Here is a 72,089-nt window from a genome sequence, read left to right on the forward strand (position 1 = left end):
TGTGTTCTACCTTCACTTGCTGAAAGTTAAAACACTTGGACACAAAATCAGCTACATCGCGTTTCATGTTATTCCACCAATACAAGGTTTTCAGATCATGGTACATCTTAGTAGAGCCTGGGTGAATGACATACCTTGAAGTGTGCACCTCATTAAGGATTCTTTCTCGTAGACCATCGACATTCGGAATGCACAACCTACCCTAAAATATCAAAATACCACCGCCACAAATTTCAATGAACATAACCTTTTGTTGACCCACATCTTTCTTGATTTGCATCAAAATGGGATCTTCAACCTAGTCCTCCTTAACTTTATCACAAAGAGATGACTTAGCTAACTCATGAAAAATTACCCCTCCATCTTCGGAATCTAAGAGTCGCACTCCCAGATTTGCAAGGCAGTGAATATCCTTCACCACCTTCTTTTACATAACAAAGGCTACCCATAGACAACCTACTGAGGGCGTCGGCTACAATATTTGCCTTGCCCGAATGGTAATGCAGACTCATATCATAGTATTTCAAAAGCTCTATCCAACGCCTCTGCCTGAGGTTCAATTATTTCTGTGAGAAAACATATTGTAAACTTTTATGGTCAGTATAAATATCAACATGCACTCCATAGAGATAGTCCCTCCAGATTCTAAGTGCAAACACCACAGCTGCTAACTCCAAGACATGAGTGGGTTAATGCAATCATGCACCTTTAACTGCCTAGATGTATAAGCTATCACCTTACCACGCTGCATCAATACATAACTAAGTCCCACACGGGACGCATCACAATAGACCACAAAATCATCTATACCTTTGGGAAGGGTCAAAACAGGAGCAATAGTCAGAGTCCTTCAATTTCTCAAAACTATTTTCACACAAGTCAAACCACACAAACTTTATCTTTTTCTAAGTCAATTTAGTAAACGGAGCAGCTATGGAAGAAAAACTCTCTACAAACCTTCTGTAATACCCCGCCAAACCCAAGAAGCTTCGAATATCGGTTGGAGTCGTGGGTCTGGGCCATTTTCTCACTGCTTTATGTTTTTGGGGATCCACTCTTATGCCGTCACTGGACACAATATGCCCTAGGAAGGCAATAGTGTCTAAACAGAATTCACCCTTAGAAAATTTGGCATACAGCTGATGATCCTTAAGGGTCTGAAGAATAATACGGAGGTGATTGGCATGATCCTTTTTACTCTTAGAATAGATCAGAATATCATCAATAAATACAATGAAGAACAAGTTAATAAGCTGACGGAACACTATATTCATAAGATCCATGAAGGCTGCAGGGGCGTTAGTCAACCCGAAGGACATGACTAGAAATTTGTAGTGACCATATCGAGTTCGAAAGGCTATCTTGGGTATATTTGAGTCCCTAGCTTTCAACTGATGATAACCCAAATGAAGATCTATTTTTGAAAAACACTTGGCACCCTAAAGCTGGTCAAAAAGGTCGTCAATCCTAGGAAGAAAATATTTATTTTTAATCGTGACCTTATTCAACTGGCGGTAGTCTATGCACATACGAAGGGACCCATCCTTTGTCTAGGAGGTCTGAAAGCTGTTCCTTTAACTCTTTTAGTTCTGCGGGAGCCATTCTATCTGGCGGAATAGAAATAGGATGAGTGTCTGGCAACACATTAATGCCAAAATTTATCTCCCTATCAGGGGGTATCCTTGAGAGATCTTTGGAAAAGACTTCTGGGAATTCATTCACTACAGGGATTGACTGCAGAGGAAGGTTTCCAACGTTTGAATCGTTTACTCGAATTAGATGGTACACACAGCCTTTAGAGATAAGTTTTTAGGCTCTGAGATAAGATATAAAGTGATCTCTAGGTTCCACAAAACTCCCTACCCGTACAATTGGTGTCTCATTCGAGAAAGAAAAAGCGACCTTTTGGGTTCTGCAATCAAGGGTGGCATAACACGAATGGAGCCAGTCCATCCCAAGTATGGCATCAAAGACTATCATATCCAGTTCTATAGGGTCTGCCACCATTTCCCTACTATGAATAGACACGACACAATTTCTATATACCCTTTTTATAGCAACAAAATCACCTAAAGTTATAAAAATAGAGATTCTACAATAAGTTTGGGCTAAAACCCAAAACCAACAGCCACATAAGGGGTCACATAAGATAAAGTAGACCCGGTATCAAGCAATACATAAACATCAAGAAAAAATATTCGTAACATACCAGTGACCACATCCAGTAAAGCTTCCACCTCCTGGCGGTTAGTCAAAGAATATAACCAGTTGCGACCACTTCCTGCAGTTGAAGGGGCATCCTAAGGAAAAGGAGCTATGGAGGAGGCTTAGGGATTAGCCCTCCCTCCCCTACCCCTCCCCCCTCCCATATTTCCTCCAGCAAAAGGACAATCTCTTTGAAGGTAACCTACTTTGCCACAAGTATAGTAGTTTCTTCCCTCAAACCAGCACTTCCTTAGATGATTCCTTCTACAAACCTCACACCACGGATGAGTACGATGCTGTTGGGACACACTTTCTTGAGACTATGTACCTAGAGCTTTGGACCCATGAGGAGTCTAAAAATTCTAAGTTTGTCTGTCTGTCGGTGGTCTGGGTGCTGGGGCACTGGCTGCTGACTGTGCATTATTCAAAAACTTCTTATTCTTTAACTAGTTATTACCCCAGTCACCACTCTACAGCTGACTCTGGGGCTGGTCCGCAGATCTAGCTCTCTTAGCTAGTCTGTCTTTCTCTCTAGATTCAGCAATCTTTTTCTTCTTCTTTTCTACTTGATGTATATGAACAGTCAGTTGAGCAAATTCTAACTCCTATTCAACCTATCCCCCTGACACTCAAGTACCAGGTCATCAGTAAGGCCAGATGCAAATTTCCTCATCTGGGCCCTCATATTACTAGTCAACTCTGGTGCATAGCGAGCTAGTTTAATAAACATCAAAGTGTACTCTAGACACTCATACTGCCCTGCTTTAGATTCATAAACTCTTCTGCTTTGGCCTCCCTCAACTCCAGAGGAAAGAATCGATCAAGAAAGGCTTCCACAAATTTTCCCCAAACTGTGGGCTCAGCACTTTCACCTTTTTCATCTTCCTAGTCGGCATACCACTGACTCACACGTCTTTGAGATGATAGGTTGATAAATCCACCCCATCAACCTCATCCACATGCATCACTTTAAAGATCTTTTCCATTTTATCCACGAACTCCTGTGGATCTTCTACCACCTTGGTGCCAGTGAACTTAGGTAGGTTCATCTTCATAAAATATCCAACTCTAGTAGCCTCAGATGTAATAGATGCAGACCCAACATCTTTCGATTGTTGAGCTTAGTTGGCTACCAACTATGTCAGCATATGAATAGACCGTTTGAATTCTGTATTTAAAATATCTCCCTGAGCAGTTGGGGGATGGTTGACATTAATCTGTGGAGCCCGGGGTGGATTGGTCGGGACTAGAGGGACTCCCAGAGTAGGGAAAAATTCTAGAGTGTAAGACCTATTATGGGGCCGCATCTCATAAGTGGAACGGACCTCATCTGCCTGTGCATTTTGATTGACGATACGAAGTAGAGGCATATCTATGTTTTTGAAACACAAGTGATCATTGATTAAGGGACTGTTCAGACTCTGAAGCATGAACTAAATCACAAAGAAGGGAAACATTTCCTAAATGCCTAGCAGCCTCCTGCCTATAAGTGTGGCGTACTACACACCTATAAACAAGACTCTACCCGATGCAATTTTGCAAATACCTTGGGACTATGAACCCTTCTTTGATACTAAGTTTATCATGACCCAAACTAGGGCCTGGCCGTGACGAGCATTTCGAACCATGGAGACCCAAAACACCCCTATCTTTCTGGTAATCCTGCATCTAATACATATGATCAAAGTAATGTTGAAGAAACATAATATAACGGAAACATGGTCAAGAATCATATGAAAATAAAAATGAGGAATAGTGTCCCATAATCTAAATTAATATCTCTAAAACCGTTTGCGAAATCTCTACTACCTGACTGAAACAATGTCTATCTAAAAATTAGGACAAGGCCCTCAGTAGACCTATAAACTGAATATAAGATAAAAGGCCTACAGGACATAAGACCTTCCAAAACATAGAAGGCTCACCACTTGTCTCTACAACTTTGTCTGAAAGTTTTACTGAATCTCTTGACCCCTAGACTGGGCCTCTGAACTTAAGAGGTTGGAGAGGGGATGGGGTCAGCACAAAAATACTGGCACGCAGAGATATCAAAATAAAAGATAATATTTTTACAAAGTATAGTTGAGAGCCATGATAAAACAATTTCATATCAAATCATTTGAAAAAACATGGGTGTAATACAATAGTTTTTCTCAGCAATAATGAAATACAACTAAGCAAGGTGGAATACCCTACATAATTTACACCAACTGTCAAACCTCAGTTGCCGCCGAGATAAGAGTATAAGGGAGGGAGAGACACTCAAGACCACACAGCATGGTGTCTCGACCCAATAGTAGTGCCCAAGATCACTTGGCTCGGGCTCCTACCTATAGTCCTAATTTGGCAATGACATGAAGTCAAGTACACAACTCGCTTATCCTGGTACCAATATTTTATGTCGGCAAACACGTTATTCCAACGATGAGCCCTTGTGTCTCAAATGCCTTCTTTGGGCATCCAACTTTCTCATGTAAAATTAATGCATTCAAATTTAATTTAATTCAATCACGTATCGTATTCTATAGGGTATCATCATACCCGACTTGCAAGTCATCAACATCACATCCACATATGCATAATCATGTAAAAACCAAGGTGCTTCATCATTTATAAGTGGTGAATAATATTTATTTCAAATTCATGCTCTTTTTTGTTAATCACAATATAATATTGAGTATCGAAACATTATCATGGGAAATTGAAAACAATTTATCATTCATATTTGTCAACTTTCATGGAAAATCTTAAATCACATAAGGAGAATCTTGAGCACTTTTGATGAAAGAATATGTATTTTGGGGTCGTTGGAACTAAATCTCATGATTTAGGGCTAAGTAAGAGTGGAAAAGGACCACTTTGTCCTTAACATGGAGTGTTTAATTCAACAGAATTCCTTACATAGGCACCGCCCATCCCATCACCTATCTTCACATAGGCGCTGGCTAGGCTATCGCCTATGTTTACATAGGCGCCGCCTAGGCTATCGCCTATGTTCACATAGGCGCCACCTAGGCTATCGCCTATACTTTCTAGTGGCCATGGATGATTGGTTAGGCATCGCTTATCACTTTGAAAGGTCATAACTTCTTGCTCAGGTGTTAGATTTTAGGCAAATTGGTATCGTTGGAAAGCTAACTCGAATATATATCATTTGACACATAGTATACTTCCTAATTCAACATATAAAGAGATTTATAGTCGATGGATGCTGACACATTTTACAACATTTACTAAAACTTAGTCGATCGAAATAGTTCTAACTCATCCTTGAGTTGAAGGACCTCTATGGTATAAATTCAAGATGGAGCGGATTCATACGCTATACCATAATTAACATGTTTTATAAGCATAGGATTTTATGGCTTCGAGATTAGAAACACATTGAAATCATGGTCTATATTGTAGCCTGAATTGCGGGGTGTTACAGTATTTGAATAGCCCTTTATGAGGCATTGTTTGGTAGGAGGTGTAAATAACCTATTCGGTGGTTCATGCTTTATAAGGCAGATATGTTTTGTCCAGATCTAGTTTATTAGGCTATAGAAATGGTAAAGGTGATTAGGGATAGGCTTAAGGCTGCCCAAAGTTGCCAAAAGTTCTATGCAGATGTAAGGCATAGAGACTTAGATTTTAAGATTGAGGATATGGTATTCCTAAAGGTATTTCACATGAAGGAAGTGATGTGGTTTGATAAAAAAAGAAAGATCAATACCTGATATGTTGGTCGTTATGCGATTTTGTGGAGCATTGATAATATGGCATATGAATTATAGTTAACTTCTAGTTTAAGCTTTATTCATCCGGTATTTCAAGTCTCTACGTTGAGGTAGTGTCTTGGTTATCCTTGATAGGTTGTTCCTTTGGAATGATTGGGTATCTCTACTTCTCTGTCTTATGAAAAGATCCTAGAGAGATATTGGATCAGAAAGTTCGTTAGTAATGGACCAAGGATATGGCCCCGGTTAATGTTCTATGGTGGAACCACAAGGTTAAAGAGGCCACATGGGAAGAAAAAGTGGACATGAAGTCTAAATAGTCACATTTGTTTTATTCTTTAAATATTCTTGCAGAAGGTATGTGTTCTTGATCACATCTTTATTTTCTAACTTATCTAAGGGTTAGAATAGATTCTTGCATCTTTATTTTCTAACTTATTTAAAGATCTTATTGATATTTGATAATGCAATTGAATCTATGTTCTATTTGACCTTCCTTTTCCATCATTCAAGGATAAATGATCCAAGTGGGAGAGACTGAAACACCATAGGTTTGGGACCCTTAGAATGTTTCCTTGATTTCTTGTTTTACATCAAGATACGACTAAAGGGTACAGGGTGTATGCTGGGGTGCAGTTGGTAAGGATTGTTCGTACACTAACCAGTGATATTTGGTAAGTTTTATTTGGCTTAAGAATAGGTACGACTTAAAGGGTACTGGTCGTGTGGTTTGATACGGGTCATATAGTTTGGGTTTTTCCTTCACTGGAAACTCATGCTTGCCAGCATAAGGGTCGGTCATATTGACCGTAAACGATACTATGAGGTACACAGGAATCCTTTAACTAAACTATAAATATGTATCATGTAGAGCGAAGGATGATTGGGAATGTCTTACTCTTCTTGTATCTCCAGTTTGTGATGCTACACAGATTGAGGCCCATTTAGGGTGTTACACTAGAGACATATATCTTATGGGTTGTTCTTGGATGGTTAAGCTACACACACCTAGGGTAATGATTTAAAGGCTTGTTAAACTCAGTCCCTTTTCCGGACATAGTTATATATATATATGTACGGATTGTATTCTATGGTTGGTTTACTTGGTTTTATTGGATGGTATTATTTTATCGTTATCCCAAGTTCATTCTACAGTTCACCTGCTAACCCATCTTTAGGTGGTCTTATCCCCATGTGATACAGGAACTGGCCATTCAACTCCTCCTGCATAGTGAGCAGATATCGTGATCAGCTCAAGTGAGTTGAAGTTTTGAGCTTCCAATACATATCATGGATGTCTTTACATACTGTGGATATTTTATGGATATATATTTTATCAACGGTTTGTGGCTGGTCCAAACCAGATATTGTTTTGTTTTTGTTAGAGGCTTAAGTGACTTCTATGGGTTAGAATGGGTGGGATCGGTATTGGTGTCAGCCTTAGAATTTGCATTGGTATTACGGTTGATACCGTTAAACTAGGTTTATGATTGTTCCATACTTTTATATTATGTTATGGACGGGAACTTGGTTATTTTTTTATTATTTTATGGTTTTTCTTTAGTAGTTTGTTTATTATTAGGTTTGGACGATTCGACTTGTTTTGATTGTCACGGTCATAGATCAATTCAGAGTTTAGAATTGTATAAATTATGCTCTCTTGTTATATGTTTGAAATTTATTTGACTCAGGGTATGCTTATTAATGGTTGGGTTGGGTATCGGGGGTGGTCTCCTATCATGTTTGGACTTGCGATGCCCATTACGACTAGGCCTTTGGTCGTGTCGTGTCACAAAGACTAAGATTTTGCTTCTTCCCAAAATGCATCTTTCCCATTATAGGAGACACCTTGAAGAACAACCTATCCCAAACCTCAAATTCTAATACCCTATTTCTCACATCCACCTAGGACTTCTGGCGACTTTTGGGTGGATTTAAGCTTATCTCGAATTAACTTCACTCTCTCCATGGCTTGGTTAACAAAATCAAGGTGAAACAACTCTGCCTCACCAACCTTGTACCATCAAATAAGAGACCTACACTTCCTACCATACAAGGCCTCGAATGGACCCTTTCCAATGCTAAAGTGGTAGCTATTAGTATTTGCAAACATTATAAAAGGAGAATCTCAACCCAACTGCCACAATAATTAATCATGCAAGCTCTAAGCATATTTTCCAATGTCAAAATAGTTCTTTTTGCTCGCCCATCTGATTGTGGGTGGAAAGAAGTAATAAGATTCTCTTTGGTCCCTAAGCTTTTTTAAAAGACCAGCAAAAGTTCAATGAAAATTGTGTGCATGATTGGAGATAAAAGTAACAAGGACCCCATGCAACTTTAAAATCTCATGAACATACAACTTCGCATAATCCTCTACCGAAAATTTTGTCCTCACTGGAAAAATGTGAACAAAATTAGTCATCTTATCCACAATGACCCAAATTGAATCAAATTGATTTTGACACCGAGAAAGACTAGTAACAAAATTTATTTTGATCACTTTCCACTTCAACAAAAGCAACTCAATCCCTTGATATAATCCTCTGTGTCTCAAGTACTCAAATATAACTTGTTGGCACACCATGCATCTAGACATAAGAAAAGCTACATCCCACTTCATATTGTTCAAGAAATACATATCCTTGAGTTCATTATACATTTTTGTCATACCAGAATTATAGCAAAACATGACTCATGCGGCTCAACTAAGATCCTCTTTTGTAGACATGTAATCTCCCTTAGTACCACAAGGTACTATCGAAACTAACATCAAAAGCCATTAGTTTTGGCCCACTTATATCACCCTTGATACTCATTAAGATAGGATCTAACAAATACTTTTCCTTTAGCTCATCACCAAGGGATGACATCACTATCTACTAAATAAATACACCACTAGCCTCATAGTATAAGAGGAAAACTCGAAGGTTATCCAAATGGCAAACATCTTTCAATAACTCTCGTGTCCCTTCATTGACCTGAAATAGACTCTCCATGAATAAATTTCTAAGAGCATTAGCAACCATATTAGCTTTACCTGGTTGGTAGTGAAGACTCATGTCATAATCCTTGAGTATCTCAATCTATATCCTTTGCTTGAGATTAAGCTCTTTCTGAGTAATCACATACTGTAGGCTCTTATGATCAGAAAGACATACATATACACGCCATATAAATAGTAATGCTAAATTTTCAATGTGAATACTAAAGTTGAAACACCCTAGGTTTTAATCATTAGAAATTTCCAAAGTTTAGAACTCAGTGGACGTCATACGCCTAGGGGTACTAGTCATATATTATGATACAGTTTCGGAGGGTCTTAGTTGTACCTTAAATAACCTGGTAGGGATAGGTTTTCTATCTATGTTACAAGTGGAAAACATAAAGGTCGTATGTTACGGTATTGGTCGTATGGAGCTAACTCGTATGTTAATCATTATGTCCTTGTCCACATTCTATCTGAGGTATGAGTTAAGGGTACTGGTCCTACTCTTAGATACAATTTGATATTTCTTGGTCATATGTTGACTAGTATGAGGGTCTAAGGTAAGGCCTTGCATATAAGTAAGGGTACCTCTTATACCCTAGGGAACAGATGAAGAGGGTGGTCATACCCTCGAGTGGGTATTTAATACAATTTATGTTAGGGGTAATCTGGACATCCCCCCTAACTCATTAGTAGAACATGACTTAAAATACCTTTTAGGGCTTCATTAACCTATTTTCGATCAATCAAACACATTGAAACTCTCTTAAAATCTATAAAGGCTCTTGGGTTAAGAAAAAGCTTGGGTTTTCTTTAACGTGGTAAATTAAGGCTCATAGGAGTGATATATTCTCATCATGTTTTAAATCATAGGCAAGTTACTCCTTGCTCATTGTTAGTTCCAACTAAAGGCATGTTTTAAGAATTGTTTTTATTGAATAATTGTTTTATGGTTTTTATTTTAAAATATATGTTGGGGTTCTTTGATATAAATATTGAGTTATGATATTCCCATTTTTCAATTATGAAATCACATGTTTTAATGTTGTTTTGGACAATTAGTTGCATAGGAATGGTTAATTAGTACTTGGGTTTAGTTTTGGAAACACTATGCTCCCAATGTGTTTGATCAAATGCCTATGAGAATGATTTTACTACATTGATGGGCTATTAATAAAACTATTTCAGGTACAACTTGGTAATAGAATCGTAACTGGTATAAATGATTTGAAATGATTAAATGGTAAGGTATTGGTGGTTATGATTTGTCTAATGAAAAGACTTAAGGGGTACAAGGGAATCCCTCAAGCTAACTAAGTAATGAATTATAATTGGGAGCACATACGATTCCCCTAATCCACTAATTAATGTAATGTATGGGTACATGGGAATCTTTTCGTCTTAAAAAGAATGGCTAAGGACATTGCATGCAAGCTATTATCAGTATTACTTTACCATAACTTAGAGCCTTGTTTATGTCGTAATGGTTTTAATTGGGCAATAATGGTGAGGTATAATAGATGACCTTGAACGTGTGAGTCTAATGTACGGACACTGGAAACTAATGTTTGCCAACACGAAGATTGGTTATGATGACCATATGTGGTACATAGGAATCCTTTAAGTCACACACGTATGTATGTATCATAGAGAGGGAAGGGTACATGGGAATCCCCTACTTTTATGGTGTCTTTAATTTTTGCAGCTACATGCATTGGTGCCTGTTTAGGGGGTTACACTATACCCATATAGCCCATAGGTTTTACTAGGATGGTTAAACCCTAGTTAATGGTTTTAAATTCATGCTAAACCCAATTCTCATTGCCGACATAGTTTAAATATATATATATATATGAATTTTTGTGCATGTGGTTGTTTTTTTCTTTTAAAGGTTAGCATTATATTATCCATATCCTGAGTACTTCAATGTATTCAATCGCTAACCCATCTTCAAGTGGCTATATCCCAAAGCGATAAAGGAACTAATGACTCTTCTTCTTATGCTTAGTGCTCAGACTTGGGATCAGTAAAATTAGATCAAAGTACTGAACTTCCACACTCCAGAAGGCTCTATTTCATATCATGGATGTCTTTTCATATTTTGTTCATTTTAAAGACATTTGTTATGGTTGTTGTTATGGGCATGTCCCTATGGAATATTGTTTTTTTCTTTTGGTTAGAGGCTTTATGGAAATACTATGGGTTGAAATATGCGGTGTCGATATTGGGGTTTCTACCATTTGACTCAATTTATGATTTTCGTATCCTTTTATGTTACGTTATAGAAAGGAACTTGGTTATTATTTCAATTTTTGTTATGGTTGTTAGTTTATTATGGGCAGTTGGACTTTTTTGGGTTGGTCATAGTTATGTACCTATCCTAATGTCCAATTTTGTACAAATATATTACTTTTTTATATATTTGGAATTTATCTAACTCTTCCTTGTCTCGAGCTGGGGCTCTATCGGAAACCATCTTTCTACTTCTTTAGAGGTAGAGGTATGGACTGCGTATATCTTACCCTCCCCAAACCTCACTATGTGGGAATACACTAGGTTTTTTGTTGTTGTTGTTATTAAAATTTATCTAACTTATGGTATATGTTGGTTGGTTGGGTTGGGTAACAGAGATAGTCTCCAGTCCTGGTTAGATTTGAGATTCCAATAATGATAAAGCCTTGTTCGGGTCATGAAAAGTTGGTATCAAATGTTTAGGTTCATGGTAAATTAGAAGTCCACAAATTTGTGTTTAGTAGAATCTCTTTTAAGGGTGTGTAGTGCGCCACACTTATAAGAGAAAGGCTACAAGGCATTTAGGAATTTTTCTGTCCTTTGTGTTCTATTTATAAGCTTGGACTCTATGTTCTAGAATCTTCTCTAATTCTGGTTAGTTCTCCTTCTAGATCATGCCTCGATAATGTAAAGTTCATAGAAACTCCTCTATACCATCTAGGGATAATATTGATAGGACACGTTCTACTCAGGGGATCTAGATTTGGTCAAGTGGTCCTGACCCTGATTATTCAAGAGTTTTACCATTTTCTTCTAGTCCACCTTAAAGAGACATGATGAATGTGGAATTTCGTCAGTCGATTCATATGATTGCTTAGTTGGTGGATTCTCAGACTTAGAGGGGTGTATTTGGTATTCCATCTTCTAAGGCAACAGGGGTTAGCCAGTTCATGAAGTTGAGTCCTTCAATCTTTACTAGTTTAAGTTATAGAAGGATCCTCATTGTTTTCTAGATGAGATGGACAAGATTTTAAGGATTATATATGCCACTAATGTTGAAGGGGTGGAGGGATAGATCAAAGGGTGATTTTCAAGAGTCATCTTTATGGTAGACTTTTTCAAATGAATTTCTAGATCCCTTTTTTCCTTAGGAGCTGGGGAATGCAAAAGCAGAGGAATTTGTTAATCTCAAATAGTTGAAGATGTCGATCAATGATTATTCCTTACAGTTTCACTATTTGTCTAGGTACGCTTTGAAAATTTAGGCTAATATGACGTCTAGGATGAGGAAGTTTTCCTCAATATCATCTCGTAAGTTCATCCTTAAAATCAAAATTGCATTTTGATCAGGAACATGGATATCTGTAGGTTGATTATTCATATACAATAGGTAGAGGGGGAAAATAAAAAGTAGGTTGGCATAGGGGAAAGGCGGGGTAAAAAGTGTAGGTTCTCTTAGTATGGTGGTCAACAACAAAGTAGTAGGGATAGGGGTAAGTGGCTGAATAAGAAGTGGGAGAGTTCTGGTTCTTTCTTTGCAGCTAGTGCACCGTACCCAAAGCCGTCGGATAACAACTGTCAGAAGGTATGTGAATGCTTTAGGGCATAGGGTTCATAATCTTAAGCTAGAATAGTAGATTTGTCTTTATTATGTCCTCCTTTTAGGCTTTATAGTCAGTTGTATCAGGGTTTTTGTGATGAGGGAAGGGACATAGGCTTTAAATATGGTTAGCCAGGCCATATGCTAATAAATTGTCTAAATAGTAAGGTTTCTTTAGGAGAGAATAAGGCTCTGATTACCTCTTCATCTTCCTCTCCACCAAAGCATGTTGCTTCTGTAGATGTTTCTTTATTCGGTATCGGCATAAGCAAAAATATATTATATGCTCTTGCTACCCAACTAAAATCTCAAGGCATCAGCTGATGTTGTAACAAATACTTTACAACTCTTTTCTCGTGATGTATATATTATATCCACTCTTTCTTATAATACCATATTTGTTGTTGTGTCTTTCTGTTTTGATCGCAAGGTTATTTTGGATCCTATTACTATTTCTACCTCAGTAGGTGACTTTGTTGTTGGTAAAAGAGTCTATGTGGTGTGTGGTATCTATCAGTATTAAGGAGACTTTAGTTGACTTGTTCCTATTAGACATGGTGGATTTTAATGTTATTCTGGGTATGGAATTGTTATATTCATCCTACGCATCCTCGATTGTCGAACCCATAGGATTGTCTTTGGGTTCCCTAGTAAATTGGTTATTAAATGGGAGGGTGATTATTTATCTCCTAAAGTGATGTTTTTATCGTATCTTAGAGATCAGAGATAAATCTCAACGGGGTGTCTTTGTCATCTAGTTCTAGTTCTCTATCATCTAGTTCTGGTTAAAGAATCTAACATGGAAGGTCCTTCTTAATATTTAGTTTTTTGTGGTGAATGAGTTTTTTAAGGTCCTGCGGATAACCTTTTTGGTGTTCCTCTTGATTGGGAGATTGAGCTTGGGATTGATTTTATTCCGAACACTCATTCAATATCTATTCCTCCTTATAGATTGGCAACTAAGTTTAAGGAACTCAAGGAACAACTTAATTATGTTTTGGATAAGGGTGTTTCATCTATCATAGTTCATCTTGGTAGGGTGCACCGACATTATTCATGCGTAAGAAGGATGATTCCCTTTGAATGTCCATTATCTATAGACAGTTGAATATGGTAACAGTCAAGAACAAGTATCCTCTACAATGGATAGATGACTTGTTTTATCAGTTACAAGGTATTGCATTCTTCTCCAAGATAGATCTTGGGCCTTCGTATCATTAGATTAAGATTAGGGAGGTGGATATCCCTAAGAGAGCTTTCTTTACTCGGTATAGGTACTTTAAGATCCTTGTTATGTCATTCGTGTTGACTAATGCTCCAATAATATTTATGGATTTGATAAATAGGGTATTCCATCAATTTATGGATCTCTTTGTCTTTATGTTCATAGGTGACATCCTACTATATTCTAAGAGTGAGGTGGATCATGCCAATTACTTCCAATTTATGTTACAAACCTTTAAAGAGAAGCAGTTGTATTCCAAATTCTCAAAATGTGAATTTGGCCTGAACGCTATCACTTTTCTGGGTCATATTATCTCTACTGAGGGGATTATGGTGGATCCAAAAAAGGTTGCAGTGGTTAGAGAATGGCCAAACCCACAAATCCAATTAATATTTTGAGCTTCCTAGGTTTGTCTAGCTATTATTGGAGGTTTGTGGAGGGTTTTTCTTCTATAGCTGCCCCATTGACTAAATTAATATAGAAGAAGTTAAAGTTCTCTTGGTCGGATGCTTGTGAGGATAATTTTGAGAAGCTGAAGAATAAGCTAACTTTTAATAAAGTTTTGACTCTGCCTATAGGTAATGAGGGGTTTGTGGTTTATTATGATTCCTCCTGGATGGGACTTTGTTGTGTTTTGATGCAACATGGCAAGGTGATATCCTATTCTTTCAAGCAGTAGATGGTGAATGAGAGGAACTATCCCATTCATGATTTGGAGCTCTTTGCTATGTTCTTTGCATTGAAAATCTAGTGGCACTATTTGTATGAAGTGCATGTAGATATCTTCTCAGATCATAGGGTTCTGCAATATGTATTTACTAAGAATGAGCTGAACCTCAGGAAACAGAGATGGCTTGTGCTTCTCAAGGACTATAACATAGGTCTTCACAATTATCTACGTAAGGTTAATATTGTTGTAAATACTTTTATCTGGAAAAGTATAAACAAGAGTTGGTGAAGGATATTCACCGCTGCTAATCTTGGCGTTTGTCTTTTAGACTATGAGAATGGTAGTGTGTTGGTACAGGAGGTTGTTCGGTCATTTTTTGGTGCAGATATCAAGAAAAAGAAAATGGTAGATCCAATCTTGATGAAATTCAAGGGTGATATAGGCAGGAAAAAAGTAATGGTATTTGATATAAGTAGAGATGGTACCTTGCGGTACCAAGTGAGGTTATGTGCTCCTGACATCGATGGTTTGTGAGAGAGGGTATTGATTAAGGAGTATGAATCATGCTATGCTATTTATCCCGATTCAATGAAAATGGATCATAATCTAAAGAAGATATATTGGTGGAATGGTAGGAAGAAAGATATGGATGATTTTGTGGCCAAATGTTTGGTGTGTTCACAAGTGAAAGTTGAACACATGAGGCGTGAGGGTTTGTAATCATAACATTGAATTTCCTAAATGGAAATGGGAGGTGATCAGCATGGATTTTGATGCCGATCTTCCTCGATCTCGGAACTAATTTGATTCAGTTTGGGTTATTGCGGATAGGATAACAAAGTTTGCTTACTTCCTGCCAGTGAGGACAAACTTTTTGGCTAAGGATTATATGAGGTTCTATTTTAATAAGATTGTGAAGATACATGGGGTACCTGTTTCGACTATATCTTATCGTGGTATGCAAATTTCATCTCCCTTTTGATGGTCGTTTCAGAAGTTTTTTGGTACTAAGGTTAGTCTGAGTACTACTTTTCACCCATGGATGGATGGGCAACCATAAAAGACTATTCATACATTATAGGATATGCATTTTGCATATGTGATTGATTATGGTGGTAGCTAGTTTGAGCATCTAACCTTTGCATAACTTGCTTACAATAATAGTTATTATTCTAGTATTGTAATTTCCCCTTTTGAGGCATTGTATAGTAGGAGGTGTAGATCTTCTATTGGGTGGTTTCATCTTGGAGATGTGGATTTGTTTGGTCCAGACTTGGTTGATAATGCTATGGAGAAGGTAAAGGTGTTCTGGGATAGGATTAAGGCTACTTAAGTTGCCTAATGTCTTGTGCTTATGTAAGACGTAGAGTCTTTGAGTTTGAGATTTAGGATAGAGTGTTCCTAATGGTGCCTCCCATGAAGGGATTGATGCAGTATGATAAGGAGCTCTTAATATCATTTAGTGTTGGGGGTCTAGGCCACTTCTTATCCATTGGAACCCTCTGCGGATCCACCATGATCCCTTTACGTGAAATGACATAACCCAGAAAAGTTATATCATTATACCGTAATTCACATTTCAAAAATTTCTCATACAACTGCTACTCTTTATGGTTCTTCATTACAATATGGAGCTGATCGGCATGATGGACTCACTCTTAGAGTAGACCTGAATATCAACTATGAACACAATGATGAACAAATCCAGAAACTAATGAAAGACCCTATTCATCAAGTCCATGAATGCTGCCAACCTACTGATCAACCTAAAGGACATAACAAGAAACTTAAAATGAACATATGGGGTATGTGAGGCAGTCTTAGGAATCTTCATCATCCTAATCTTTAGTTGATGATACCAATACCGAGGATCAATCTTGGAGAAAAACTTAGCACCTTGCAGCTGGTCAAGAAAATCATTTATCTTGGGAATTGGGTACTTATTCTTTATCGTCACCTTATTCAACTTATGGTCATCAAAACAAATCCAAAAGGAACCATCCCTCTTACACATGAACAAACCAGTGGACCCCACAGAGACATACTAGGACAGATGTAACCTTTATCTGAATGATCCTTTAGTTTCTTCTTAATCTCCTTCAACTTAGCTGGAGCCATTCTATAGGGGGAATAGAAATAGGATGAGTGTCCAGAACAATATCTGTCCCAAAATAAATCTCCCTATCGGGAGGAACACCAGGAAGGTCATCAGGGAAGACCTAGGGAAATTAATTTACCACAGAGATGAAATTTAAAGAAGGACACACTGAGTTAGAATCTGTAACCCAGACCAAACAATAGAGACACCCCTTAAAGATTAATCTCTAAGCTCTGAGATATGATATGAACCTTTCTATAGAAGCGACGGTACCACCCTCTCACTCAATAATTGGCTTATTTGGGAAGTCAAAGATTACCTTACGAATTTGATAATCTAGAAAAACATAGCACTAGTGAAACTAATCCATCCCTAGTATTATATCGAAATCAACTATGTCTAATTCAAATAAATCCACCAAAGTCCCCAAACCACCCACTGATACCATACAACCCGTGTAGACTCTCCTAGCAACCACAAAGTCACCTTTTGAGGTGGAAATAGAAAAAGGGTCTGAAATACACATTGGACAAATGATAAAAACAACCATCCATAAATGGGGTCACATAAGAAATATTGGACCCCGAATTATGTAAATAGCACACATCACGTGAAAAGAGGTTTAACATACCATTAATGACATCAGGCGATACCTTGGACTTCTTATGGGTAGTGAGAGCATAGAGTCTATTTAGACCTATGCTAGAGCCAGATGGTGAACACTTTGGTGCCGAAGCTGATAAAGAGGTAACAAGAACCTTGTTTGACCGAAAATAAACCTACTAACCAGACTGTTTCTAATCATATGCCTTGTTAGACAACAATTAAAGAACTTTTCATTTCCTTCATCACAGTAACCCTGATACAATCAACCGCAAAATCTATAGGGTTAATAGGATGGAGATAATTGGGCCCTAATAGACTGAGATTGGGCACCTTGTTCCCTATAATTGTCACTACTCTGCAAACGTGTGACGCTCGACGAATCTAGGTAGGGATGAATACTTGTCTAGTAAGACCTAGAACTGCCTTAATTTTTCTTAGACGACTTTCTACCATCCCTACCATTCTGTTGTTGGCCACTACCCTTCTCAGAAAATCTAAATTCCTTGCTCTGCCTTTCCCTAATATCCTCTTACTTCTTCTTTATTTCCTCAACCTATTGCATGTACACAACCAACCTGGTGATGTCTATGTCTTTATTCCACAAAGGACACCTTACTCTCCAAAATAAAGTCTCAAGACAATCCAGAAGCAAACTTCCTCATTCTAGCCCTCATGCTAGAGACCAACTTTTGATCATACCGAGATAATTGGTGATTCTTTAAGGCATACTCCTTGACTGACATCTTCCCTTTCTTTAGGTTAACAAACTTGTCCACCTTTTTTTCTCTAAATTATTAAGGAAAGAAGTAGTCGAGAAAAGCACTTTAGAAATCATCCCACAAAGTTGGCTCAGCATTGTTACCCTGAGATGTTTCCCATTCCTGATACCATTTTATATTTCAGTTGGTAGTCAACAAATTACACACACTACAATTTAGTAGCATGCATAACTCCAAAGATCTTCTACATCTCATGAATAAAACATTAAGAATCCTCCTCAACCTTAACACTAGTGAACATAGGAGGGATCAACCTCATAAACTGGCTAACCCTTACGGCCTTAGAAGATGCAGTAACAAAAACTCCACACTCGGCCTGAGAAGCTTCCAATTTTGCTAACAAATGAATAGACTGATGAAACTCAGCATTTTGCACATCAGCCTAAGGATCTTGATAAGAACTAGAGGGGACTGCTGGAACTCCAGGTGGGCAATCATGATCTAGACCCCTAAACCGAGTTTAGACCACATAATTAGGATAGGTCCCATCAACATTATCCCAAGGTGGGACAGAGGAGTTTTTGTGAACCAGATCGTCAGGGAGGCATGATCTAAAAAGCAAAAAAAATTGGTATTAGAGAATATTTAAGGATATTAGACTCTACATCTTGAAAATAAAAGACAAGAAAAAGAAATATTCTTAAATTTCCTATAGCCTCTCCCTTATGATTGGGGCATGCTACACACCCTTAAAATAGACTTTACTTGACATGTCTTTGTTGAACACCTAGTTGACCATAAACCTAGAGCATTAATACCAATCTGACATGACCTAAACTAGGTACTAGTCATGTTGGGTATCTTAAGTCCAACAAGGACCGGAGACCACCCCCAATACCAAATCATAACGACACTACTCCCTCTGTCAGAAGAATTTTATATGAATATCAAGATATAAAAAATAATCAAAAAACAATAAAGTCAGCTTAAAACCAATGTCGAAAACCACATCTAATCAACCATCTATTCCCAATTCCAATGCCAATACAAACACCAAGGCTAACACCAATCCCAATATTGCCCATAGTAGTCTGACAAATCCTCTAACAAAAATAAAAGAACATACGGTCAGGAAATACCACTAACCTTAGCCAAAATAAAAACCAAAGGAATTACAATAAAAAAAAGAATTCCATATAAATAAATGAAGCCTTCTGGAGTATGGAAGATCGCCACTTCAATCTAACTTGAGTTGTCCCCAAATAAAAGTTACTGAGCTTAAGGAATGGTTGTACGACCAGTTCCTGCATTGTGTGGGGATACTGCACCAAAAGACTATTATCAGAGAGAATGCTAGCATATAACTTATGGATATAGATAAAATAATGCAATCATTCAAAACCAAATCAAATAACAATATAAATTCATATATAATATATACATGTATCGTTCCTGGATAGGTAACAAGGTTTAACATACAATTAAATCCTTAACTTAGGTTGTGTAGCTTGGCCATCCTAGAACCACCCATGGGCTATATGGATTCAACTCCCCCTACTCAAAGAGCTCCGACACATATTATCTGCATGACCGAAGAAAAGAACATTATATGATTAGTATATCTCCCAAAATATAAAGTGTGACATTATGCACATAGTTACCTAAACCACCCTCACATCAACAAATATGAGTTTTCAATGTTAGCCCAACCGAGAACCATACCTTTCATAGTTTTTCTACTCAAGCCCCATTAAGCCCATATTAAATCATTTACTTATGCCCAACTATTTAACATGGAGTATTTAAATTAGGCATTAACCATTGGTATCGTCAAACCAAAATAATAGCTTCCATGTCTATTACCTTATGCCGTATAAGCCATTTAACCAAATTAGACTCCATCACTTCCAATTATACAAATTCATTTAAAATAAAACCATGGATACCAAAGCCTTTCCAAAACCATATGCAAATAATTAGTGTTCCTTTAATCATTTATGCAAAGAAAAAATTGAATAATAGTCAAACTATGTGACAAAAATTAGTCTCATTGACAATTTCACTAATAGATCACAGGTTGTTATGAGCCTACCTATTGACTCATGACCATAACATATGACTCATACCATTAAGTTGTTACCAAGACAGTGAATTGGATACCCATACACCGACCACGTTATGACTCCATGAATCCTCTTATGACCTTACTATCTGACTCATATGGTCTAGACCTATCAAAGACAAAACACAAGTTATTGGACACTAAATAATATATGACTTAAACTTACCACTCATAACCTATCCTCACGGCTCTCATTAAGCAACTCATACTCAGATCCAAGTTAAGTAACTAAATTTTTTATTTAATAAAGGATCAACCAAATGACCCTTCACCATCCCTAATGATCGATACTGCTAAGACATTACCAAAATCAAAACCTAACCACCATACACTGGTGACCTGACCCATATCCATACCAGATGACTCATTTGGTAAGTCATTTCTAGGATAGTATTGTCAAAGATAAGGAAATTTCTAAGGTTAAAACCAAGGGTGTTTCATTACCTTAGTGCAACTTGTGGATTTAAGCTCCCTATTACATCTAGTGATACGGGTACAACAAGCTTAAGACCATTCACACGTAGTCAAGCTCGGGAGTTACAAAAACTCCAAGGCATGTTCATGAATATGGTTGTGCATTAGTGTGTTATAAATCCATCTAAGGGATTTCATATTTTGAAGTGTGAAGAGGAAATTTCAAGTGTAATAAACTTACACTCCAAAACTGCCCTTTTAACAAGGATAAGATGGCCATTTGCCACTTATTTTATGATGTACTATAAATATAACACATTAGGGTTGTTTTGTGAGCTTAGTTCCTTATTTATATTTCACAAACATAAGTCTTGTAATATTGTAAACTTCTCTCTCTCTTGTTCTTGGGAGTGGAAAATCAAAACTTCCATAGTAAAATGTAGTAACATTAGTGTTGTTCCTTGGCTAAAAACTTAGGATCTAGAGGTCATTGATTTTCTCTTGATCTAGGTAAGATATTGGGGCTGATATCTTCTAGTATTAAGGTCCTTTCATTGATACATGTTAGGGTTCTTAGATTCTAGGATATTATATGTAAAGTTATATATCCATCTATCTTGTATTCTTTTTGTCTGTCTCTTGATATAGTGAAGCCGTATGGTGCATATTGATTCCATATTATTGTTTTCATCTTGTCTCTCTTATTGTTGGATTTATCTTGTATCATTTCGTATCACATATCAAGGCTTGATTTCATTCTAACAAAACCAATCTTAGGAAGATCTTTCCAAAGAAGTAACATTGTGTTGTTGAACCTTGGCCTAAATGTGTTGTTCTTATTGTTATTGATTTAGCCATAAGCTCGTTACTATCTCTAGTAGTATTTTTTGTCTACAGTATTTCTAGAGTTGTTTTATTTCTCACTAACACTAATAGTGTCTTAATCTGAAGTTGAGCTTATTATATTGACATTGTTGTTTTGAACTTGAAGTTAACCGTGTGTTGTGACTTGTTGTTTAAGGTTGGACTGGATTTTGGTTTTGTCGTTACTGTTGTTATTAAAAGGTTGTTGTGGTGTTCTTATTGTTCTTTATCTCTTCTCATATCTAAACCAACTTAATGTACAAAATAAATTTAAAAAGGTGAAAGATAAAGTTGTAAAGCTTGTTGGTGGAGGGACTTGAGCACATCACTTCAGAGACTTGACAACCACTTTTCAACAACTTTTCCACATATCAAGGACCTTGTTTTTAGGAGGTAGTACAAGTCAAGTCTCACCTTTTAGGTTTGAATTTGAAAAAAAAGGTTCTAAGACTTGTGCTTTCCCTCTAATACTAGTTTCTTCCATTTCAAATTGTGTAATGACTAAAACTTTAAGTTGGTGACTAAAATTTGAGAGGGACCATGACCAATTGCATGCTGCAACATCATCATTGTTACTGTTCACCATTAATTTTAAGCTTAAATTTGGATTCAATGTTTCTAATTGTTGATTCTTGGTTATATTAATTGATCCTAGAACTAATTAACAAATTAGTAAACTTCTACTAGGTTGTCAATTAGTCCTTGAATTTGTTGTTTGTGTCTACGTTTTTTGAGTGCTTTTATCCTTTTAATTCTTTGTAACTTCTTGGTTCTAGTCAGATGAGAATTGAGTTAGTCTACAAACAAATCTACTCCAGACAATAGCATTCTAATCCCTTGAATACTCGTGGGTTACTAGCCAACTTACAACACTCATGGAACTAAGTGTGAGGTGATCAAAGAGTGTGAGTAAAGGTGAGGATCTTTGAACTAATTATTTGTTATTTGGTAGGAATTTTATTTAGGTACCTTGATAATGCAAGGAACCACATCACAAACCATCGATAACAATACTCTTGAGACTATGAAAGTATCCCTTGAGGCTATTACAGAAACACTTCAATGATTTGGCTTGGATTTAGCATCGGTGAAGGGGTGTCTGGCCATAATGAGTCGGAGGTTGGATCAAGTGTAAAGTCAAAGGAACTCTTGGCCTTCTACGCCTCAACATGTTTCTTCCAGTTTACATGATCGAACTTCCTCCTCTGCCATTACTCCCAAAACATTATATCAAATGCTAAGTCCACCACAAGCTCCACTAAATTCCACAAGCCAAACAAATCCTTTCCCTCAAACCAAGACTCCAATAGACCATTCCATTCACACACTTCTCAAGTCCAACAATAAATTGGTCATCAATTACCTCAACTAAATATGAACCATAAATTTTAAGCTCCACAAAACCAAAGAACATATCGTCCACCAAATCCAATTTCTATAAATCAAGTGCCACTTAACCAAATCTGTCCCATCCACTTTAAAGAATATGGTAGAGAGGAACATGAAGGATATAGATCCTTTGATGATGCTTATGTGATGGAGGAGAAGATGAGAGAAGGTTGTATAGATCAAAGGGGATACTAGGTCATAAGGAAAGAGTTAGTCCATGGAACAAACAAGTGAACCAACATCAAGAGAGAGATGTAGGCATCAATACCATCAAATTGAGTCTTCCCATATTCAATGGAGAAAGTGAGACCGAGTCTTACCTATCTTTGTAATCATCTTGTATAAAAATCTTCTAGACAATGATCTTTTCAAGGAGAAGAAAAGTTGTTATACCTTGGCTCATTTAGGGGGTTATGCTAACACTTGGTTGGAATTTTTCAAGTGGTTTGGTAATGAATTGGTTGATGGGAAGATAACACCTTGGTTTAGATTGAGATATCTGATGAGGTAAAGATACCTACCCGAGATCTATAGACAAAAGCTCTTTGCCAAGTTGTATAATTTCAAAAAAGGGAGAAAAAGTGTTATGGCCTACTATAAGGAGTTACAACAACTCATATTGAAACTTGATCATTGGGGAGAACAAGTTGGTCATGACATTATTAGGTTCAAGCTTAGGTTTAACAACAACACCTCCACTCACTTAACTCTCCACAAATTTGATACCATTGATGGAATTTTTCAAGCAGCACTTGAGATAGAAAGAGAACTTAAAGAATGGTTGACAAACAAGTCAAAGGGACAATCACCCTTGGGTCGGCCTAGAAACAAGGATCTTGCTCAATCCTCCTCGGGTTGGTCCATGAAAATGGACCAACCCGCCAATACAAAACTGCCCAAGTCCATAATAGTCCACAAATATCCTTCAAGGTAAAAAGCTCACAAGTACCTTAATCCTAAAGGGTTCCAATGTTTCAAGTGTCAAGGTTTGGGATATAAAGCCAATGAGTGTCTAAAGCAATAAAATTTGATCCTAAGGTAAGGAAGATTATACTACCTTGGAAAGGAGGTGGGTATTAAAACTGAGGAGAATAAGGCCGAACCTCAATAAGGAGAGAAAACCAACAGTAAGCTACATGAAGAAGATGATTGGGAAGATGCTTACCCACAAGAGAGAGTATTTATAGTTCCAAATTTTATTGTAAGATGATCCAAGATTAGTAAGTAAATAGATGATCCTAGCCAAAGGGCAAATCTATTCCATACTAAGTGCCTTGTCAAGGGTAGTGCGTGTACCATGGTTATAGAAAGTGCGAGTTATGCGAATGTTCGTAGTGTCACTATGGTGAAGTTCTTGAAACTACCTACTACTCCACATGCTAGTCCTTGCAAGTTGCAATGGTTGAATAAATTTGGTGAATGGAAAGTCATAAGGCAATATTATATTCGGTTTAAGGTGGGAAACTACCATGACGAAGTGCTTTGGGTTGTGATTCAAATACAAGCACGTCACTTGTTGTTTGGTAGACCTTCGCAATATGATAGGTCTACCAAACTTGATCGGAGGACCAACCGTTACGCTCTTGATAAGGATGGCTGAAAGATCATACTTTACCCTTTCTTACCATCACAAGGAATGAATTTCATCAAGAGATGAGAAAGTTGAAAGAAAAGTGAAAGAAACCCGAGAGTGAGAAAAATGATTGAGAACTCGGGAGTGGAGAAGTAAAGGAAACCAAGGGTGCATAAACTTTAAAGGGAAAGGGTAATATGGTGATGTTGACTAGTAGGAAAGGAGTCTTTAGGCAACATGATAAGGACACACCTATGCTTCTCTTGGCTCATTGTCTAAAAATTAATCCCTTTAATTCTTTTATGTCTCCTTCTATTTCTCTTTTATTGTGGTACTATAAGGATTTCCTTCCTAAACAACTTCCACTAGGGCAACCCCTACATGGAGGAATTGAACATCAAATTAACCTTGTCACGACATCATAATTACCAAGTAAGATGGCTTATAGGAGTAAACCTATGGACACTAAAGAGCTTCAACATCAAGTTAAGGATCTTCTCAAAAAAGGGTATATAGAAGATATCATGAGTCCATGTTTTGTTCCGATGTTGTTAGTGCCAAAGAAAGATGGAACATGGCACATGTATGTTGATTTCCAAGCCATCAACAAAATTATGATAAAGTATCTCCATACCATTCCTAGATTGGATGATATGCTTGATGAGTTGAATGTTCTAGTATGTTTTCCAAGATTGATCTTAGGAGTGACTATCACCAAATTAGAATGCAATGCAGTGATGATTGGAAAACCCCCTTCAAGATAAAATTTGGTCTCGATGAATGGATGGTTATGTCATTTGGCCTAACAAATGCTCCAAGAACTTGCACGAGATTAATGAATCATTTGACAAAATTATTCATTGGAAAGTTTGTTGTTGTTTATTTTGATGATGTCTTGGTCTATAGAAAGTCCCTAGATGAGCAGGTATTGCATTTACAATGTGTCTTTGATGTTCATAGAAAGATGAAATTGTGTACTAATCTTGATAAGTACTCCTTTGGTGTTGATGGAATTTTTTTGTTGGTTTTGTTATGAGTTCAATAGGGGTCAAAGTGGATGAATCCAAGATAGACACTAATAAAATTACCAACTCCACAATCCATTAGTGAAGTCTAAAGTTTCCATAGATTAGCTAGTTTTAATAGGCGGTTTGTCAAAGGGTTTAGCACCCTTTCCGCCCTTTGACTAAGTTCATCAGAAAGGACCAACCTTTCAAGTAGGGTGATGATCAATCTAAGGCCTTTGAAGCCTTGAAAGCTACGCTCATCTCTGCACCTTTGTTGCAATTACTCAACTTTGACAAAATGGCTGAAATTGAATGTGATGATAGTAACGTAGGTATAAGGGCTATTTTTTTCATGAAAGATCTCAAACCCATTGCCTACTTTAATTAAAAGCTCAAGGTCGCAACTCTAAATAATTCTACTTATGATCTAGAGTTATACGCTTTGATTAGTGCTTTGGGTAATTGGCAATAATACTTGTGGCCCAAAAAATTCCTGATCTGAATGGACCATGAATCCTTGAAGTACCTTTGGGCCTAAGACAAGCTCAAAAAATGGAATGTTAAGTGGATTGAATTCGTAGAAACATTACGTTACCTTATTCAATTCAAAAAAATAGTGTGGAAAATATGTTTGCCAATGCATTGTCTAGGAAACATGTACTTGTTTCAACCTTGTCCTCTAAATTGATGGGATTTGAGAACCTAAAATAGTTGTACCCCTAGAAAACTTACTTTGCTCATATTTTTAGGGAATGCAAAGAATTGGGTAGTGAGAAGTTTCTCATGGATAGGGGTTCAAAGCTTTATTCCAAGTTAAATGGTGACCTATTCAAAGGAAGACAGTTGTATGTGCCATTTAGTTATTTGAGTGAGCTATTTGCAATAGAAGCATATTATGGTGGTCTAATGAGACACTTTGGTATTGGAAAGACCCTCAGAATCTAGGGGGAAAAATTCTATTATCCTAAGATGCACAAAGATATTGCTAAAATTTGTGTCTGATGTATGGAATGTAGGAGTGCTAAGTTTTGCTTCTCTCTCAAGGGTTGTATACCCCGCTTCTAACTCCTTTACGTCCTTGTATTGATATATATATAGATTTTTTGTTAGTATTTCCAAGGAATAGAAGAGGCAAGGATAGTATTTTAGTTGTGGTTGACCGGTTTTCAAAGATTACACATTTCATTCCATGCTCTAATAGTGAAGATGCATCTAGTGTTGCTTCTTTATTAATTTAAAATATTGTCAAATTGAATGGTGTTCCAAGGACCATTGTGAGTGATAAGGACTATAAATTCCTTAGTAACTTTTGGAGGTCGATGTAGGGTAGGCTTGGTACGAAGTTCTTAATTTTCCATCTCTTTCCACCCACAACCGATGGCTAAATAAAAGTAGTGAATAGAACCTTGGGTTCCATGCTTCGTTCAATGGTTAAAGGTAAAATCACTTATTAGGAGGATCACCTACCCTTGGTTGAATTTGCTTACAATAGTATTATACATTCAAGTATGGGTAAGACACCTTTTGAGTGTGTATATAGCCTCAACCCCTTACCCCTGTGGATATAACACCTTTGACAAATGATTTTATGATAAGCTTAGATGGAAGAGAGAGGACCAAAGCCATGAATAAATTGCATGAGAAAGTGAGGCTACAACTTGAGAGGAAGAATCAAGAGATTCGTAAGAGATACAACAAAAGAAGAAGAAGGCTTGTTCTTGAACCACGAGATTGTGGTTGGGTGAACCATCTAAAAGATTAGTTTCCAGCACAATGAAAAACAAAGTTGATGTCGAGGAGTGATGGTCCCTTTTAAGTTATTGAAAGGATCAATGACAATGAATACAAAATTGACCTTACTCTAGAGTATCAAGTTCACAACACCTTTCACATATGTGATCTTTATTCTATTACCATAGTTGAGGATGAAAAACCACCAAATTTAAGGTTAAATTCCCTTCAAGATAGAGACGATGAAAGGGCACACCAAGCTCAAGGCCATTCACACGTACTCAAGCTCGAGAGTTACAAAAAATCCAAGGCATGTTCATGAATATGGTTGTGTGTGAGTTTGTTATAAATACATCATAGGGATTACATAATTTGAAGTGTGAAGAGGGACTTTGAAGTGTAATAAACTTACACTCCAAAGCTACCCCTTGAACAAGGACAAGATGATCATTTTCAACTTATTTTGTGATGTTCTATACATAGGGCACATTAGGATTGTTATAGGATCTTAGTTAATTATTGATATTTCAAAAACAGAAGTGTTGTAATATTGGAAAATTCTCTCTCTCTTGTTCTTGAGAGTGGAAACCCGAAACATGCACAACAAAGGGTAGTGACACTTATGTTGTTTCTTGTCTATAAACTTAGCGTCTTGAGGTCATTGAGTTTGTCTTGATCTAAGTAAGTACTTAGTGTTGATATCTTATAGTTTTAGGGTCCTATCATTGATACATTTATGGTTCTTAGATTCTAGGATATTATATGTCAAGTTATCTATCCACTTGTCTTGTAAGCTTGTTTATTGTCTCTTTATATAGTGAAGCCATGAGGGTTATTTTGATTCTATATTGTTGTTGTTATCTGGTCTCTCTTATTGTTGGCTTGATCCTATAGCATCTAGGATGTAGGCTCTGGTTTTTATAGGCTATTTTTCAACATATGACCCTTCTATCTACATCAAAACACACATACCTACCAAACTAGAACTCACCTAGATGGTGATTCCCATACTTATTGTAAAAAGTGTATGAAGGTCCCTTTACAAAATTTCCCTAACACTACAAACCTTATGTTTTAAATATTCAAGATACTGCATTACCTAAATATAGAGACGATCTAAAAGAATTAATATAAAAGTCAGACAAGTTTCAATTTTTTACTTTGTACTAATAGTGATCATTGTTTGAAATATTGCTTCTCTTACTCTAAAACTGTTTCCTCCACTTAAATTTAACCCCTTCAACCTATTGAAAATGAAAAATATGTTGAGTTATGTCCATTTGTACAATAAAAATCATCCCCTTACCCTCCTTACTCAAGATTGTAGATATCCTTTAAATAAATAGGTTCCTTTTATTCTTTATATCATATACTTTAGCTGCAACATAGAGAGAAATATAGGCGAACTTGATGTCGTAATCCTTTGCACTCATGGAATCTTCATACAAATTCAAGAGCTCTCTAACCTTAGCTTTCCTCAACTCCCCGATAAGAAACATATAAAAACACATCCTTGAACTTGATCCACTCTAATAGTAATACATTGTCTCTTTTCAATTTTCCCATTATTTATACCATATGCCCACATTATCTTTAAATTTATGATAAACAAGCACAAAAATTTTTCATATGTAATATATATAACACAAAGAATCTTTTAAACCACATCATTAAAAATTTATGGATCTTCATCGAGATTTGATCATGAGAAATCTAGAGAATTCATTCTGAGAAAGTATCCGACCTTAGAAGCAATATGAGGACTGTTATAGGTAGGAGTTAGATGGTTAGTGTGAATAGACACTATATGAGTCAACATCTTGATAGAATTCCTCAAATCAACTTCTAAATCAAACTTTGGCGGCTAAGCGATAGATAAACCAAAACCCTTTTGTGTAATAAGGGCATAGAAAGAGTATTACATTAGCATTTTGACCATAAATGGGCTTCATTCCTACAATAAAATATACGAACAAGATGTGAAGGAGTAGACTCATATCTAGCATTAGCATTGACCATCCATCTAGCATAACACTTTGGAGTCATAATCAACAAATTGTGTAAAACTTGATTTAAAAGTGAAACATACTGTTAAACTCTATCACATGAAATAAATCATAAAATAAGGGAAATATTCCATGATGCCTTGTAGATGTCAGATTTTAAATATGGCAATCTTCATACCTATATGTAGGAACGGACTAAACATGACTTCACAGACACCCTAAGACATTATAACCTATTACTTAACTCGAAGTTTATCACGACTCGAGCGAACACCCTAGTTGTTATGCCTATCTATTTAGTCACTAGTGGTTCAGTAGGACCTTTGTCATAGTGGACTAATTATTGACAATCATTAAATGAATGTGGAATGATTGAAAATTATAGTGGGATAAATATGAAAAGAATAACCTTTTACTAATACATAATTAGAATCATTGACAGAGTCAATTCTAAAAATTATTTGTCCAGTACCCATAACCGTCGTTGATTTAACATTAAAACTACTCAGGTCTAGTACCCATAACCTTCGTTGATTTAAAATCTAAACTAAAGATAATATAGAAAACTAAAGACTCTCCAAGCTTTCTAATTAATAGTAACTCTCACGAATCTTCTATATTTTTGGTGCTACCAGCTGCGTAGTAGCATATCATAAATTTGAGTACCTACACCTACCTCTTAAGAAAAATGTAGTTCCATAAATAATCAATACAATGGAATGTATTGGTACACAATTATATACTTATATTTAATATAAATTATCACTCATCATAGATGCATGCAAAGAATAGCTTGGGGCGGTTTAAAATTTGAAAATTGAAATCATGATAAATATGTATGCATATAAGTAGTTCATGAGTATGTAAATACTGAGTTTCATAAAGATAAAACATATGGTATTTTCACATAACTATTATAAACAATGTAGCCTTATGATTCCCAATATTTTACACCCATATTGGAAGAAATGTTCTAACCAATTAAGGTCCAGAACCATAACATAAGGTTCTTGAAATCATTATTGTTATACAAAACCTACAGTGGCAACATAGTTATTAAACTTGGGTTATTTAAACCCTCATTATCTCAGTGATAAATAACATTCTAGTAATACTATTTATCATTTCATAGCATGTAACATATCTAGATGCCAAAACTATTCCTAGAGCATAATGAATATATATAGATGTCATACTATTAATAAATATTACTATTATGAGACTAATTCTATATCATGTGATTAATTGTATGTAGAATATCATGCATCTTAAATTGTGTCTGTTTAATAGAAAGTTCACATTTCACAAGGTAATCTTAACTAATGCCATTTGATGCATATATAAGAGAATTTTATGGAAATCATAAGATCGTGAGAAAACCATACTTGTAAAAATCATGTAAAGAATATGACAAATCAATCTTTAGTATATTGGGAATAGACCCTAGCTTTTAATCATAATATCATATATCTTGAAAGTTAGGTGTTAGGATGGAAAAAATCAATTACTAATAACTGGCGCACCTAAATAAAGACAAACACTTGACAAAGAAAACTTGATGAACTTTCTTGATTAAGAACCTATCTTGCTTAATCTAATCTTGAACTTGTTATGGACTTATTCTTTATAATTTAAGGTAATAACAGGCTTTAGGATCTCATATATATATAGAGAGAGAGATTTTGGTCACCAAAATATCATGTGATAGGGTAAAGAATGGGGAAAGGTTTGATTTGACCGTCTAATGAAGTCCATATTCACCACTTGGCACTTCCTAGTAGGAATACTAATATTTTAAGTCATGCCACCTAGTTTTAGTGTTCATCTTAACATGCTAACAATTTGGACACTTTGCTTCAACTTTCATGATATCCTTCATCATGCCATTCTACCTATAGACTTCGCATAGGTCACAGTACTTTAAATTAGAATTTGGATAAATAGAATATCGATAACCTTGAGTTTCTATCATCATCTATTTTCTTAATTCATTAATATTTGGAACATTTGTATTATCCTAGAAATGAAGAAAACCCTCTTTCCCTTTGTACTGCTTTCTTCAACTAACAAAAAAAGGATCATGTCCTGCTTTCCATCACCACTATTACTAAGAAAAATACTTAACCATTATGAATGATAATAGAATTTCCACTAAATCAACCAACCAAACTACCAATCAGGCATGTTTATGAAAATAACAAACCAATTATTTCTTCTCATCTACTACATGAGCTATACTACCCTTAGATAGTCTACTGAGAGCATAATCCACTGCATTGTATTTACCAAGATTGTACATGGTACTTATATTATAATCCTTCAACAACTATATCTATATACGCTAATAAAAATTTAGACCTTTCTGATTGATAACATACGAAAGACTCTTATCATTGGTCAACACATCCATACCAACTTTTTAAATATAGTGCCTCCAAATATTTAAGACAAAAATGACTATTGGCAAATCAAGATCATAAGTCAAAAAATTATTTTAATAGGGTTTGAGATGTCTAGAGGCATAGTTATAACATTGCCATTCTTGATCAACACATAATAAGAGAAAATCCTGTAGCATCACTGTAAAACACAAACCCATTTGGACCCTCCAACAGAGTCAAATAAAGTAGAAGTGTGTCGAGTCTATAATGATATGAATATGGTGAAAGGAAACTTTTCTAAGATGCCTTATAGCCTCACTCTCATTTTTGTGGTGTGCTTCACTCCTATAAGTAAAACAATACTTAATATGTTGTAGAAACCCTAGGACAATATAAACTTGATTCTCCAATACCAAGTTAGTAATGACCTGAGTCTACACCTTAAGTAACGCCCTAAAATTTAATTTTTGGGATGCCACAAGATGCTCTGAACAACAAGTAGTATTGAGCCAACCCTGGCTGCTTTCTACTAAATCTGAATCTCAAAATAGGTAAAAATAAACATGAAAAGATAATAAATATGGAAATCTTGTCTTAAGCATACTAATATCACAAGTCTTGGTAAAAAAATACAGAAAAATCTAGAGGTGGAATAAAAAGTCTAAGCTGAATCTAGTAGTCTGACAAGCATCTATTGACTGAATCTAGAGAGTCACTAGGGCAAGACTCAGCTAACCCAAACTTTCTAAAATGAATACTAAGTTATCTACTAGATAACAAGGAAATCTTGATAGATAATTCCTCGAACTATGAGTGCTCACCAACTGCAGAGATGTAGATGAGATGCTCAAAAATCTCACACGCAGCTAAGACTGAGCACATGAACATACATTATGAGACAATGTAGCACCTAGGCATATATGTGGACAAGTACTTTGATGATGTATTGAGTACATGGCGGTGAATGCAATAAGTAAATAATATCATCACAATTTATAAAATAATGCATGATAAATGTAAATGACTCACATAGGCTTGTGTAATCTGAAATCTAAAGATCATAAATCATGAACAATAAAGCATATAATTTGCATCTTGTGAGGTATTACATTATGTTGTAAAATCTATTTATTTTCATAACCACCACATTATCTCTTCAACTGTAAAGGAAATACTTCATCTCAAGACTTTAAGAAATTTTAAAATCCATAGCTTTCAAAACATATACTTTTATCTTAACGCTTTCAACCAATAGACTGTTTTAAGTGTAGGGGACTTCTTTGGGGACGTTTTTCTAACCGACATAAACCATGTGAGCATTTATGGAATCCAATGTCTTACCAGCATTGGGGAGAGCTATTCTACCCTTGCCAATGAAATATACTATTTTATCATTAGTGATCACAATTTTAGTCATCCACGTAAAAGTAGGAATAATTTTAATCCAACAATGGTACGTATTTATTGGGCATGAAACCTTGGTAACATATCCATCTAGGTGCTAAACACTACTATTCTTTTGCTCAGGATCTTAGGAAATCCGCTCCAAAATAACATAAGGATCTACAAGAAAACCAATTATACACATTCTTTTCATTAAATCTCAAGTCATATGAACAATGTGGATTCTTTATCTTAGATTAGGACCAAAAGGTCAAATCATTATAAAAAATCTGAGAATAATCTTATCATCGGGTGCTCATAGCACAAACAATCTTGAAATAGTAATCTTTAATTAGGGCTTAATGACTCATGCATCTATTTCATGTTAAAACATCATAATATTCATGCTTCGTAATGTAAACATTTACAATTCAATTTAAAATCTGGAAATTTCTACAATACGCATGAAAATACGAACATAGACATGTAACTCAACTTCTAAATCCCTTGAAATCTCATAATCTCAAGAATAGCAATATTGGGTATAAATCTAACTTTAATTTCATGAGAAATCACACAAAATTCAATAAGTTTGTAATTAAAATAAGTTTTGGGCACAAGGATGTAAGAATTATCCTTGTTGAAAACTTTCACATACCTTAATTAATGATCTTAGATGCTAAAACTTGAATCTTTGATCTCTATTGATGTTTTGGAGATAAATTCTTAGAGTTCTTGAGTTGGGGATTTTAAATTTGGAATTACCTTGGAGAATTATTGGAAAAATTAGGTTTCAGGGAGAAGGAGCTTTGATGATCTAGGGTTTTCTTTTGAGATAAAATGGATGAAATAAGAAAAAAGTGCTTTGGAATATGTTAAATCTCATGTTTTGGACAGATTGAGGGCTTGGAAATTGATAGAAATGCCCCATTTAAGCTTTTAAACAGAACTAAAATATGCAACATTTTCTAAACTGGGTGGCTGCCGTAACATGCCACATCATGGTGGCTTACTGGAAAGTGGATGAATGGGAACTGGCCTTTCACCGCGACGCGCCACAATCGCAGTGCCCTTTAGTTTACTATTTTGTCAACTGGCACGATGTGCCAGTATCGCGAAGGCTTACTGGAAATTGACAAATGGGAAAATGGCCCTCTCTGCAACGTGCCAATATCACAGAGGTCTACTTGAATTTGACAATTAGAAATTTTTCCTTTCCTGCGACGTGCCAAGTGTCCAAGTGGCATACTGTAAAATTAAAAATCCCATAACTCCTTCACTAAGTGTCGCACTTTGGTGAATATTATATTAACTGAAAGTTTATTCAATTCCCCACATAATGGAAAGTCTAAATATCTAAAATTCTACATAGAATAAATATTATTCATTTTTGAAGCTATCTCTTAATGTTCTATGGACAAATTTAAGCTAAGAAAGTTCAGGGCATTGCCATATCTTCCCCTTGGGAACATTTATCCTCGAATGTTTCTAGTTAGACTAAGAATTCTGAGGAATCTAAGGCTATATGATAGCATTTATAACATAAGTAAACTGAATAACTAAATCTAAATCATTTTGAGCTTCTGAGTAATGTTGTCAGTGCTTGAACTTACATGAGGACAACAATATAGTTGAATAAATCATTAGAAAAAAAACTGAATCAAGGAATAGTATTACCTTTGGCTAAATCTGAGTGTGCAGAGAAGAGGAAAGAGTATTTGGCTCACATATCTGCTTTTGCTTCCCATGTGAAACCCTCAACAGACTGATTTCGCCAAAGAACTTTAAACAGGGGAACTTCTTTGTTCCTTAGTCTATGGATCTGATGATCTATAATCTCAACTAAAATCTCTTCGTATGGAAGGTTATTCTGAATATCTAAGATCTCAAAAGGAACTAGAACAGTGGATTCACCGATGCACTTCTTAAGAATAAAAATGTGGAATATAGGATGAACGGGTGACAAGTCAGTTGGAAACTCAAGCTCATAAGCTACTTTCCGAACACGACTCACAATTCGTAAAGGGCCAACATACAGGGGACTAAGCTTCCCATTTTTTCCAAATCTCTTTACCCCTTTCATAGGTCAAATCTTTATATACACTAAATCACCAACCTCAAACTCGAGGTCCATTCTTCTCACATCTGTATATGATTTCTGATAACACTAGGTTATTTTTAATCTTCCTCTAATCAACTGAACTTCCTCCATAGCTTTAAACATTGAATCGGGCCCAAGAAAAGTAGCCTCACCCACTTCAAACCAACCTATGGGCGATCTATATCTCCTCCCAGAAAGAGCGTCAAGCCGGGTCATCTGAATGCTGGAATGGAAATTGTTATTATAAGCAAACTCAATCAATGGCAAATGCTCATCCTAACTATCTTTAAAATTAGGAGAAGATGCCCTAAACATATCTGCTAGAGTCTGGATTGTCCTCTCTGCTTGACCATCTATCTGAGTATGGAAAGCTGAACTAAGATGGACTTGGGTACCAAGACCCATCTGAAAGGCTCTCCAAAACAAGGAAATAAACTAAGTACCCCTATCTGAAATAATGGACAAAGGCACTCCATGCAATCTGACTAACTCTCGAATATATAACATTGCATAATCCTCAGTAGTATAAAATGTGTGAACTGGCAAGAAATGCGCTGACTTCATCAATCTATCTACAATAACCCAAATTGAATCATGATGATGATGCAAATGGGGTAAATTGTAAAATCCATATTTACCTCATTCGACTTCTAGGTGGGAATAGAAAACTCTTGCAACAAACCACCAAGTCTTTAGGGCTCTATGTTAACCTGTTGACAAGTTGTACACTTGGCTACAAACTCGTCTATGTCTCTCTTCATACCACTGCACTAATATATTTCCTACAAGTCGCAGTACATCTTGGTAGCACCTAGATGAATGTAATAATGTGCACCATGCGCTTCCGCCATAATCCATTCTCTTATATCATCAACATATGGCACACAGAATCTACTATGGTATCTCAACACACTATCTCACTCTTGGAAGAAAACTTCTACATTTTGGTCTTTAACCGACTCCTTTAGTTTGACCAAACTAGAATCCATATCTAGCTTTTCCTTTACTTTTGAAACTAGGGAAGATTCGGCAAAACTCTGAATCCAAACATTCCCTTCAGCTGAATCAACTAACCTAACTCCTAATCTAGCTAAACTATAAACTTCTTGACCTAACTCTTTCTTTTTGTTCTCCACAAGAGAAACACTACCCATGGATAATCTACTAAGGGCATCTGCACTAACATTGTCCTTACCCAGATAATATAACACAATGATATCATAATGCTTCAACAACTCCAACCACCTTCTACGATGGAAATTCAACTCTCTCTAGGTAAACACATACCAAAATCTTTTGTCATACATGAACACATCCACATGCATACCATACAAATAATATCTCTAGATTTACAAAGAAAACACTACAGCAGCTAACTCGAGATTGTGGGTTGGGTAATTCCTCTCATAAGGCTTAAGATGTCTAGAGGCATAGGCTATGACCTTACCTCTATGCATCAACACACAACCCAAACCAACTCTAGAGGTATCACAATACACTATAAAACTACTTGTACTATCTAGTAGTGCTAAGATTGAGGCTGTAGTGAGTTGTGTCTTCAATTCCTAAACAATCTTCTCACAAAAATCTAACCACTGGAACTTAAAATTCTTTTGGGTCAGTCTAGACATAAGATATGCAATGGATGAGAAACCTTCTACAAAATAGTGGTAATAGCTAACTAAACCCAAGAATCTCCTAATGTCTAGTGGTGAAATAGGTCTAATGATGTGTGAGCTGATGATAACACATTTGAGGCTTTTAACTTAGAATAATTGCAAAGTATTAAGCAACTTTTGTATTTTTGATAGTTTTATCTTTGATTTTATAGTATAAGCTAAGATGCTAGAGAACCAACAAGGATGAAAGCAAAAAAGTTGAAATCTGAAGCCAAAAAAGGAGAAGTGTGGCTGACGACATTCCTGACAAGTTGTTAGTTTTGTGATAAGTCATCAACTTCATCGTTAGCCTTAGACAAAGAATGGACCTGAGTTGAAAGTTATGGTGATATTTTTTGATAAGTCGTTAAGGATCTGATAGGTTGTCAAAATTGGCATCAGCCTAAGGCACAACATGAGAGCTGAGATAGAGACGTGATGACATTCGTGATAAGTCATCAAGGAGCTGATAGTTTATCAAAACTGTTGTTAGCCTAAGGCAGTCAATACCAAAAGTAGAGAAGAGCTGACAACATTTGTGATAAGGCATTAGCCTCTTAATAGGGCATCAAGGATGGCGTCACTTGTCTTAGGAATTGTTGAACTTTATTATTCTGTTACCATAATTAAGGTGAACTATTTAAAACACTATTTACGGTTTTTTTAAGGGTTCCGAACTTGAGTTTTGAGAGACATATTTTTGCTGCTTTCTCTCTTTAGTTTCTTCGCTTGAAAAAGCAATTACTTTAAAGAGATTTTAATCATTACTTTGGGATTCCTATTGTGATCTAATATGATAATCACTAGTTACTATTAATCTTGTGGTAAGTTTATCTTTCAAATTATGAATTCATCTAGTTTTTTTATCATTTCGTCATGAGTGGCTAAACCCCTTTAACCTGAATTATGGGATCTAGGGTTAAGTCTTGATAAGGTGCTAAGTGTTCAATATTAAAAAGGTAATATGACTCCTTGATAATTTTGAGGTTTTAATTATCGTCTATTGGTTTCAAATAATAGATAACACCTGCTTTGATTTGCTTGAGTAACAAATCAAATATAGTGGGAAGTGAATTATCAACATGGACTTAGAAACACTAAACTTCCGTTTAATTATCAATGTTTTAACAAGGTTGATTAACCTGAGGTGAAGTCTGGTTAATAAATATAAATTCCCTAGGATTAGGAAATTAAATTCTTAAGTAGATCGAGAGACATTTAGGAATAACTTCGATAAAGATAAGTTGTTTTCCTACCTACTGTGAGAATCTTGAACCACTATTATCATCTGTCAAGTACCAAAACCCCTAGTAAACATAATTCTTGGTTTTCCATAAACTATTGATTACAAACACCGAAGCTAAAGTTACCAACAATTATTTGTTAATCTCCAAAACCCCCATTTTATCTTTCATATCATCTGTTTGAATTCAACTTGTAACTATAGTTTCAAATTAGTTTAATCGCCACTCACATTATTCCTTGTGGATTCGTCCCTGACTCCAAAAGTTAGGTAAATATATTGACGGTGACCACTTTGCACTAGATTGACATGTAAGTTGAGCGTTATCATCTAGGCTAATTTCTTAGGGCTTTTGTCTTTTGGGGATCGATTCTAATAACATTGGCGGAAAAAATATGATCTAGAAAGGCTACTGACCTTAGCCAAAATTCACACTTGCTGAATTTGGTGAACAATGTATGATCTCTAAGGTTCGCAAGACAATTTTAAGATGATCTACATGATCATCCTCACTACGAGAGTACACAAGGATATAATCTATGAACACAATGACAAACAAGTCTAGATACTATTTGAAAACTTGATTCATGAGATCCATGAAAGTGCAGGAGCATTGGCAATCTTAAAAAATATGACAAGAAACTCAAAATTATTGTAACGGGTCCTGAAAGTTGTCTTTGGAATATCATATTCCTTTACCTTAAGCTGATATTAGCTGGATCTATGGTCTATCTTTGAGAAATAAATTGAACCTTGTAATTGATCAAACAAGTCATCAATTCTAGGAAGAGGGTATTTGTTCTTAACTGTGACCTTATTCAGCTGATGAAAGTCAATGCACATTTGCAAAGAATGATCTTTCTTTCACATGAATAGGATAGGAGCGCCACATGGAAAAACACTAGGCCTTATAAAACCTTTATCTAAAAGATCTTTAAGTTCCCCTTCTAACTTCTTAAGCTCGGCGGGATCCATATGATAAGGAGGGATAAAAATATGTTGAGTATCTGGGAGAAGGTCAATACTGAATTCTATTTCCCTATGGGGAGATAACCCCGGAGATCTTCTGGAAAAACATCAGGAAACTCATTGACCACTCAGATGGACTGAATAATTGGAGTCTCAGACTTAGTTTCCTTGACTAGAACTAGATGATAAAATGTAACCTTTGGAAATAAACTTTCTGGCTTTAACATAAGATATGAAATGACCCTTGGAAGACACTGAATTTCCTGACCACTCAAAGATTAGCTCATCTGGGAACTAAAACTTCACCACTCAGGTACAATAATATATATGCGTATAACAGGAATAGAGCAAATCCATACCAAGGATAAGATCAAAATAAACCATATCTAACTCTATCAAGTCTACTAACATGACTATGAAAGATAGTGATTGGACACTTTTTATAGATTTTTTTACCAACAACTGACTAACTTACTAGAGTTGAAACCAAGAAGAGCTCAGGGATCTTTTTAAAATTTATCTCAAAATTTACTGCAACTAATGGGGTCACATAAGAGAAATTCGACCCCGGGTCTAACAACACATAAACATCAAAATGAAAGACACAAAGCATACCAGTAACGATTCTAGAGAATCCTTCTGCTCCTGACCGGATGGTAAAACATGAAATTGATTCTGGCACTCACTGGCACCAGTATTGGATGATGCACCCTGAGGTGGAGCTGGGCGACCTAGAGGATTTGATCCACTATTAGCCTGAGTTCGGGGTCGAACATCGCTATTTCCTTGTCTAAAATATAGGTACTCTCTGATTCTGTGACCCAAATGGCCACATCTATAGCAACCTTTCAAACCCCACAAACACGTTCCTAGATAGGTCTTACCACACTCAGCACACAGAGGATAATTAGGCCTACCACTCACTCTATTCTGAGATCTAGACATAGAAGACTTACCCCACTATTCCTACCTATTTCAGGGTGCAGAAACACTGGCTGAAGAAGGTATAGGCATTGATGAACAATTCTAAAACTATGAACGAATTCCTCCGCCGGACCTATTTTGACAATAATTAAACTACCCTTTTTCTAGACCTCTTATTTACTCTCTTTTTCTTTCAACTTTTCTGCCTTAATCTGTTATGCAAGCATCATCAATATAGAAAGATCCTATCTCCAATGAGTAGAGAAATCCTACACTCGTTAACTACCAACCGAGACACACCGGTCATAATCTTACTCATGCTTGACCTAGGGTCAACCATCTGATCAGGGGCATACTTCGACAACTTGTTGAACTTTAGGCAATACTCTTTCACTTTTATTGAGCCCTACCTAAGTTTCATGAACTCTTCTATCTTAGCTTCCCTCATCTCACGTGGGAAAAACTTGTCTAAAAATGCATCCTGAAATATCTGCCTAGTTATGAGAGTTACATTCTCTCCTCTACTTTTATTTGAAATCACTACCCAATCATAAGCAACATCCTTCAACCTATAGGATGCCCATTCTACACTCTCCTCTTAAAAAACATACATAATTTGGGTGATCTTCTTTACCTCATCTAGATAAAACTACGGGTCCTCACCTGCCTTCGACCCAAAGAACTCTGGCGGGTTCATTCTCATAAAATATCAAATTCTGGCTGTGGCTATATCCCCATCTTACTGGGGTGGTACTGTAGCCTAGCAGTTGCCCTGAACATTAGGCGTCACATCTTAGTCTAGTGCCAGGAAGGAACCCCAAAACTTTGCATGTGACACATTCTCATTCAAAGGATTTATAGGCTGAGGTGGCTACTTATAATTTTTGTGTGTCTTAGCTCAATGATGAGGCATTTTCTATCATGTGAAAGCATGATTTAGAAGCAGATAGAGATAGAATACACAATATATCATGAAAGAAGAGATGATTTCTTAAAATGGTCCATAGCCTCTTGCTCATAGATGTGGTGCACTTCACTCCGATGATCAAGAATCTATGTAATGCGGCTTATCTAACTCCCTAGGACTCTCTAAACCTTAGGATCTGATACTAAGTAAGTAATGCCTTGAAATGTAATTCTTGGGATGCCATACGGTGCTCCAAACTACAAGTAGTCTTGAGCTAACCCTCACTACTTTTTACTAAATCTAAATCTCAAAATAGGGGAAAACAAACCTGAAAGCATATTAAATGCAGAAATCTTATTTGAAGTAAACTAATATCACAAGTCTTGGTAAAACAATACTAAAAAATCTAGATACGGAATCAAAAGTCTAAACTTAATCTAGTAGTCCGACAAGCCTCTAATGACTGAATTTAGAGAGTCACTAACACAGATCCCAGTTGACTCAAACTATTTGAAATGAATACTAAATTATCTATTAGATAAAAAAGAAATCTGAATATCTAAGTCCTCGAACTATGAGGGCTTACCAACTGTAGGTTGTAGATGAGATGCTCGAAAATCACTCATGTTGTTGAGACTGAGCACCTAAACTACATTAAGAGATAATGTAGCACATAAACATATATGTGGATTAGTACTTTGATAATGTACTGAGTATATGGGGGTGAATCCAATAAGTATACAATATCATCATAATTTATAAAATCATGCATCCTAAATGTAAATGACTACATTAGCTTGAGTAATCTGAAATCTTAAGATCATAAATCATGAACAGTAAAGCATATAATATGAATTTTTTGAGCTATTACATTCAATTCTAAAATCTGTTCTTTACTAAAAACCACCACATTATCTTGTCAACTGTAAGGGAAATATTCAGCTCAAGACATTAAGAAATCATAAAATCCTTAGCTTTCAAAATATATACTTTTATCTTAAGGATTTCAACCAGTAGACTATTTTAAGAGTAGGGGACTTCTTTTGGGAGGTTCTTCTAACTGACATAAACCATGTGAGAATTCATAGATTCCAACTTCTTACCCTCATTAGGGAGAGCTATTCTACCTTTTCCATCAGAATAGAACTTCTTAACTTAAGTGATCACAATCTTAGTCATCCACGTAAAAGTGGGAATAATCCTAATCCAATAATGGCACGTAGTTCTAGGGCATGAAACATTCATAACATATCCATCTCAGTGCTAAATACTACTCCCATTCTTATGCTTAGGATCTTAGGAAATCCACTTCAAAATAGCACAAGGGTCTACAAGAAAATAAATTATGCCCTTTCTTTTCTTTAAATATCAAGTAATATAACAATGTGGATTCTTTATCTTATCTTAGGACCAAAAGGTCAAATCTTTATCAAAAATTTGAGAATAATCTTATCATGGGGTGCTCATAGCATAAACAATCTTAAAATAGTAATCTTTAATTAGGGCATAATGACCCATGCATCAATTTCATGTTAAAATATCATAATGTTCATGCTTGGTAATGTAAACATTTACAATTCAATTTAAAATCTGAAAATTTCTGCAATATGCATGAAAATATGAACATAAACATGCGACTCAACTTCTAAATCCCTTGAAATCTCATAATCTCATAAATAGCAATATTGGGTATAAACCCTAACTTTAATTTCATGGGAAATCACATAAAATTTAGTACGTTTGTAATTAAAATAAGTTTTGGGCATAAGGATGAAAGAATTATCCTTGTTGAAAAGTCACACATACCTCAATCGATGATCTTAGATGCTAAAACATGAATCCTGGATCTCTGTTGATGCTTTGGAGATGAATTATCAGTGTTCTTGAATTGGGAATTCTAAATCATGAATTACCTTAGAGAATTAATGGAGAAATTGGGTTTCTTGGGGAAGGAGCTTTGATGATCTAGGGTTTTATTTTTAGAGAAAGTGGATGAAATAAGCATAAAGTGCATTGGACTATGTTAAATTTTGTGTTTTGGACGGACTGAGGGCTTGGAAATTGACCAAAATGCCCCCTTTAAGATTTTAAACGGATTGAAAAATGCAACATTTTCTGAAATGGCTGGCCAATGCTACACGCCACTATCACGGTGGCTCACTAGAAAGTGGACGAATGGGAACTGGGCTTTCACCATGACACGCCAGAAGCGTGGTGCCCTTTAGTTTTTCATTTATGCCATTGGCGCGATGCGTCAATATTACCACGGATCACTAAAAATTGTCTAATGGAAAAATGACCCTCTCAGCGATGCGTAAATATCGCGGAGGTCCACTGGAATTTGACAATTATGAATTTTTCCTTTCCCGAGATGAGCCAAGTGCCCAAATGGCACATTGTCAACTTAAAAGTGCTATAACTCTTTCACTGAGTGTCGAATTTGGCGAATCTTATGTTGATGGAAAGCTTATTCAATTTTTCACACAATAGGAAGTCTAAATCTGGAAAATTTCATATTCAATAAATATTATTCATTTTGTAATCTATTTCTTGATGTTCAAGGGATGAATTCATACTAAGAATGTTTGAGGTATTACACCCTAGTTGCAACAAGGTTCTTAGAGCCACAAAGAACCCAAGACAACTAATGGCCTAGCATGACACTTAAAATGCTGAAATAACACTAAACATACAAGACATGAAACCTAAATGGTTTAGTAATAGATGTAGTTTTCGGACTTGGGTGCACCAAAATTGAATTAATCTTAGAGTTTTATACTACACCCATGCTAGTTATAATATCAACTTTTTAAATCTGCAAAACTAAAAATTGAGTCAGAAGTAACATTATTTGAAACTTCTCACAAAATGTAATTTATTGAGGTTATGTTATTAATTGAGGATAATTACTTTCTTCATGCTAACATCAATTTTTCAATGATAGCATCTGTTAAAAATACACCAAGCTTTACAATGAAAAAGTAGTTTATAGATAAATATCATGAAGTCAAGCTAAGTACCTATTTTCAAAATATTCAATTATGCAAGATACCAACATCATGGAAACTACATAATTAAGATATGCGAATATTTTGGGGATTAAAATCATTAAGGGATCATAATATACGAAAACCCTAACTTTAATTTGTTAAAAAAATTTAGAAATTCTGAGTTATCTTTGACTTTATGGGTGAAGGGTTGCATATTGATGCAAACCGACAAACTCATAAGTAACTTCTTTCCAAGACCTTGGTAGAATCTAAAGTTGAAGAGAAACCTTATCCTTACTCTAATTTGAGAAGACGAAACACTCTTTTTTAGTTTCTATGATTGTTTTGGGTTACAATGGGAATAAGGAATCAACTAGTCCCTTTGAATCAGTTTGAAAAAACCCCTAAAATGACATTGTATCTGCCTAAGTAACAGGGAAAGTATGAAATTACCCCCATTAAAAAATAAATAACTTTGTTGCACCATTCATCAAGGGTCATCAGGACAATTCATCAAACCTTTTAACGACTCATCACCAAACGCATTGCGAATTAAAGATATGTTGAGGTTAGGGGATGACTGGAAATGACAACTCATCAGCACGTGTTATCGGGGGACTTTTAATCTCTTACTTATTTTTGTAGGCGTTGGTACCCTCTTATATATTCTCATATTGATTGTCACTAACCTCCTCTTTTCTACATATGTTGTGTCTACTTTTATCCATAGGACATAAATGTCAAGTTCAGATATATTCTAAAAATATATGAATACAATGACTCTTGCGGACTGACTATAACTCATCACCATGACTTATTTCCACTAGCATAATTTTTCATTCCTCCAAACTTTTGAATAATTCCTCATAATGGCTCACCGAATGGGTAGTTGGCACTACGATGACTTCTTGTCGGAGACATACATTGGGAAAAAAATTTGTTTCCAACTTTTTTCTATTATATGTTTTAAATAAAGTCTTAGAAACTTTTAGGTTGTTACAACATCTCGCTCTTGGGAGCATGTATCCTTAGATGAAGACTAACTAGGTCACAATTAATGGGAATGAGCTACAATCCCAAAAGAAGGGTGAAAAGCTAAGTACTAACATGATAACTGAATTTTTGACTGAAACATGAACTGAACTAAATTCATCAAATATCCATGAAAACTTAGACATAAGAGAAATTGTGGGACATTAAAATGAGAGAGGTACAAAGTCGGAAACAATACCTTAAGTCGGAACTAAATTTAAAGGGAGAATATACCTCAAAAATACTTTGATTCCGAAGTAGCTTTCTCAACTTGGTAATTCCTCCAAAAAACATTCACTGAAGTGACTTCCATTTTACTCAACTTATGAATCCCTCAATTAAGAATCACAATTGGAACCTCATGGTAAGAGCGATTATCTTACTTGTCCACACTCACTAAAGCCATAACTAAAGTTTGATAGCCAGTGCATTTTTATGACAAACACATATGAAAAACTAGATACACTAATGATAAATTTTTGGCAAGTATTAAAGTTTAAGATCATATAAATGCCAACACATCAGGGATTGACCCTTTTTCTTGAAAAACCTCATCACCACATTCATCGATAAAATTTTCAAGTACATCAAATCTTTCAAAGTGAATTTTAGATCTCTTTTACCTCACTTCTCTATTGGATTTCTAATGAATTTGAATTTTTTTCAACATTTAACTAATTAACTGAAATTTCTCTATAGCTCTATAAAACTAAGCTAGGTCCTTTAACTAATCAACTGAAATTTCTCTATAGCTGTATGAAACTAAATTAGGTCCTATAAAGGAAGCATTATCTGTTGCACACCAACCAATATAATATCTACACTATCAAATAGGGACATTAGAAAACTAGAGTTATAATTTTTATCATAGGAAAATTCAATCAAAGGAAAGTGATCATCCCAACTACCCTTGAAGTCGACCAAATAATCTCTCCATATATCCTCTAAAGTCTGAATAGTCTACTATACCTGACCATCTTTCTAAAAGTTAAAAGTTTATGTAAAATGAACTTGGGTATTGAGACCTATCTAAAAATACATCCAAAAGTATGAACAATAAAAAAGGATAGCTATGCCACAACCAGAGACTACCCCCTAGTCATAACACAGTACATAAGGCCATAAGTAACCCAAAGCTAACACATTCATCTGGTATATATTGTGAGAACTAAATAAAATAATAATAAAACATCATATGTGATAACTAAACTGATGAGAAATTCTATTAAGATGTAATACAAAAAACAATAACAAACATATCTAATATACTGATAAAAACAAAAAAAAAGTCCGACTATCTAAAAGCCTATAAATCATTAGGAGTTGATGGGACAAGCCCCCAACTATCTCTGAATGACTAAAATAAAGAAGTACTAAATATAACTATAAATAACTTGCCTTAGAATGATAAGGACTCACCACAACTATTATTGTATGGCACTGAACAGATTATGGGTGATCTAACAACTGACTATTCAAACCTATGTTATAATACAACATAGAGAGAAAGAAAACATGTGATAAGTACTTTAATGTACTGGTACGAGAGATAGCTGAGCATCAATGCATGAACATGTAAGATGAATACAAGTCTAAGTAAAACATATGGTTAAATAATCTTTAAAATTGAACAACTGATTAACTAATAAACTGGGCACTTGGTCATACAAAATTGAGTTGATATGGTTTGAAGATTGAACTTACACTATAGGAGCTAAAATTTAACCGACATGCACCAATATGAGCTAATTAGGGTCCAACCTATAACACAAGTTAGAAAGGTGTTTGTATATCTTCACGAGTACTAATATTGGTTGTATGGATCCACTACAATGGCATCCTGAAGGACTAGGGAGACACCCTCGACTGGCAGGAAAGCTTTCATCCCTAAATTTTCTCGGTGCTAAGTTCTACTTTAATCTTTACTGACACAAACATATGAACTAGAACATACACTAATAATTGTGTTTGTTAAGTAGGATTTGCTGAAAATAATAGTGCATTTATACTCTTAATAAGATGATAGAATCATGACTGACTAACTCATTGTTTGAAATTAGAAACATGCATAAACATATAGGTATCAGGGGTTCATAACCAGAAAGCACTAAATAATACATTAAATACAATTACATCATAGCAATACTGTGAGGAAATTCATGATTCATAGCCCCAAAACATAGTATGTTTCAATTAACTAATTAAATCCTTCGTTTTGAGTATGGGAAGATGTTAAAATTATGAGGACAACATGTTCACATGGTTCAAATACTAAATTGATAATTAACATGATGTAAACTGAAAATTATATGGGTGACTGAAATTATAAAACACGTGAGATAACAAGTCACGTAGGCAAACACAACTTCATGGTTCCTATTCAACGCTGTTAATTAAAAAATTGAGTAAATTTGTATTTGACACTAAGATTTCATAAAAAGAGAGAAAATGGTTTATACTTATAAAATAAGGGATTCTTGGGACTCAATGAGTGAAAAGAACCCATTGATCTAAAATACTTGAGTTTTCTTTAATTCTTTGAAAAGAAGTTGTAATTGAGACATTGGATTAGTAAATTCTTGGGTGACACTTTTGATTCTTTATGATATTGAGAATGGGATGAGATTAAGTGTCATTAATTGATGATGAAGGGGGGAAATAATGCCTATCTTGGTTTAAGTCGTGTATTAGCTATTTATGGAGATGAAAAATAATAAAATACCCCTCACCCCTTATAGAAGATAGTACGATTTTACAATGTAGCGTGGTACGGTGGTTATCGTTCTCCCTGACACGCTGCTTATTACTTAGACTAGCCTCCAGGACACCCTGTATATTTTGGAGAGTAACCTTTATGAAATGTTAGAATTTTGGCAGTGTACTTCCTCTATTGTTAAAAATCACATTGAACCACTTCTCAAAATTCTTATATTCTCCTGATGACACTTTTAACATTCTTAAACATATTTCAACTTATAAATCATTCGTTTGGAACTCAGGAAAGCCAAAAATAAAATGTTTGAAATCTTAGGGTGTTAAATTGGCCATGTCACTTGTACTTAGTGTGAAGTAATTTGTTTGTGACCTCTAAACATGTGATGAATAGATTGAAACTTCTCAATGATCTTGCAGGATATTACAATATCTCTCCCTAGGATCATTCGACACCAAATGAATCTGTGTGAACTAAGATACTAGGAAAACTGACATAATGTACTTAATACTTATCAGTTGATTCATTATATAATAACTTCATCTAAGACATGATTCATGGACTAGACTTAATTTATGAATGCACGTTATAGTTTGCATCAACACCTATATCCTACTTCCACTATTTCAACCAAGTTGGAGTCACTCCCTTTAACTTATAAATGGAAAAATCTATACTCTCAACTTGAGTGATGTCCATAATCTGGGGATCTTTTAAATTACATCTAATAAATCTTATATATGATCCTCCACCTTAGAATTATTGAGTTCAAGAGGTTTTATCCCAGTAAAGTTCTAAACTCTCATTGCTGCAACATTTCTATTATATTAAACTAGTGTAATAGAATGTTGATTAGATTAAGTAGTCCTTTGTCATGACCCTACATATACGAGTCATGATGGTATCAACTTTATCCCACAAGTAGTTAAGCCAATTAATATCCCAAAATGATAAGTAATGAGTTAGTTGGTGGAAAATGAAATAAATCACAGAATTATACAAGTAATTCGATTAAAATCCGTAAAAACACAAGTATAATAGCATAAATAATGAGAAATTAGGAGAATAATAGCAACATTCCATGACCTAGTATGGTTTTTACAAGAGCCACTAGAAAAAGAATAAGAGTACTATCAATGTCAAATATACAGTAATATTGAAACGGAATGATCAAAAACTACAGAACAAAAAGAGAAAGTCAAATCCTGCTCCAACAAATCATCATATATCCAAACATTGAACTACACTAGTACAACATCAATGGCAGCACTAGCATTGAGTTAGAGACGGTATCTAGTACTCTATTCTGCACAAGGCAAGGGAACAAATGTGTACTATGATAACCAAAGCAATATCGCTGACCGACTAAGATAAATCATAATATAAATACAATAAAATGTGAGACAATATGTTATGTCTGGAAAAAGTGGTAAACCTTGAGTAATGCTCCAAATATTTAAGGTAAACAACCGAAATAAAAATATTAAAGAGATCATAGTTAATTTTAGCATAACTAGGTCCCCATAAGAAAGGAAGACATAAACATAACTAAATAACACAATGGAATACACCATAAGAGTTGTGGATGCAATTAAAAATACCTATTTACAATAAATATTTCATCCCTCCAAATCTCAAAATCGAACCATGGAACTTTCATACCATAAATACTAGACTCGAACACGTTCCAATATAATAAGAAATAACCTCTCAATATCGGACTCAGAATAGAAATAGTTTCTGATATATAAGACTTAAATCGAAAATAAAAACATGAATACCAGACTTGAACCAGAAGTAGTTTCATACTAGGTGGATGACTTTAAGCGATCATAAAATCATAAATTACTTGACTCAAACTAGTCATAACATCTCCGAAGTACGTGACAAGAAAAGGTATAATATATCCAAATCCTCCTAGGGATAAAGAATGTAAATTTGATAATATATAAAGGTTTATTGAGTATACAAGGAGTAAAAAGTAATGTTACCCTATGACAGGCTGAAGGGCCTACTTCTTACCTCAAAAGTCCATTCTTAGGAAAATTCTACCCCATGCTACACCATAGAGTCAAATTCCACTACATGGTGCTAAATAAGTCTCATTAAATCCTAAGATAGCTATTAAACCTAAGGAATAATTGATTATAACAAATACACCTAATTATAGTTTGTTAGTCAGCTAGCCAATCCATAATAGTTAAATATACCATCAAGTCATAAGTTCCCATCCCAAAACTAGCATCTTATTTTATGATACTGTAGTAGAGCTCAATAAAAGGGTAAGCCTAGCCTACCGGAACACAAAAGAAAGCATAATAAAGTCTACTAAATTGATAATTTCCCCTTTCGACGAGACTGCATGATGCATGCTATAAAAATAGTAATTTATGCATTAATACAAGAAAAAATGCTACACACATTGAATTTTTTTCTTTGGGTCCAGAAACTAGTCAAAATTTAACGTGGGGACCACTAGCAAAATTCCACTTTCTAAATTGTCAGCAGGTCCATCTATGATCAAGGATAATTTACCCATAACAATGTGTAAATTTTGAGCTCATAAGATACCAAAATAAAATCATCAAAGAAGTACGAATTTATGAAAAAAAATTAAATTAATCAAAGAACTACACAAAACCATCCAATGATTATGATAATGAAATGATTATTTCATGCCCACCAACACCCCAAGATCACTAATAAAAGCACTCTCCCAACTTTCAACTCACTTTATGGATTTTCAGCTCTTGAGACTTGAAGGAGATAGGAAAAAAATTGTTGAAAGGCTAAATGTAATTCCCTCTGAGGTTCCATTTATTAGGCCCCTAGTGTTCGCCACCAGATAGTTAGTATTTACCAGTGAAGACTTCAAAATAGGGGATTTGGTCTAAAAACCAAATGATCTAACCGATAACTGAACTGTCAACTCCAACAAGTTACAAATGACTTGGTGCAGTAACAGGGAAGCTCTAGATTGCAAAAAAGTTTGGCAATAAGAAAATTGACTTGAAGAGTCATTACAATATCCATTACTAAAATGACTTTCATTTGTGAAAATAATGGGCTAGGATATACTTGAAGGCTTGAACAAGTAAGGATACTAGGCTCATGCCTTACTCTTGATCTCCTATATAGCCTCATCTAAAAGAAGGTGATTCCACTAGACCATAACTATTAGATCTCCCAAGAGTGCACCCCCTTCACATCCCTGGCTAATAAGAGAATCGACTCCTCCATGAAGGTCAATCCATCATTCAACATAACTTAGTCATACCAAAGAACATGTGACTCATTGGGAATATAATGTTGCAACGTAGAAACATGGATAAGTTGGTAAACAATAATAAAATATGGGCTCAAGGATAACTCATAGATCTATTTTTGAACTTTTCTTTCATCCCAAACCTCACCAGACCCTTCATGGGAAATACTTTAGGGAATACCTACTTTGAGCTCCCCCATCCTATCCTGAATCACCCTTACTCTAACCAGGAACTACAAAAATAAGTTAGTACTACAGGGCATACCCTAATAGGTCCCAACCTATCTTTTGGAAATTAACAACGCCTAACATATAGTTCCTCAAAAAATGTCATATTAATAGTTAAATGTTAGATATTATTTTATGTGCACACTACCACCAATTCTACGTTTTTTCTCTAACTAACCTTAAAAATCCATAATACATGCTAATAATATATTCTCAAGAACCAAATAGTCCACTATGACTTCTAGCTGATCTGAGGATTAAATGTTATACTAAGATTGACCTGAGTACCCAACTCCTCTTAAAAATCTCTCCAGCAACTAGAAGTGAATAAAGAGGCTCAGTTCCAAAAAATATATATAGGCACTCTATAAAGGAGAGATATCTAGCGGACGTAGATATGGGCTAACCTCTACATACTAAAGGACATCTAAATACAAAGTAAATATATCAATTTGTTCAACCAATATATACCAAATGACCTTAGAACCATGAAAGGTATGAGACAAACCACGAATAATAAGCAGAGTTATCCACTCTGAATAACAGTCATGAATGGGCAATCTCTTAATCAAGCCACTTGGTGAATGACTTTTGGCCTACACCTTATGACCACATATGTAATGAGCTATAAAGTCTTACACCTTTTTTATGCCTCTCCACTAGTAGTGCTCTGTCAAATCCCTATACATATTAGTTGTTCCATGGTTAATGGAGTATCTGGAGCTTTGAGTTCATACAATATCAACCAAATTGAGTCTCCAACCCTCAAAACACAAATACAACAATCATATGTCAAAACACACACAAAATATATAATGGCGCTCCTACTAACACCTCACAACCTGATAAAAAATGACACAAAGTCCCCTATACTTAAATTGACAACTTTGAATTTAGTCAAATAATATAGAACTTAGCTCAACAATAGCTAATATCCTATAAGATTATGAAATATCCAGTTGCACCATGAAGTTTGCTAAGTACTTGATGTTCCATGCCATTGGGCTCTAAAAAATTATGATAAAATCCAAGTTACCCGTACTCACTGACTTTTGTCTCAAGGCATCTGCTACCATATTTTTCCTTGTTTTAATGGTATAAAATAAAGATATAATAATTCTTTGACAGCTCCATCCATCACTGCTTTCTTGAATTATGTACTCTCTCTGTCATAAGTTGTTCAAGGCTATGATGATCCATATAGATCGCACAATGCACACAATTTAAACTATTCCTCTAAATCTTAAGACAAAAAAACTATCATTGCCAATTCAAAATCATGAGTAGGGTAGTTATGCTCATTCACCTTGATCTGCCTTAATGCATAAGCAATAACTCGACCCTATTTTATTAATAGTAAACAAAAATTAAAACTAGAAGTATCACAATAAATGATTAACCACTTGCCCTCAGAGAAAAGAACCAATATAAAAGTTAAGGTGAGAAAATCATTGAGCCTCCAAATACTCCAATCAAAATCCATACACTAATGAAAAAGAGCCTCCTTCTATGTCAATTAGACCATCAATACAATAATAGTAACAAAACCCTCAATGAACCACTTATAGTAACCAACCAAACTAATAAAGCTACAAACCTTATTTGGGGATGTAGGCTTGGTCAAATCACGAATAGCCTCAACATGTGTTAGGTCTACCATAATCACATCCTTTGATACAACATGTCATAGAAATATAATTGACTTGAGAAAGAACTCGCATATTGATAATTTAGCAAGAATCCTATGATGTCTCAAATTCTAGACAGTAATCATCAAATGCTACATATGTTTCTCCCTACTAATCAGATACACAAGACTACCATCAATAAACACAATCACAGAGGAATCAAAATTAGGTTTAAACAAGTGGTCCATCAAATCCATGAAAGTAGTTAGGGCATTGGTCAACAAAAAACACATCAAAAAGAACTCATAATTGTCGTAACAAGTCTTGAATGTTGTCTTTGGGATGTCTCAACCCAAATCCTCAACTAATGGTAACTGAACCTCAAGTTAATAGTACAGAACACTGAAGCTCCCTAATATTGTAAAATAAGCCATCAATATGATGCATACGATATCTAATCTTCCCTGTCAAATTTTTAAATTACCTATAACCAATATACATCCTCTAGAAATTGTAGCACCCCATATTTTTGGTCAAGTTGTAGGAGGTGTGGATAACTTGGATAATTTACGTGAATAACTAGTAGATAACTAGTACTTACTAGTTCTATCATGTTAATTGAAATGCTATGTCATAGCATTTCTTAGTTATTTGTTTGAACCTTATTAATTCTTCTATATTATTTTTAAGGTATACTATATGTTCCATATTTCTAGTTTTTTTGTAGTCAAGTATATTCTTTTTCATAAGTGTTTCTATTAAACTTATTTGCTCCATATCTTGTCTCCAATATTCTAAGTATTCGTAGTTTATCATTTTATCCTATAGTAGTTGTAATACTGCAAATTTCTTTGAAATAATTTATTCTAATTGTACTGTATCTGATATTAAATTCTAGGTTATTTATTTTGTTAATTATCCTATCTTTTTCTTCTATGAATAATTCCATATCTAAATCATAATCTAAACTATCTTTTAATTCTAGTTGTTCCAACGTTTTATCTATCCAAATTAATCTTTCTTTTAATTGTTTTCTTCCTCTTCTAAGATGGTTTCTATAATTAATTTCTTCATATAACCAACTTTGTTTTGCTCTAGTTCTTCTTGTATATTCTAATATTTTTAATTTGTATAATATCCATCTGAATAATAAATATCTAAATATGAGCAGTAGCTATCATTATATAAGTGTTGGTTTTCTATAGAACTTAATGATTCTCCATCTTCATCCTCAAAATTCCATATCTTTTCTCATATTATTTTCGTTACGTCAATGATTTCTATATCTCTAAGTATTTATAAAACAAGTATTTTAATATTATCATTCATTTAGGCTTGATTAAATGCTTTTTCATAGTATTATTCTATATTTTCATTAAGGTATTCCGTGTATTTTATATTTTTAGTTCTCATATTTTCTTCTAAATTTGTTTTCATTAGTTTTTCCATTAATTGGATATTTTTCAATATTCGTAGTTTATCATGGTTGACGCGTAGGTTTGGCATGTAGGTATATGTAGGAGTAGGTAGGTAGGTGTGGTATGTAATTTATTCTAGTCATAATATATTTATCAAATATTTTTTCCCATATGATCCTTCTTATATCTACTATTTCTATATCATTAAGTACATACAAAACAAGTATCTTAAATTTATCTATCATTTCATTGGATAAGTAGGTAGTCATTCTTTTTCATATGATGATATTTCAATATATTTCTTTCAACCATATACATAACAAAATATGATCATCTTAGATCACTATATACTAGATTATTCTTAAATAACATGTTCTTCGGTCACTATTAGTATGGTAATCTGGATACTTTTTTCCTAAACAACGCCTCTACTCTAGCTACTCCTCTATCACGGCTTCTTTGCCTCACCAGTTTCACCTTTAGGATGGCATAGTTCTTGGAAATTTTTCTCCTTTTCCACTTTGCTAATAAACTTCTTAACATGCAATTCTTCAAATAATTTTACTATAAAGTAACTAACATGAACTTATTTTATTATATCATGATTGTCAGGAATTTATGAATTTAGCTATTCATAATAATAAATGAAAATACCTGTTCTGGTAGATTTGATAAATCTGTGCTTTGCTCATCCATAGCTTTTCCTTAGAAATATATCTATTTTTATTAAATATTCAAACTTTTCTATGTACAAGCATGAAGGCTTGTTTTCAACACATGAAAGTCTTTCCTTTAGATCGCCTAATGGCTTACATATTTATAATCCTAAAACATGTAAACTATTTACACTATTCACTTTACATCTGTCATGAAAATAAAAGACTAATAATGTCCTAACTTTACTTTTGTCCTAAAAGGAATGAAAGTAAGAAATCCTATCATATAAAATACAAAAATAATAAAGACTAGGCTATACAACAACGGTACTCCTTACAAAGAAGTCAAAAAGGTTATAATGTTATATTTATGTATGTTAAAAACTTAGCTTGTTAAGTCATATGTCGCTTTCTTAACTTTAATGCATTTGTCTTTTTGTCTTTATTTTTCCACCGGCCCGTTTTGCTTTATATCTTTTATCATGTATCTTCTAGTTGGTGTCCTTATCTTCTTTTATTCTAGTTGAAATTCCAGGATAATATTATCATCTCCATTATATCTCGAACATAGATGGTCTAGATATTTGTGTCCAATTAACTTGCAATATCTGGTCAAGAACTCTTTTAAAATAAATTCCTTTTTAATTGCCCTTGTAGATGGTTATTTTTTTGGATTGAGTAGAGTCAAAATCCACTGTCTAACTTCTTCCATATCTTACTATCGTAGCTCCCTTAAATTTCAATAAATCATTTGATGATTTATTGAATAATGACACCATATTGGAGTCCCACTTAGGTAGTTATTTGCTAATTCTTGAACAAATGAAGATATTTCAATAATTCATTTATTTGCATAAAAATCAGGTATCTCAATTTTAGGTATCTCTGGCTGTAGTACAATATCTTATGATATAATTATATCTGTGGTTAATCCTATTTTTACAACTTGTATAACTGGTTTAATTTCGTCATATAATATCTCTGCTGGTGCGGTATAAAACTTTATAAAAATAGATTTCCTTTGGTTATTTTCTTATAGGTGGTGAATTTTAAATATCATTCTGGTATAGTTGTTAGTTCATCTCCTTGTTGGGTATATACGGTATTTAATAATCCATAACTGAAATAAGTTTTAACTAAGCTTGGGTTAGTTTTCGGTAGTGCGATTAACTTGTTGTAACCTTGTAATTTTTGGGTTATATAGTTTATGTTTGGTTCTTGGATAGTTGTAACTCTGGGGTTAAGGTTTAGATAAGTCGGTATTTTGTGGATATTTTCTATGTATGCTCGAGTTATATGGTTTAGGCTTTTCTGTCTTGGTTTAAACTTTCTCGATATGTGGTAGTTTATGGGGGTATGAATAAGGGGCCTCTTTGTGTTTTTGGTATAAATAATTTTCAAATATCTTATTCATGTTCATGTTCTTATATATTTGTCCATTAACTCATTTCTTGTACATGCAATTGTAGATTGGTGAACATTATGGGTTTTATAGAGTGTCCCAATATCTCCTTTTAGTTCTGGAATTTTATTGTCTTCCGATCGACATAGCTCTGCAAACTGCTGAGTTATCTAAGTCATAGCTGCAAACTTCAATTTAACTTCATTAGTCTTTAGCTTTTCTATTTTATTACTCATACTGTGCACTTTCACTGAAAGTGTAGTTAGGATTTTGAGTTTCTTTTCTAAAGCATCATCTTCTATTATATCAATCTGTGTAGCTTTGTCTTGATATGTAATTTGCAATAACATTCTTGTTAGTTTTGATTACTTCAATTGTAAATGTAAAATTTGATATATTTAATACTAGTCTCTGAATTTCCTTTGTTGTAACTAAATTTTGTATTTTCTTTGTTAACCACCAACGTACTTGTGTATTATCTGTTCGTACAATAAACTTGTTATATACATTATATGGCTCAAATGCTAATAAATATTTATATAGTGAGCATAATTCTTTTCTATTTATTCCTATTTTATTTTTGTTTCATTAAACGTTTCTAAGTAGTATCTACAATGATGTTCTAATTTTTCTTCTTTATATCGATATTTAAATATTCCTCCATAACTATATTCACTTGCGTCTGCTTCTACTATATATGTAAAATTTTATATTCATCTAGAAATTGTAATTTTGGTAATTCCTTACAAAGTATATTTATTTTCTGAACTTGTTTTTTATCTTCTTTGGTGTAATTATATTCTACATCCTTTTTAAATTTTTTGTAATGGCTTTAGGTTTTCTACAAATTTTGGTATATATTCTCTTACTTGGTTTACTAATCCTATTATCTAATTGTTCTTTTGAATTTATTATTTTCTGTACTATATGTTGTTGCATTTTTACTCCACTTTTACCTATTTGTATTCCTAAAAACTCTATCTGATTTTTTATAATTTCGACTTTCTTTTCACTTAAACTTATTCTTGAATTTTCTATTATACCTGCAAATTGTTCTAGTAATTTTAAATGTTCCTCTTTAGTTTTTGTATATAATAGTATATTATCGATGTATACTATACAATTAGGTAGTTGTTTAAAATAACTATCCATAAAGTGTTGATATCTACCTGGTGCATTTTTATATCCAAATGGTAACACATTCCATTAATAAAATCCTTGTGGTACTGTAAATGCAGTTAATTTTTTAGATTTTTCTTCTAGCTTTAAATGTTAAAATCCTGATTTATAATCGAACTTACTAAAATAATTATATCCTTGTATCTATCTTATTTTTAATATCTTAGTTGGTATTGGATAATTATATGTCAGAGTTTTTACGTTTAGGTTTCTATAATCAATAATCATTCTACTTTGTCCTCTTTTCTGTTCACTATGTTTATTTAAATGCTGGACTATTATGTTTACTATTACTTTTTTGTAAGTATTGTTTTTCTAATAATTCATCTATATGCATTTTAAATTGTTTTAAATCATCAAAGTTATATGTTAATGGTTTTTGGATTATTATACTATTTTTATCTATTAGCTCAATTTTTACAATAGTCTTATGTTTTTTCTATCCTTTTAAGGGGTCTTCACTGTATAGTTATCTTAATTTTTTCTTGATCATTTCTTCCTTATCTATTGAAAATATAGTTATTTCTTCTTTATTTATTGAAAATATAACTAGTTCTAATGTATCTTCAGTATTTTTTATATTTTTTAATATTTGTGTAATTTTCTCACTTTCTTTTATCCAATCAGTTTTCTTTCTTATTTTATTAATAACTCTTTTTTCTCTTACCTTTTGTTTACACGGGGTTGTAAACCACCAGTGTGTTCTAGTTATTATATGTGAGTATAGTTTATCTAAAAATGACATTCCTAAAAGCTTATCTTTTGACGTTGGTTCATAATTATAGATCACTTCTATTCTTAATATCTTATCCCATATTTGAATTTTTACATTTCTAGCTTTATAGGTAATTAAGTTTCCTTTATTATTAAATCATTTGACTACTATTGGTATTTTAAGCTTATCCCATTTGTCTTCTGGTAAACAATTATATCTACATAAGTTGGCTTCTGCTCCTGTATCTATCATTGGTGTATAATATCTATTATAATATCCTTCTACTATTATTGTCATACGTACATATAATTTCATATCATGTCAAAACTCTTTTTATCAATAATTTTTTTCTATTACAAGTTATGGTTATTTGTGTATGTTCTATATTGTAGGGTTTTACTTGTTCTAACCATTTTATTCCTAATATTATGTTTGTTTTTTGCATATCTTCTTTTATTTCAAATTCTATTTTTATTTTGCTAACTCCTATTATTATTATTTTTTCTTTTGTATCTTTAGTAGTTGTTAAACTTCTTGGTAGATCTAGGCATACATTACTATTAGATTTTATTTCATCATTTTTCACTAGGTATTTTGCTATATGGTTTTCTTCTTGTCATGTATTTAAAAGTATTAAATATTCTTTTTAATTTATTGTTCCCGTTATATAATATTGAGTTAAATTAACTGTTGAAGCTATTTCATAATTTGTTTTTTTCAATGATCCTGATGATTTTGGTTTTTCGAAAGCTATTCTTTTTGTTATAATTATTCTATCATTTATTATTTCTGAATCTTCTTCTATATCCATGTCTTTGTAACTATAATTATTGTTACCAATTGTTTTTACAACTTGTTCAAAAAGACTTTCCATTTGTATTTTATTAATTTTGTTTTTTTCTGTTATTTTATGTTTTGTTGTTAATACATATAGATTTTTACATCTTGCTGTAAATAGTTTACTTCCTGGGGTTAGTTCTATTCCTGATATTTTCCAATATAATACTAATGATTTATCTATGTTTTTATCTGTTATTGCCAATGAATAATTCGCACTTATTATGAATTTAAATTTTTGGTATATTAAATTTTCTCTTAAGGCAGTTATTATACTTTTTTCTATATGTTTTATAATTCTATCATCTGTTAAATATAATTCTATTGGTGTATCTATTTCTTCTCTAAAACATACTTTTATTAATATCTCTGTTCCTCCAAGGTGTACATATTTTATTGGGTCTTTACTTTGTATATCGTTTATTTCTTTATTAATTATTTTTTTTGTTACTAGTGGTATACTAACTCTACCTTTTGCATATCTACAGTCTATTACATGTTCTTTTTGGCTTACTACGTAGTATTCTTCTTTTCGTTTACTAAATATGTTTTTTATTGTTCGTATTTTAAATATTTTTCCACACTTAAATCTAATTATTTCCTTTTATCTCGTCAAATATATTATTATCAAATATTATTTTCGGGTCTGTTCCTTCATCATTTAAATATTCTTCTTTTGTTATTATTTTTATATCTTTTTCAGTCATTTGATTCATCTAATTCACTATCCATTTCATTATCAGTTTCATTTTGCTAAATTTTATATATACTATCTTCACTTTTTAATTCGTAATCTATATAATCTATTTGCATATATTCTGCATTTTCTATCTTTATTTTTTATATTTGTTTCTTTTTTGGGTCTTTAGGCATTTTACAATCTCTAGCTAAATGTCCTAATTTGCAACAATTGAAACAAGTACATTCTTTTATAGATTTCTTTCTCCTATATGGACTTTTAAATTTATAATTTCTTACATAATATCTTTTTCTTGGTTTCTTATACTTATATTGATTTTTTATATTTCTTATGTGTTTTTCCTTTCTTATAATATCTTTCTTCACATCCAAATTGAGGTACCATTTTATCTTTGCAGTATGCTAAATTTTTTATTAATGTTTTTTTCATTTTTATTTTTTCTCTGTATTTTCACATAAATTTCTATACCATTGTTGTAGAAATTTTATTCTTGCTCCTAGAGTATCTACTATGTTTTCTTCATCCCACTTTTTATTATTTTTAAGCTAAATGGTTCAGGTAATTTACTAAAATATAATCTTCTAACTTCTTTACATTCTTCTGTATTATAAGCTCCCTTATAGTAGTATTCTTTAAATGCGCACGTATATTCATCTATATATCACATATTACATATTGCTAGTTTTAACATTAAATTCCTATTTGTATCTTTTTCTTTGTTTTGTTCTTCTTTTTCTGTTGTCATACTGCTAAATTCATCTCTTATAGCCATTTCATATTTTTTCAATATGTCTATAGGTGTTAGTTTAGTTACTGTTGTTCCTTCTATTTTTTTATCATTCCTTAATGCCTTTTTACCCTCATCCGTTAAATTTAAAAACCATAATTTTGTTTTTCCTATTAGTGTTCTTTCTATATATTTGGGTGTATCTATTCCATTTATACCACTGTCTAATAATTGTTTTGTTATATATTCTATCCATAATTGTATCATTTTATCTATATCTATTACACAGTCTAAGTCTACGAAGTTATAATTTTTATTAATTATTTGTTTTAGTGTCCATTTGTTATATTCATCCCTTAGGTTATATTTTTTAAACTTATTTTTATAGTAATATGTAGGTTTTCTTATTTCTGATGTACTAGTTATTATTTTTTCATCGTGCTTTTTATCAAGAGTGTTTATTTCTGTATTCGTATTTTCTAAGTTTTCTTTATTAATTACTTCTTGTTTTTCATTAATTTCTAATTTTTCTATATTTGTTATGATTTCTGTATATGTTTCACTATCTTTTGAATCATCATTATCTGTTTCTTCAGCATCTATTGTATTTATTTATATTTCATTAGTTTCTAATTCATTATTTTCTATTTTTTCTTTAAATTGATTTATCTCAATTAATAATTTTTGTTCTTTATCGTTTTCTTCTTTTTCTTTCTGTCCTTTTTCATACAGCTCTTTTAGCATTTGTAGTTCTTTTTCTAATTCAGCAATCCTATTATTTTTAGTTTCTTCTATTTTTCGTATTTCTTCTGTAGTCTATTGTTTTACTTTATCTATTTCTTTTTTCCAAACTATTTCTTCATTTTCTTTTGTTATTCTTACCATAGCTGTAAATTTATCTTCTAATTTTAATTCTACTTTTTTCTAACATTAAATATAAATGTTTACCTATTTTCTTATATCTTCTTCCTAAATTAGAAAATACTATTCTTATTTTTAATCTTTCCTGATTTTCATATGTTTTTTTTTCATCTATTATAAATTCTTCTTTGTTCATTTTATCTACTTGATAGTTTATAGATCATGTTGGTATATCTATTCTAGACTATCTATTTGTGATTCTAAATATGATATTTCTCCTTTTGTGCTTTTAAAAATGTTAGAATATATAAGAAGAACTAGAGAAAAAAAAAGTTTGCTATACGAAGAAATTAATTATAGAAACCAGCTTAGAAGAGGAAGAAGACAATTAAAATAAAGATTAATTTGGATAGAGAAAACCTTGGAACAACTAGAATTAAAAGATAGTTTAGATTATGATTTAGACATAGGATTATTTATAGAAGAAAAAGACAGGACAATTAACGAAATATATAACCTAAAATTTAATATCAGATAGAGTACAATTAGAATAAATTATTACAATGAAATTTGCAGTATTACAACTACTTTAGGATAAAATGATAAACTAGGAATACTTAGAATATTGGAGACAAGATATGGAGCAAATAAGATTAATAGAAACACTTATAAAAAAGAATCTAATTGACTACATAAGAACTAGAAATATGGAACATATAGTATACCTTAAAAATAATACAGAAGAATTAATAAGGTTAATCAAATAACTAAAGAATGCTATGACATAGCATTTCAGTTAACATGATAAATCTAGTAAGTAATAGTTATATACTTATCTACTACAAGTTATCTACGCAAATTACCCGCACTATCCGCACCCCCCTACAAGGGTTAACTTTGAACATTTATAATTTCTTGAATATATTTAGTTTTAGGGTTCAAGACGCACGAAGTTATAGAAAAATGTGTCCTCTTTCCAATGTATCTGATTTTCCCTTAATCCGATACCCCAAAAAAATTATGAGCATTTTTGTGAAGAGGCAGTAAGGGTCTATGCTAACGACATAGCGTGGGGCTTTTCACAGGGATTACCCTCTCCAATGTGCTAATGCTTTAAATTTGGCAATTTTATGATTTATTTACTTGGGAAGAGGGGCATTGAAGTCCATTCACTTATAAACGACCTCTAAACACTAAATTAATCTATTTCCATCAGTTTTCATGATATAAGATAAAATACATCACTCTAAAAAATTCTCTCTTAAAAATTCCCCTGTTAAATTCAAGACTAGGGTTTAAGGAGGTGGTCATGTAGGATTCTAAAGGTGTTTCATTCTTCAAGTTTTTTGGTAATTAAGTCATGTAGCTCTTTCCCTTGAAATTATATTTTTGTAGTGACATTTATTGATTATCAGTGGATGCTTTTCATGTGCGCTTTGAAATTGTAAAGGGCTTTTGACTTGGTTGGTTATTGATTGATTTTTTTTCATGTTTATTTATGAGACATTCATGTCTTACGTATGATTTTGAACTATCTGGGATGCATGGGAATTGTATCATATTTAGGGGTCATGGTTGGTCCCCAATTTGATGATTTTGTCTTATTTATGTCTTTTGAAATTATGTGCCCTCAACCTATTCATGAAATTGTTAATGAATATGATTTTGTAACTTTTTTTGACTTACAAACATGACCCGAGCTAGAGGCTAGTCATGTCGGTATACTTACGTCAAAATGGGAGCATGAGACGACCCCCAATACCCAACCATAACATACTACATGCTATGTCGGATGAATTCTGAACATATAATAATATTGAACAATAATAAATAAAAACCATTAATAAAATCCATAATCATAACCTAACTAACATCTAACTGGTGTAAGCCCCAATGCCAATACCAATACCAAGGCTGAGAGTAATAGCAAAACCACCTATGCCCATAGTAGTTACACAAAGCCTTTAACTGAAAACAAGGAACATCCGATTGGGACTACCCACAACCATAGAAAAAATTGAAGTGAAATAAACAAAATCCACATAAGAAAGTCCATAGCATAAAATAGAGTCTTTTGAAGGATGAAATCTCACCACTCTTGTCTAACACTAAGTTGTCCCCGAATCCAATTCACTGAGCAGGAAGACTAGTATTGCCGGTTCCTACACCATGTGGGGATATAATGCCCATTGATGGTTAGCGTGATGAATGCTAGAAAGTACTTAGGAAAAAGGATAAAATAATTCTATTATTCAAAATCAAAGTAAATAACCATATACAATCACATACATATATACATATATACCAGGACGGGAAAGGGAATCGGGTTTCGCATGCATTTAAATATGTAGGTTGAATGTCCTAAATCCACCCATGGTCCATATGGGTCAAGTATTACTCCATGAACGTTCCCTAGTGCGTGTAACCACACGAACCAGAGATATCATAGGGTCGGGGATTACCGCATACCCTTCGTCCTTCATGATACATATATACAAGTATTAACATAGGTAATTACCATGAACCCCACAAGTATATGACCACCATGACCAACCTTTATGTCGGCAAACATAATTTTCCATTGTCTGTACATCGGAGTCATACCTTCATGGTTTGCTACACAACCCGAAATTACTGCCCAATTAAAACATTTATTACATTTCCAAACCACCAATTCCATGGGTTAATAATTAAGGCTTCATGAAGTGGTATCGTCATACTAACTATAGCTTGCAAGCAATGTCATTTGCCACCACTTAGGGGATTCCCATGTACCCCGCATAATTTCCAATTAAACCAAAGCCATGGCCACTAAGCCCTTTCCAATCCTTTTCAAAAAACCAAAACAATTTAAGTTGTATTACCATATTATGCAATGCAAAGATTTTAATAAAAGTCAAACTATAAGACAAAACCATTTGCATTGACATTTTAACAGACATGTTGAGGGCATAAAGTTTCCCAAATGAAAACCAAGCATCAATTGACCATTTCCATGCAACCACATATTCGAACCACCATTATAACATGGAAACCATAGGAAAATATGGGAAAATATTATCCAACAAAAAATAACCAAAACCCCCAACATATATTTCAAAACCAAATCAATACCATAAAATTACCATGAAAACTATTCATTAAAACATTTTTTTAGTTGACTGGGAGGAGTAACATGCCTTAGAAATCAAGGAATATGGAGATAAACCACCCTTGAGAGCCTTAATTGGTCACCTTAAAGAAACCCTAGTCTTTCCTTGAACCAAGAGCTTGAGGGATATTTAAGAGTTTATAGAGAGTGTTTGATTGAGAATTATAGGTTTAGGGGGTCTCCAAAGGTGTTTTATGTTATGGGGTCAAAAGTGATTAAGAGGGGAAATGTATAGAATACCCCAACATAAACTGTAAAAATTCTTGCAAATAGGTACGATTAGACCCCTCAACTCGTTCCCAAAAATTAAGATTATTACCCTATAATCATATCCAAGATAGAATGTTAGACACCATGTTCTGTCCAATGTAAGAATCACTTGCCCAATTCATGACCAGACCAAATGACCCGTATGCTCCATCCATACCAAAGACAGAATAAAAGGTGGTTGGATACCAGAGAATATATGACTAGACTATACCGCTCATACCCTATCCTCATGACTCTTAGTGAGTAACTCATACTCATAGCCATGTCAAGTCACCAAGTTTTTTAATATGTAAAGGGTCAACCAAATGACGCATCACCAAAAAATATGAATTATACCCACCAAGTCGTACCCCCAAGAAAAAACTAACCATCACCCACTGTACACCTTATGAGTTAGGTAACCTAACCCATACCCATACCATATGACTAGTATGGCGAGTCGTATAATCAACAGAAGGCTCAAACCTTGGGAAATTTCAAAGGACCAAAACCTTTTATAGACTATTCTTTCATCGCGTAAGGATACAGCACCCGAAGACAGTTAGTGTGACAAATAAAGCATGTACTAAAAAAAAGATAAAAAATAATACGATTATTCACTATGAAAGTAAATAACCATACGCAATCACATACACACATATATATAGGTACTATGCTAAGAAAGGGAATTGTGTTTAGTATGCATTTAAAGCCTTAACCTAGGTTGTGTAGCTGGACCATGCTAAAATAACCAACAGGCTATATGGTTTCAGTGTTACCCCTTGAACGGGCCCCAGTGAACGTATCTCACAAACCAAAGATATAATAGGGGTCGGTGATTCTCGTTTACCCTTCTCCCTCCATGATACATATATACAAGAATAAATTTATGGATTCCTGTATACCCCACAAGTATATGGTCTCCATGACCAACTTTTATGTTGGCAAACATGAGTTTCCAGTGTTCGTCCATTGGAATAACACCTTCACGATAAGATATCACAATCCACTATTAGTGAATAATTAATACATTTAGCATATAACTAAACCAACAATTCTAAGAGTTAATTATTAAGGCTTTATGAAGTGGTATCACCATAATGACTATAGCTTGTAAGCAATGTCATTAGCCAACCCATAGGGGATTTCTATGTACCCCGCATGATTTCCATTAAACCAAAGCCATGGCAACCAAGATCTTTCCAATGCATTAAGAGACAACCTAAACAATTTTTCAATTACCATATTATGCGATGGACAGATTTCAATAAAAGTCAAACTATGTGACAAAATCATTTGCATCGATATTTTAACAAACATGTTGAGGACATATAGTTTCCAAAAGAAAAACCAAGAATCAATTGACCATTCCAATTCATCCATATGTTAAAATCACCATTATAACATGATAACCATAGGAAAAACTTGGAAAACCATTACCTAACAATAAACAACCAAGACCCCTAACATATATTTCAAAACCAAATCAATGCCGTAATATTACCGCAAAAACCATTTATTAAAACATACTTTTAGTTGAACGAAAAATGAGAGAGAAGTAACATTCCTTTGACACCAAGAAAGATAGAAAGAAACTACCCTTGAGAACCTTAATTGGTTATCTTGAAGAAACCCGAGTCTTATCTTTAACCAAGATCTTAAGAGAAATTTTATAGTATTTAGAGAGTGTTTGATTGAGAATAGTATATTAAGGGAGCCTCCAAAGGTTTTTTATGTCATGGGGTCAAAATAGGTTAAGAGGAGAAATGTCCAGAATTTCCCCAACTTAAATTGTAAAAATTCCTGCAGGTGGGTACGATTGACCCCCAACTAGTACCCTTATCATACGAGTGGTACCCCTCAATCATATGCAACATAGGAAGTTGGACACCATGTTCTATCCAACATACTACTTGCTTTACCAACTCCAGACCAACCCATACGACTCATATGGTCTAGTCATATAAATGATCTAATATAATGAGGTTGCACTTTGGACAACATACGGCTAGACTAACACTCCTACCCTATCCTCATGACTCTTATTAAGATAATCGTACTAAGATCTAAGTCAAGTCACAAAGTTTCATATTAAGGAAAGGATGACCCCAACAACCGATCAGCAAACCATACGACCCTTACCTACCAATTCACACCCACAATTTAAAAACTATCTATGACCCATTTGATACCTTATGATTGGGTTACCTAACATTTAACCCACACCATACAACTAGTATGGTTAGTCGTATGATTAATTAAAGGCTAAAAACTTAAGAATTTCCAAGGACTAAAACCTATGGTTTTTTACTTCCCCACTTATCTATTTGTATGGCTTAAAAATGGTAAAAAATTAACATGGATTCAAAAGGCCTTGGTGGCTGTGGTTTCACTCAAATAACAAGAAGAGGGTCGAGGCATTCCTCCATACTTAATTTAATGAACTAAAAGGGGGTTGATGCATTCTCGCAAGTTAAGCATGATGGATACAGAATAGAGATAAGCTAGTAAGTGTAAGGGTATAATGATACCCATGTGTGTACCTTAATGGTAGGTTTATTAATTAAAAAATAGTTTATGTGAAACTTTTTAAATTTAGGTTTAATGGGAGTTATGTAGCAAAATTATGAAGGTGTGGGTCTTGGGTGTTATGTAATGGAATCTCATGTTTGCCGCCATAATGGTTGGTAGTGATGACCTGTGTGCATGGTTCATACTATATATTCATTGTATCTTTTATAGACGTGGGGTCAGGGTATTCACTGTTATTTCTTAGTACCTCTGGCTTATGCGGCTAACAAATATCGGAGCTCTTTAAGCAGGGGTAGCTGAATCCATATAGCCCATGGGTAGATGTTTATGATGAATGAGATACATAGTGCAGGTTAAAACTTTAAATGTTCATGCCAATCCTTGTTATGTTTATGCTAAGCCTTTTTTCCTTTCCCGGCATGTGATATATATGTATTTGCATTAGATGGTACATATAGGATTTGACTAGTTTTGAATTCACATCCATGGCATTATTTGTTCCCTTAACCTTGTGTTAAATGCTAGTGTTCAACCCACTAACCATCTTTAGATATTGTATTACCACGTGATGTGGTGTCCAAAGGCAAGTCTACCTTTCCTTTATAGTGATCAGGTGTTTGTAGTTAACTCTAGAGTTGACTTAAAGTCATGACCATCCATTCATTTAGAAAAATTCATTTCATTTATTATTCCTTATGTCTTAGACATTATTTTGGTCCTTTCATTGATATGGTTGGGTGCATATCCCGATACATTATTGATACTCAGTTTGTGGTAGAGGCTTTGTGGATACTATGGAAATAGGTATCAAGGGTGTTTTTGGATATTGATATCACTTGGACTATTAGGTTTGTCTCTCCTATTTATATATATATATATGTTATGTTTTGATTCGATAGGCTAAGGAGGTGGTCTCCAATCCTCAGTAGACTCAAGATACCCTTCACGGTTGATAATGCTCACCTATACCATTGAAATTAATATAGGACAGTCGTTGTTAGTAGCTCAACATAAGTTTATGTCAAATCAACGAGGAGCAAAGTGACCTCTTCCAATCTTCAACACCCGAAACATACACTTTTATCCTCAAGTTGCATTTTTATGTTCAAGGAGGGTAGGGTTCAAAATAGTGATAAAAATTAAATTGCTCACGATTTGCAATGTGTTTTTCAAAGAAAGGTGCAATGGTTCAAAGTGGGTAACTAGGGATAACATATATAAAAGGGTAGGATTTTTTTAGGCTAGAATTGACTTCAATGTTCACAAAGATGGTCTAGTATCATCTCAGTAACCATGTATAATAAAAATTAGCCTTGAGAGAATGACGAATCTTCAAGATGGTACAAGTATACATGAGATTTAGATAAATAAGATCACCACACCAAGCATGAAAATTTCCCAAGGGAGCTTAATTTCCCCTCCCTCTAGATACAACTATGGAACATTTACTAATTTTTATAAGCCAAAATTTAGGAATCAAAATAAGAGAAAAAATATTTTTACAAGGTCTCTCACATCTGTGCCCTTGATTTTTGAAATTGTTTTTATGGACGGGGTGTTTGATTTGCATTTGCACCACAGACAATTTTGTAATGATGGTAGCAACCAAGAATTCGTCTTAATTTTTGGATTTCTATAATACCACAAAAAATCCTTTTCCAGTCTGAGCCTTACAGCGTATTCAGTAAAGTGGAAATCCAAGTCTAAAAGTTTGAGATCTATCTTCCCAAGTATAAAATACTTTGAATCAAGTATAATTTCCCTAATTTGTACTTTTTCCATTTAGAGCATCGAATAAGCTTTCCATCAAAACAAAATTAGCCCAAATTGGAGACCCGGGTGAAGAGTTAAAGCCATTTTAGTGTTACAATGTGCCACCTGGCACTTTAGCGCATCGCGAAGCTAGTCAAAATGGTAATTTTAAAATTCCAGTGAAATTCTATGATTCTACCACGTCATGGTATAGTTCAAGTTCACAATCAAGGTGGCAACGGGATTCTCACAACATCAGGTTGTTATGCAGTTTCCCAATTGTCCAAATTCTAGTGAACTGGCATAATTATGGTATGTCGCGCCAACATGTAAAATCGGGGAATTTTTAGCTTAATTCCAAGGGCTTTTCTTTCTTTTCCCCTTCCCCCTAGCCTTTATCAATACCCGGCCAAGGGATCTCAGCCTCATTTTTTTTCTTTGTCCACCAAAAAAAAACTAGAGTTTCCAAAATCAAATCCTCTTCTTCTTCTTAAACAAAAATCAAGAAAGATCTAGAGAAATCAAGAAAATCTTCCAAAGGCTTTCAAAAAAAGAGTTTCCCCAAGGTATGTAGATGTTGGTCTTGGGTCCCTTTTATCCAAGAAGCTCAAGAAACCTTTTTAAAAACTTAAAGATTTTATGTTTGTGAGATTTCATGATTTGTATGAGTTGAAATTGATGTTACTTGTGTTATTGATTTTCGATTTATGTTTGTTTACAAGATTTATGAGCTTTGACCCTAGTATGTGGAATTCATGTGATGTTTGTGATAAACCCTCTTGAATTTGCTCTCAATGTGATGTGTTCATGTCCTTTGGGTGTAGAAATGGTGGATTAAGTGAAGCATGTTCCCCATAGGATGGATAAAAAAAGCCTTAGGTGAAGCAAAAAAGGGTCATTGTAGTATTTTAAAGATGAAACCCCAAATTGTGAGTTAGTTTATGCATGCCTAGTGTTTGATAAAATGCCTTAGTGAATGAATTATCCCATGATGGTAGGAAATCCTTAAATAAGTGTGAACCCGTGCATGTCGAATGTTTCTTGAAGGACTTTAGTGAATAAGTGGAGATGTGATAAGAGTAAATTCCCCAATTATGTACTCTTTGATATATTCTAAGCTTTTAATACATGCCAAGTGATTAGCAAGTAAGTTGAGACATGATAGTATGAAGTTTTACCCAAATCATGTGATCTCCAAATACAAGTCAAGACTGATTTAGGTGTGAAGTACTTGAGGTAAGACCTTGTTTAAAGAAGTATAATCCAGTAGCATGTTTTGTTACGCTAGTATATGTTGATGTTTCCTAAATGCTTGACGCGAGCCTTAATTATTGCAAAGGTGACGGTATGTTATGTTTCCTAAATACTTGAAGTGATGCTTTAATGATAATGATGATGAATGAATGGTTGTGATGATGGAAGAATGATTATGCTTTATTTTATGTTATCGAGTTCTAGGGGTATTTATACCCGACAATTTTAGCTTCTGTCTAAAGATCGTGTCCATTTTATGATAATTCCAGTGGAGCCATGACTCTCAGAACTTATTTAATTATAAAATGCAGTATCCTCAAATAGTTACAGCACTTAAGAAATCTCAGTTATTTCTATAATCTCTGTATTGCTAGTAATCTAGCCTCAGTCCTGTAATCAGCTTAGATCTAAGAGTATTCAAGTGCTCAATTATAATCTCAGAAATGATTCGAGTAATCATAATCTATTCAAGCTCTATATCATCAGTTAGATACCATGATTCAATGCCATTTTCCTTAGATATGGAACTAAGCAATATTAGCGTAGCTCAGTCAGATCTTTTGATAAACATCATCAGTATCAGATTCAGTTCAGTTGTATTTAGTTAAGAATTCAGTCAGTCTTTCAGTTGGGAGTAGAAACTAGCACCGAGCGAGGAAAGGGATGGAGGCCCCTCCCATTAGAGAGAGAATGAGTTTGGAGTTGTTTGTAGTAATCCCTGACCTCTAGAAATTCATAGCTATGCAAGATATAGGATTCACCATCAGGAAAAAGGCTATCACCTCTAGAGAGAGAGAGTATTTAACTATGATATTGCCTTAGGGCAACTACTTGGTAAGGGTCATCCATCTGAAAAGATAGACCAGATAGAGGTCTTTACCCATAGTACGGTATTGACACCCTTCGAGCTCGGGTTACAGGTTGGACCCAACCTATGGTAGGCTGGGGAATGTTAGTTAAGTAACTACTTTCCACAGTTTCAGTTACAATTTCAGTTTTAGTATCAATCTTTAGAAATCAGGACTATCAAATATAGTCATCTGTCAGTAGGAGGAACTCAGATAGTTCTATTGATTTATGGACTATCCCGTCAGATAGGCTTTGTCTCATATACAGTTATTTGATATCATATTGAGAGATATGTCACCAGACAGGTTTGATTAACAGTCTCAGATTCTATTGAGTATCCTTGTTGTTGGAATCAGATATATTCATATTTATTATCATAGCTAATAGTTTCTGAAATCATCCGTTAGAGAGTTTGACCTCTAATCCTATCAGTACAAAGTAGTAAAGCTTAGATTTTAGTTCTTCATGTAAGTAAATATAGATCCTCAGTTATCAGTATTAGATGAGTCACTGATTTAGTATCTCAATATCAGTAATGAGTTCAATCTTCAGTAAGGTGGTATCCAAGTTTTAGTATTTAGAGTTGTGATGATTGTGATTATGGTCTGTGCATTCATGTATATGTACTCATGCGACATTTTCATGATTATTCAGTTTAGATATTGTGCTACTATGAGCCCTTGCATTTAGCCGTACCCCATCTACATACTCAGTACATCCCTGTACTGATGAATTTTCACTATGGTGTTATAATTGATACCATAGGTACAGAGGCACAGGATCTAGAGTTTCATCACTAGTTTAGTCCGAACCAATAGCAGTAGCCATAGCTATGAGTCCTCTTGTTTCGAGGATGAATCTCAGTATAGTATTATTGCATTAGACTTTGTTTATATTTTCAGTTGACGGAGTTAGTTGGCGACATATCCCATTAAATCCACAGTTCAAATAGTTTAGAGGCTTTTTAGACAGATGTTAGATGTATTAGTATTTAGTTTTACGTATTTTAAGTATTCATAGATATGTTGAAACTTATGCTAGTTTCCGCATTTATATCAGATATTATGCAGTGTACAGGTACAAATATCAGTAAAAGGTTAGCTTGTGGTCTTTTGGATCCATAAATACCGTGTGACATCTAGGGATGGGATCTCGGGTTGTTACAAACTTGGTATCAGAGCCTAACATTTAAGAGTGTCCTAGGGAGTCTGGAAAGCCG

The sequence above is a fragment of the Capsicum annuum genome, chromosome 4 (assembly GCF_002878395.1).
Source record: "Capsicum annuum cultivar UCD-10X-F1 chromosome 4, UCD10Xv1.1, whole genome shotgun sequence".
Lineage (NCBI taxonomy): Eukaryota > Viridiplantae > Streptophyta > Magnoliopsida > Solanales > Solanaceae > Capsicum > Capsicum annuum.